Source organism: Caretta caretta, chromosome 1 (genome assembly GCF_965140235.1).
Source record: "Caretta caretta isolate rCarCar2 chromosome 1, rCarCar1.hap1, whole genome shotgun sequence".
Taxonomy (NCBI): Eukaryota; Metazoa; Chordata; order Testudines; family Cheloniidae; genus Caretta; species Caretta caretta.
This window is the reverse complement of record NC_134206.1, coordinates 56,964,591-57,036,679: the sequence shown is the minus strand read 5'-3', so window position 1 is coordinate 57,036,679 and position 72,089 is coordinate 56,964,591. Positions and strand designations below refer to the sequence as shown.

Here is a 72,089-nt window from a genome sequence, read left to right as displayed (position 1 = left end):
CCATTTTGTTGCATTATATGGGAGCAGTGGAAAGCCAACAAATAATGAGAGAATCTTAATTTCTGTGCATGCATGATACATTTTAGGTGACTAAATTTCAACCAAACTATCCTTGTGAGAATATTTAGAACGTAGATTGTATGTGCAAGAATAGCAGCGGGATTATATGAGAGGACATAACTGCCATACGTGGTCCAAAACCCACTACTTGGTAACTGTAATTGTTTCTATCAGGCATATGGTATATGTTTGCAAAAATGATTACCTGTACCAATCTGCTGTTAACATTAAATTTTGCAAAATAAATGTTGTAAACTAGTAATTAACAACAGTTTTAAAATGACTGGCAATATATTTCTGTGAATCTTAACTATGGGCCCAATGGACCAAAGCGCTTAGGCAGATGACCTGTATGTTTACATAAAGCCTAAATATGTGTATGAGAGTGACAAGGTGGGTGAGATAATATCTTTTATTGGACAAACTTGTGTTGGTGAGAGAGACCAGCTTTTGAGCTTGGAACCTTGTGTCTAGCTGTGACATGCTTAGTACCTTACTCGGACTTGAAGAAGAGCTCTTTGTAAGCTTAAAAGCTTGTCTCTGTCACCAACAGAAGTTGGTCCAATAAAAGTTACCACCTCACCCACCTTGTCTCTCTAATATCTTGGGACCAACACGACTGCAACAACATTGCAAATAAATGTAGTGTTGAGGGGGAAAATATTTTGGCCCAATTCTGCAGTCATGTGTCATGCCCAGGGAAGTCAATGAGAGTTCTGAGTAGAGTTGATTGGGATATTTCCGAGAAACTACATTTCAGCAACAACAACCAAAAGGGGGGGGAGAAGAGGGGAGGGGAGACTATTCAATTTTCATTTCAGTTTCTGACCAGCTCTAGTTTTGAATAGGAAAGAAGGATTGGAAAGGAAAGGATTGCAGGACTAAGCCCTTAAATGTTTAAGACTCTTCTATGAAATAAGTTATTTTATGAACGCTCCTTTTAGAATTCTTATACTGATATTTTTCAGAGGAACAGCCGTGTTAGTCTGTATTCGCAAAAAGAAAAGGAGTACTTGTGGCACCTTAGAGACTAACCAATTTATTTGAGCATGAGCTTTCGTGAGCTACAGCTCACTTCATCAGATGTATACCGTGGAAACTGCAGCAGACTTTATATACACACAGAGAATATGAAACAATACCTCCTCCCACCCCACTGTCCTGCTGGTAATAGCTTATCTAAAGTGATCAACAGGTGGGCCATTTCCAGCACAAATCCAGGTTTTCTCACCCTCTACCCCCCCACACAAATTCACTCTCCTGCTGGTGCTAGCCCATCCAAAGTGACAACTCTTTACATAATCAAGTCGGGCTATTTCCTGCATAGATCCAGGTTTTCTCACATCCCCCCCACCCCCATACACACACAAACTCACTCTCCTGCTGGTAATAGTTCATCTAAACTGACCACTCTCCAAGTTTAAATCCAAGTTAAACCAGAACATCTGGGGGGGGGGGGGGTAGGAAAAAACAAGAGGAAACAGGCTACCTTGCATAATGACTTAGCCACTCCCAGTCTCTATTTAAGCCTAAATTAATAGTATCCAATTTGCAAATGAATTCCAATTCAGCAGTTTCTCGCTGGAGTCTGGATTTGAAGTTTTTTTGTTTTAAGATAGCGACCTTCATGTCTGTGATTGCGTGACCAGAGAGATTGAAGTGTTCTCCGACTGGTTTATGAATGTTATAATTCTTGACATCTGATTTGTGTCCATTTATTCTTTTACGTAGAGACTGTCCAGTTTGACCAATGTACATGGCAGAGGGGCATTGCTGGCACATGATGGCATATATCACATTGGTGGATGTGCAGGTGAACGAGCCTCTGATAGTGTGGCTGATGTTATTAGGCCCTGTGATGGTGTCCCCTGAATAGATATGTGGGCACAATTGGCAACGGGCTTTGTTGCAAGGATAAGTTCCTGGGTTAGTGGTTCTGTTGTGTGGTATGTGGTTGTTGGTGAGTATTTGCTTCAGGTTGCGGGGCTGTCTGTAGGCAAGGACTGGCCTGTCTCCCAAGACTTGTGAGAGTGTTGGGTCATCCTTTAGGATAGGTTGTAGATCCTTAATAATGCGTTGGAGGGGTTTTAGTTGGGGGCTGAAGGTGACCGCTAGTGGCGTTCTGTTATTTTCTTTGTTAGGCCTGTCCTGTAGTAGGTAACTTCTGGGAACTCTTCTGGCTCTATCAATCTGTTTCTTTACTTCTGCAGGTGGGTATTGTAGTTGTAAGAAAGCTTGACAGAGATCTTGTAGGTGTTTGTCTCTGTCTGAGGGGTTGGAGCAAATGCGGTTGTATCGCAGAGCTTGGCTGTAGACGATGGATCGTGTGGTGTGGTCAGGGTGAAAGCTGGAGGCATGCAGGTAGGAATAGCGGTCAGTAGGTTTCCGGTATAGGGTGGTGTTTATGTGACCATTGTTTATTAGCACTGTAGTGTCCAGGAAGTGGATCTCTTGTGTGGACTGGACCAGGCTGAGGTTGGTGGTGGGATGGAAATTGTTGAAATCATGGTGGAATATTGTCTCTTTTATTGGCTTTGCACTGGACTAGTTAGCACTGATCACTTGTCATGGGTAGTTAATGTGAATTTTAATATAGATTTCAAGATATTCTTGTGTGGAGGATTCCGCGATTTGATGAGAGACTAAACTGCATTTTCTGTTTTTGCTAACTTGTATTCAAAATATGAGATGTATACTTCATTAAAGGGTATGGTTCAGTTTGTGTGTTGGATTGTATTTTTAATTTAAGTAGGACAAAGAAATAAATATCCTTACCCATGGAAACTTATGGAATAGCCTTCGTTGGTCATTGCAGTAGTTTCACATGGAAAATAAAATACAGTCAACTAATATATTAGTCTGTGCCAGGTAATGAAGTAGTCAATTCTTGAACTGAGTGGAGTAAAAAAATAAGTTTATTAACATATACAGGAAAAAAAGTAATCATGGTGTAAGTGGGTATAAATCTAAAGGTTCACGAAGGCAAATTCAGTAATACACTTAGAACCAGGCTTAAGTACTTTTCTGTACTGATGGCTGCATAGTGTGTGTGTGTCTGTCTATTTATGAATTTGGTCAGGGCTTTGGAATGCTAGAATAAGTGCCTCTGAGGTGGATGGATGGGAAGAGGTCATATGATATCCATGTAATTTATCAGATAGATATCACCACCATATGCATGGTAAAATGTATGTATGTGTACATACACAACTGTACTGAAGTGAAAAAAGAAAAGGAGTACTTGTGGCACCTTAGAGACTAACCAATTTATTTGAGCATAAGCTTTCGTGAGCTACAAATAAATTGGTTAGTCTCTAAGGTGCCACAAGTACTCCTTTTCTTTTTGCGAATACAGACTAACACGGCTGCTACTCTGAAACCTGTACTGAAGTGGTAGCCGGTTTCTTTTCTCTGACTTTAACAAGGAACTGTTAATTAGACATAGGGGATGAGCTGTATGTTTGCCAAAACGTTATTTTGGTGTCTCCATGAATATGTGTTAAATGCTGACAAGAAGTTATCAGAACTATCAGGAGACTTAATTTACTCCATTTTCAGACACCAGAGAACAAGGTGCTAAGCAAAGGTGTCATTGTTCACTGGTGGCCAAATCTATGTATTAGAGTTAACAAGAACCAAACAAGAAAGTAAACAAGGTTCAGATCTCTTCGCCTATGCATCTTTCAGCTGTGTATGTTTTTCTTTACGATATGTGCTTTTATTCCCATAAAGGATGGAGCAAGAAATCAGTGTGATCACTAACATTAAAGGAAAACAACACCCACATTGTGCTTAGCCCATCAGGAACAAAAAAAAAATATATTGTTTACGTTGTTCTGCATTTTCAAAGCACTATAACGAAGGCTTATAATACAACCTCATTTATCCAAAGCTCAATTTTCTGAAACTCTCTGTTATCCAAAGTGAGGTCATGTCTCCCAATGTCTGTTACATTGAAAATTGCCTTGATTATCCACAACCTCAGTTATTTGAACTTACTCAGTGTCTCCTAGGACATTTGAAAAATAGAGATTGTATTGTAGTTAAAATAATACTCCTATGAGGGTAGGCAACTACTATCCCTATTTTACACATGTAGGAAATGGATAGAGAAGGAAAGGGCCACATTTTCAAAATTGCCCTCCAATTTTGGGTTACTCGGTTTTCAGGTGCTCAGTGTTACATACTTTGTGGTCTGCTTTGCAAAGGTGTTGATCATCTGCAGCCCCCAGTGACTTAAGCTAGAGTTGTAGATGCTCAGCACAAGATATCTCAGGCTGGCCACTCAAATATTGAGTTACCCAAAATCGGAGGCTGATTTGAAAAATTTGGCCCAAGCTTGCCCCAGCATGCATGATGAGTCAGGGTCAGGAATAGAACTCACACACATTCTTCTCGCCATAAACTTATAAGTTATTAGTTGTAATTGGCATTTTGGTGCTTAGTACTGGAAGCAAACATCTTGCTGAAAAGTGATGGGGTTTTTTGGTGTGTGTGGACCCAATATGAGACTGTAAATATATTTCCATCCTGATTCATTAATATCTTAATGACCCCAAAAATAACCAATGTTTTAGTTTTAAATATTTTTCTTTTTATTGTTAAACCAACTGGTAGCAACTGATCAAGTTGCTGAGTTTTGGTAACTGAAACTTGCATCTTTGAAGGTGTAGGCATATTCTGTCTGACTGATTTATAAAAAGACAAACAATATATAGGTCACTACAATAAGTCCAAAATTACCCCAGTTTGATTTATTACTAAGCAATAAGACAATCAGTACATTGTTGAGTCATTAGTCTGCATAGCACTAACTCACAATGTCAGAAATGAAATTAAAAATATTTCTTAAAAATTAATTAATTCAGCCTGAACTTTACCAAACTTCATCTGCATAGGACATACAAACCCTACTGGAGATGCTGGAGACATCATCTCTTGCCCTTTTAAAAATGATAATGAAATATAAACTCCCCTTTCTGCTGCTATAAATAGTATGGGTGGAGTGGGGAGGGGTAGAACCTGGCTCACAATAGATGAGGCTGACCCAATATCCCAGACCTGAACAACCCTTAAGATTGGGAAGTTTAGATCTAGAGCCAGAGTCAAAGTTTGCAGGTTGGGCTTGTATCTAGAATACGATTACTGAAGGATTAATATCTCAGTTTGTTTCCACAACCAAAAATTGCCGCAGTTCTTTACAAATGAAGTTATTACTGTATAATTTTTATTTTAGCAAACAGCAAGTATAACTGCTGTTATCTCCCAGGTCATAATGGGTTCGGCCAGTTGCAGTATATGGTATGTATAAGGGGCAAAGGGCCTGACTGTACTGCCATGCTAGCCAAACACGTCCATGGGATCAGAATTTGCTGGATGCTACCACAACCTCTGGAATCTTGCAAGAACTCCAGTAGATACAGTAGTTCTCTCTGCCTACTTCCCTCTCCATTTCATCCATCCAACACATGCACAACACAGGGCAGAATCTTAGGGCACAGCTAGAGAGCTTACAGCGGCACAGCGCTGATACAGTGCTGTAAGCTCTGTAATGTAGCCGCTCTAAGTCAACGGGAGAGAGCTCTCCCATTGGTTTAACGACTCCCGCCCCCACAAGTGACAGAAGCCATGTCGGCACGAGAAAATGCCCACCGACATAACCCTGTCCACACTGGCGCTTAGGTCGGTATAACTTGTGTCATTCGGGGGTGATTTATTCACCCCCCTGAGCAACATAAATTATCCCGACATAACCTGTAGTGTAGCATAACCTTAGCCTACCTGGTTTATGCTGTTCCAACACAGGCATCAATAAATGCCAAGCTACAATTCCATTCTTAGTCACAAGGTGGCAATGACTGAGAGTTGTAGGGAAATTAAAACAGGGAAGGAGTGAGTGCAGTAGAAAAGTCTGTAATGGATTCATTACAATAAAGAACTGCTGACGTAGCCCGTTGCCATCTGTCTCTCTTTTGCTAGCCAAGTGGTTGGAAAGCACAGCTTAGACCAAGAGGCAAACTGTAGGATGATTGTCTAGTGTGGTTTTCCTTTCAAAGGCAAGTTGTGATTGTTTTTTAAGGCTCTTTTAAATTTCCCTTTCAGTGCCACTGTTCAGTGACCAGGAGAACTTGCCAAAAGTTGTGATTCAGGGACAGGAGCATTTATGCAGCAAGAAAGAAGACAAGCAAGAGAAGAGATGAAATAGAAGGAGTGAGAGGATGAGAAGAGAGGTGTCCTAGGCAGGATTGGGGGTGGTTGCATAAAAAGTGATCCAAGATCCAATTCTCCCCATAGAATTCTTCCTGGTCCAACACGCTTCCAGCCCTCAATTTTTCCATGTATTTTACTATATCAGGAAACAATCAAACCACAGTGGGCAATTTCTCCAATCTCATGTCTAGAATATGGGAAAAGCATTAGGTAGTAGGTTAGCACTGCTTTTTAAAAAGCCATAACTCATTACAATAGTTGTACTATCCTGTGCTTGAACTTAATATGTTATTGGAACAGATGGTTGGGTTCTAGTTTAAACCAATAAGCCAATCAAAATAAAGGAGTTTGCCAGTGATTCTTTACTATAATTGGGGCCACCACGCTTCCCAGGCCTTTCTTGTCCCTTTTCTGTAGCTTTTTGACTGATTCCATGGCACTGTTTATTTTTACAGTTGCCCAAGTCATGCTTGGCCCTTGAAAAAACAGATAGGAGGCATGATCCCCGTCCCCAGCGAACTTGCAGTCTAATTTTAGACATGACATAAGGCATGAGAGTAGTAAACAAACAAAATAGGGAAAGGGATGACACAGTGGGGCTTAAAACATGGGCAATCTGGGATGTGCTGGTGCACACATTCTGCTAAATGTGTGTGTGTAGTTGAGATTTTCAAGGCTGAATTGGCCACGTAACTGTCACTGACGTTAATGGGAGCTGTATGGCTGAATCCCCTAGTGAGCTTTGGAAATACCTGATTCTATGTGGGTTGTGAATTAACTCACGTTTTGTAGGTTCATGGATTCATAGACGATAAGGCCAGAAAGGACCGTTGTGATCATCTAGTCCGTCCTCCTGAATAGGGCTGAATCAGTTCCTGTTTGAACGCAAACATATATTTTAGAAAAATATCCCATCTTGATTTAAAGATTTCGAGTGGTGGGAAATCCACCACAACCCTTGGTAAATTGGTCCAATGGTTAATTTCTCTGTCTCAAAAATTCGCACCTTATTTCTAGTCTGAATTTGTCTCACTTCAACTTCCTGGCATTGGATCTTGTTATATCTTTGCTAGACTGAAGAGCCATCTATTACAAAATTTCTTTTCCTCAGGTAGGTGGTTATAGACCATGATCAAGTCACTCCTTAACCGCCTCTTTGTTAAACTAAACAGATTGAGCTGCTTGAGTCCTTCACTGTAAGGCAGGTTTTTCCAATCTTTTATTCACTCCTTGTGGCTCTTCTGTGACTCCTCTCCAGTTTATCAACATCCTTCTTGAATAGTGGACCCCAGAACTGGACACAGTATTCAAGTAGTGGTTGCACCAGTGCCAAATACAGAGGTAAAATACCTCCCTACTACTACTCAGTATTCCCCTTATTATACATCCAAGGATCACAGTAGCCCTTTTGGCCACAGTATCATAGTGGGTGCTCATGTTCATCTGATTATTCACCCTGACCTCCCCCCCCCAGTCCTTTTCAGAGTTTCTCCTTCCCAGGGCAGATTCCTGCATCCTGTAAGTACGGTGTCATGTCCGGTCAGGGTTTGGGGGTGCAATCCAAATTGGTGAGGGATTGTGCCACTGCCTGTCCTGGGTGCCTCACAATGTTTTGCTGTTGTAGCTCCCAACATGGGCGTCTCACAACCAGCCTACCAGCATGCAGGTCACGCCTGGAGAATCTGTAAAGCTGCAGCCCTAGCTAGCAGCTCTGTCCCCAGCAGCCTGCCTGCCAGAAACCAGTCATGCTTTGGCTTTCACTAGCCTTGGTTACAACCAGCAAGTTGACCACAACACACGCCCAGTCCCAAATTTCCTCCAAACCATATGCCCTGAAGCGTCCACCCCTCTCCTGGACAACTCAGAGACATACTAAGGTTTGTTACTCCTGTAAAGAGACAAAACTGCATCACAGCTTAATTGGGGGTAAATACACCCTTCCCTTTAAACACACCACAGCGTTGGTTTATGGTAAAACTCAAATAAATTTATTAACCAAACATACATAGGATTAAATGAGTTCAAGTATAAGGAATGAAGATAGAAAGTTACAAGTAAAACAAAACAAAATGCACTTCTAAAAGTCTAAAACAATCTAGCAAGATGCAGGCTTTGTTCAAGATGGTTTCTCTTACCAGTCATTCTTTTCCACAGTTATGGCTGCCTTTCTCTGAGGACCTTCCACAAAAGTACAAGGTCCTGGCTTCCCTTTTCATCGTAGGTAAAAAATCTTTTCCTAATCAGGTTTCTCACCAATATTTAACCCCGCTTGGTTGAAGGACCATCTTTCTCATTTTGCAACAGCTCTGGTCTCCTGTGTCTGTCTAGTGATGGATGCCAAAGATGGCTTCTGTCCTTGCTTGTATCTCCCAAATTACAGTGACTTTGCTTCAGGAGGAAGGAAGCCCTCCGGGTGTGCTCAGCTTGCTGTGTCCACCAGGAAGCTGGCCTCATGCAGTTCGTCCCTTCCTGTGGGCTCCCCATACCCCTCTATGTAAATGGAGCTTCCGTTGGTTTGATTCTACCATGTTAATTCACATAAGAGACAGGTAAAAAGCTTCCCACACCCCTCCTGTCCGGATAGGAACTGGCCCTTCCTTTGGCCATATGCTTTAAAATGTAATATCAATGAGTATCATAGAATCATAGAATCATAGAATATAAGGGTTGGAAGGGACCCCAGAAGGTCATCTAGTCCAACCCCCTGCTCGAAGCAGGACCAATTCCCAGTTAAATCATCCCAGCCAGGGCTTTGTCAAGCCTGACCTTAAAAACCTCTAAGGAAGGAGATTCTACCACCTCCCTAGGTAACGCATTCCAGTGTTTCACCACCCTCTTAGTGAAAAAGTTTTTCCTAATATCCAATCTAAACCTCCCCCACTGCAACTTGAGACCATTACTCCTCGTTCTGTCATCTGATACCATTGAGAACAGTCTAGAGCCATCCTCTTTGGAACCCCCTTTCAGGTAGTTGAAAGCAGCTATCAAATCCCCCCTCACTCTTCTCTTCTGCAGGCTAAACAATCCCAGCTCCCTCAGCCTCTCCTCATAAGTCATGTGTTCCAGACCCCTAATCATTTTTGTTGCCCCTCGCTGGACTCTCTCCAATTTATCCACATCCTTCTTGAAGTGTGGGGCCCAAAACTGTACACAGTACTCCAGATGAGGCCTCACCAATGTCGAATAGAGGGGAACGATCACGTCCCTCGATCTGCTCGCTATGCCCCTACTTATACATCCCAAAATGCCATTGGCCTTCTTGGCAACAAGGGCACACTGCTGACTCATATCCAGCTTCTCGTCCACTGTCACCCCTAGGTCCTTTTCCGCAGAACTGCTGCCTAGCCATTCGGTCCCTAGTCTGTAGCTGTGCATTGGGTTCTTCCGTCCTAAGTGCAGGACCCTGCACTTATCCTTATTGAACCTCATCAGATTTCTTTTGGCCCAATCCTCCAATTTGTCTAGGTCCTTCTGTATCCTATCCCTCCCCTCCAGCGTATCTACCACTCCTCCCAGTTTAGTATCATCCGCAAATTTGCTGAGAGTGCAATCCACACCATCCTCCAGATCATTTATGAAGATATTGAACAAAACCGGCCCCAGGACCGACCCTTGGGGCACTCCACTTGATACCGGCTGCCAACTAGACATGGAGCCATTGATAACTACCCGTTGAGCCCGACAATCTAGCCAGCTTTCTACCCACCTTGTAGTGCATTCATCCAGCCCATACTTCCTTAACTTGCTGACAAGAATACTATGGGAGACCGTGTCAAAAGCTTTGCTAAAGTCAAGAAACAATACATCCACTGCTTTCCCTTCATCCACAGAACCAGTAATCTCATCATAGAAGGCGATTAGATTAGTCAGGCATGACCTTCCCTTGGTGAATCCATGCTGGCTGTTCCTGATCACTTTCCTCTCATGCAAGTGCTTCAGGATTGATTCTTTGAGGACCTGCTCCATGATTTTTCCAGGGACTGAAGTGAGGCTGACTGGCCTGTAGTTCCCAGGATCCTCCTTCTTCCCTTTTTTAAAGATTGGCACTACATTAGCCTTTTTCCAGTCATCCGGGACTTCCCCGGTTCGCCACGAGTTTTCAAAGATAATGGCCAATGGCTCTGCAATCACAGCCGCCAGTTCCTTCAGCACTCTCGGATGCAACTCGTCCGGCCCCATGGACTTGTGCACGTCCAGCTTTTCTAAATAGTCACTAACCACCTCTATCTCCACAGAGGGCTGTCCATCTCTTCCCCATTTTGTGATGCCCAGCGTAGCAGTCTGGGAGCTGACCTTGTTAGTGAAAACAGAGGCAAAAAAAGCATTGAGTACATTAGCTTTTTCCACATCCTCTGTCACTAGTTTGCCTCCCTCATTCAGTAAGGGGCCCACACATTCCTTGGCTTTCTTCTTGTTGCCAACATACCTGAAGAAACCCTTCTTGTTACTCTTGACATCTCTGGCTAGCTGCAGACCATGCACCCCTCCAGTGGATGCAGCAAAATAAAGAGAAGAACGCAAGGGTGACCAGATGGTTCCTGTCCCTACAACCTTTCCAATTCACCATTCAACACTGGGCTGGAAGCCACCATGGCAATGCAGATGGCTTGTCACGAGTACACTGCCTGATGTCCCAAGTTGCCCAACCCTGTAGTGTTGAGCAGCGGGGGGGGCTATGTGACAGGGTCGGGCCAGATGGCTACAGGAGGGTAACAGAAGGCAGATATATTAGCCCCAGGTTAAGTAGGTCCCTTTCCCCTGGGTAAGATAACAGGGAAGGTTCCAGAAAAATCAGGAACCTTCTGGAAACAATTAAGACAGACAGGCTGATTAGAACACCTGCAGCCAATCAAGAAGCTGTTAGAATCAATTAAGGTAGGCTAATTAGGGCACCTGGGTTTAAAAAGGAGCTCACTTCAGTTTGTGGTGCGCGTGCGAGGAGGTGGGAGCAAGAGGCACTAGGAGCTGAGAGTGAGAACGCTGACTGTTAGAGGACTGAGGTGTATAAGCATTATCAGACACCAGGAGGAAGGTCCTGTGGTGAGGATAAAGAAGGTGTTGGGAGGAGGCCATGGGGAAGTAGCCCAGGGAGTTGTAGGTGTCGCACAGCTGTTCCAGGAGGCACTCTAGACAGCTGCATTCCACAGGGCCCTGGGCTGGAACCTGGAGTAGAGGGCAGGCCCAGGTTCCCCCCAAACCTCCCAACTCCTGGTCAGACACAAGAGGAGTCGACTTGGACTGTGGGTTCAGTCAACCTCGACTGTCCCCCAAGCTGAGGGCTGCTGTGAAGCTCCAAGGCGAGCAAATCCGCCAATTAGCACAAGACTCACCAAGGTAAAGGAGGAACTTTGTCACAGTATTCATAATTCTTCCTCTGGGGTGTTCATACATTTCACAGTGATAGTAATCACTAGTGTGTCACTAGCTTTCAGGAAAGACCTCATTCCGTACACTTTGTATACAATATTACTGTATTATAAATCAGCTGATGCAGTTGCTTATCACTTGAGCTTCAGCCCCGTTTTTAGAGACCAGTAAACCTTTGAAATGGGTTCTTCTGTAACATAAAACCCAGACTAAGTTTCTCTTTGTGCTGGGTATAGACACCATGCTGTCTTCAGGGCTGTCCCTAAGGGGTGCAAGGCCCGGAACATAGGCACAGAGTTTCTAATCCGCTGCGCGGTGCTGCCCAGGCCCTGCCCCCACTCCACCCCCTCCCCTAAAATCCCACCCCTGCCCCACCTTTTCCCCGTCCAGTTCCGCTCCCTCCCCTGAACATGCTGCACCCTCCCTCCTCTCCCCTCCCCCCCCGCCAATGGCTCCTGATGCCACAAAACATCTGATCCGTGGCACATGGTAAGCACTGAGAGGGAGGGGGAGGCGCTGATGGGTGGGACCTGCCAGTGGGCAGGAGGTGCTGTGGGGAGGGGAGGGGGAGATTCTGGTAGGGCGGCTCCCCCCCCCCCCCCCCGCCTGCCACGTGCCTCCCGATTTGCCTCCTCACCCTGCTCGCCCGCCTGCCTCCCACCTCCCCTCCCCTCCCTGCTAATGGGGTCCCACAAAGTGCAGGGCCTGGGACAGTAGCCCCAATTCACTGTACCCAAGGGACAGCTCTTACTGTCTTCTCCTCCACTTGTTAGTGTGAAATTTGCCTCCACTCCCTTGTTAGCTTGATATCTGTTTACTGCTTATATGTAAATAGAGGAAAACACACATTCCCTTGTTTAGGATAGACCTGTTTTACAATTCCCCTGACACACCCGGTTTACACACACTTTAGTTTTAATTCCAGCATATGTTCATAACCTTAATACCCATTATGTACATACATCACTCAAGAATATTAATGATCAGTGAGTTATTTATTTTCAAATGATTCCTCACAAGGCATATTTTGTGCAAAGATTATTACAGTAGTATATAGGCACATATGGACTGCTTTCTTTGTTACTATATGTATAACTTTCAAGCTGGCCGTATTGTTTGCTTGCACCCAGTTTACCAAGCAATCCAGATCGTTCTGTATCAGTGACCTGTCCTCCTTGTTATTTACCACTCCTCCTAATCTTTGGGTCGTATGCAAACTTTATTAGTGATGATTTTATATTTTCTTCCAGATTATTGATAAAAATGTAAAATAGTGTTAGGCCAAGAACCCTTCTAGAAATACCACCACCCCCGAGGGTGATTGCTTGTTTGCAATTACATTTTGATACCTGTCAGCCAGTTTTTAATCCACTCAAAGGGTGCCATGTTGATTTGGTATCAATCTAGTTTTTAATCAAAATGTTGTGCAGTACTAAGACAGATGTCTTAAGACAGAAGTCTATTTTGCCAATACTATTACTTTTATCAACCAAATTTGTAATCTAATTTTAAAAAATCAAGTTAGTTTGACAGGATGTGTCAAACCCATGTTTCCTGTGACATGCTAAGAGCAAACGTAAAAAGGAAGAGCATGGTGGTTTAGTGAAAATGGGTCTTCCATGCATATGGGATAGCAAGGAAGAAGGCATGGAGGTGACAGTAGGAGAAGGAATAAAAGGGGGGGTCAGGGCTAGCATTACTGGGAGGGTGAGAGGAGAGAGGGAGTACTGAAGGAGAGAAGGAGAGAGATGTGGGCATCCCAGATATCGTGAAGCCAGAAACAATTATACAGCCATAAAATTATGGATTGCCACAGGCCCTGAATATAATAATAAAGTTCTTTATGCTACTGAAATGCTTTAGAATGAATTAGAACGACAGAAAGTGTTTCTTTTACAAATAAACAGTTCATAATAGCAGAATTCTATCTACAGGAGCCAAGGTACTGAGCACCCAAACTTCACTTGGGCCTGATTCCTGTAAGGTTTCAGAGTCAGGTCTTACTCAGCCCTTATACAGGCAAAACTCCGAGAGGGTGAGGCTGGTTAGGCCAGTGGACCTGGCTTGGAGAGAGCTGCGTTCAATTCGTGGCTCTGTTACAGCCTTCCAATGAAACCTTGGGCTAGTCACTTACTCTCTGTGCCCCAGCTGTAAAACACCAATAGCAATCCTTCCTTTTTCCAACCCTTTGTCTGTCTTGTCTATTAAAATTGTAAAGGATTTGGGACACGACCTTGTTGTGTTTCTACAATTCCTAGCACAATGGGGCCCCAATCTCTGCTTGGGTCTCTCGCTATTACTGTAATACAAAGAATGAGAGGTTTTGCCTGAGTGAGGACTGCAAGATTTGCCCATATAAAATGCCCATTAAACGAGTACATCTCCCATGGATAGTGCTATGGGATGTGAGTGTCTCTAAATCTATTAAATAGGTCCATTTTATAGAATATTTACTATTTTCCATTTAAACTGATCATTGTGCACATAAGCCTGCTTTAATACACACGCATTTACTGGTCTGTGTTGGTTCAAATATTTATTTTAGAAGCAGACCTTTTAAAATGTATTCTATTCTTTGGGCCCAATCCTGTTCTCAATCCTATTGATTTCAACAGGGGAGTGATAAGAACCCCTTATATCTGCAGTCGCTGATTGCCAGGATCGTACTGCTGTTGGTCTGTTACAACCTGGGAGCAGCAGGAGCCTACTAAGCAAGGGCACTTGGGAGCTGCACAAAAGATTGCTGAATAAAGCCCTGTAACAAACAAAAAAAAAAACCAAGTGGGAAGACTGTACAGCATGAATTTCAGCCAACGTATACTGTGTGCATCGCATTACAATTAAAAAACACACATACAGCTGAGTTGAAAGCCCACTAATTATTTTATATACTGACCAGAATTGTGCATGGCCCTTTATAGACGAATAACATTAATGCTCCCTGCCCCAAGAAACTTACAAAGCCGAAGGATGTATGATAAAAGTAAAAGGCATTATTTAATAAGTCTGATCTGCAGCACTGCTTACAGTGCCTGTTTTTGCACTGGAGCCTGTTTAAACAAATTCCTAACAGAAAAAATATTAAACATACTTGATCGTGTTCATTTAAATTGGAGTGGGGCGAAGATGTCGTGGAAAGCATTTGTCTGTATTTTAATAGGTTCCTTTAAGCCTCCTTTACAAGGATGAGTTAAGTGATCTCGTTGTCATGTCATTATCACATTTTGAAGTTAAACAGCTACATGATCTACGAACTCTCATCACACACTTAATTACTCCTGCGTTTTTCCCCTGTTCTTGAAATACATTATATTTCTTTGGCAGTCTGCCGGGAGCAATGACTGCTTTTGTGACAGCGACATTGCCAGTGGTGTAAAAATCTATGCATCTGTCAGGTTTCCCCATGTGAAACATAATTGCTTAATTTCCATTTGAAAGTACATCCCTGACATTAGAACAACGTAGAGGCACCAAGGATAACAATGATTTCCTGACACCTACAATGGGCCATAATGTGGTAATAAATATGTGTGCAAAATGAATGCTCTGTGCACAGAGGGAGCAGGTCTGAATTTACAGCTGCAGATGAAGTGTTCCTCAGGAAAAAAAATAATAAAAAGAACGAAACCAACAGATTAGCATCAGTGTGAGTCTATGTCAGCCAGATGGCTTGCTGTGGAAAAAGAGCTTCCCTGCTTTATTCCAGTAACCCTGCCTAACAGGCTGAATGTCTGAGATGAGAGGGGAAAAATGAGCTCATTCCGCTGTTTTTTTGTTTCGTTTTGTTTTCTTGCCTATGTACAGCTTAAGCTGAAGTGAAGGAGGCAGCTTGAAACGAATACAGAAGTCGTACCTGAACAATGATGTGTTAGACTATATTTATAATTCAGTGGCAGGGGCCAGGAGAGCTCAAAGTCAGGCATTCGAGCATTCAGACAGGATAACATAAACGCAGTGACAGTAAAGGTGGAGAAAACCCTTGTGATATTCCTGAAAGTGCTAAGCCAACATTGCGCAGCAGGATTTAATGCTGTAGACCAAAGCTTGGGGAGACTGCAGTGTTTAGAAATCTATATTCATAGAGGGGAAGATATTGAGGAAATTTGTGCCAAAAAATACCATTTTCAAAACTGGCTGCCAAAAGTTAGGCTTCTCAATTCATAGCGGCAAAGAAGGTTGGTCTTGTAATTAGAGCCCTGCCTGAGATTCAGGTAGCCTGAGTTCAAAGGCTGACCTCCACAGACATCCTGTATGCATTTGGGCAAGCCACCGAACACCTATCTGCCTCAAATCCTCACCTAGAAATAATAATAATTTCTTTCTTCCACCTTTCTCAAGCTTGTCTATTTAGACCATATGCTCTTCAGAGCAGGGACGGACTTTTACTGTACATTTGTATAGCACCTTCAGCAATGGGCCTTGGGCTCAGTTGGCGCCATAATGCTCTATTGTCATACAAATAACTTTTTGACAAGTTAATAAAATTCGCCTGATTTCAAAGGTGTTGGGTGCCTGCTCCCATTGATTGCGGAGAGATTTAAGGCTGCTCAGCAGGTCTGAAAATCAGACAGTTTATAATGAGGTGAGTAAATGTAGGCACCCATTTTTTAAAATCATGGTCACAGTGTCCATTTCTCTAAAGAGAAGTGAGAACAGAGTACTGTATTTACAGGAACACCTTGCTAGTCAAGTATTGTTTCAATAAATTTCTGATAAGGCAGTTACTTAAGCAGACAGCTGCGTTGGCCAATGTGCTTTGCATAACAGGTATGAAGGCCTAGAATTTCTGGATTCCACTGGAAATGAAGCACACCTCGGGTGCTGTAATGAGAGCTCCCCTGAAGAAAGGCGGTAGAAGTAATCGGAGTGACTGTTACACACTGTCTGGCTGTTAGATACAATGAGTAGGAGAGAGTCTTTTTGCTCTCAGTTGGAGAGTGGGTCAAGGCCTCTACCTAGGATGGAGCTTGGTGCAGTTGGGTTGTTGTTTATTCTGCACCCAATGAGGATTCCTTGGAACATGAAGGGACAGATGAGGACCCCTAGTTCCTTGGATGTTTACCTTACATTTGGTTTTATGTAGATGCTAATGCTAAATGTGCTTAGAGTATCCACCCCTTCATTCTCTGCCTGTCTTTGGCAGTGAGTGAATGTCTATCATGTTAATGTCTACAAAAAATTACCGTTTTAATGACCTATTTGCTTCAATTAAGGCTGAGCTATTATCTTTCCAAAGGAGAGAGGGGGGAGCAGATCAGCAGGACATGTGAGAGGAGCATTTAAGGGGCCAGCTGAAATGCAATGTGTGTGGATTTGGAAAGGCTGTGTGATGAATCTGTGACATTGCAGTATTTCAGTCATCACATTTCTGACTCTGGTTCATGCATCATTTGCTATGAAAGTTTTGAGATTTTAATCAGTGTTTGAAGAGTAAATTGATACAGTCTAATCATTTAGAATCTCTGGCAAATGACCAAAGTGTATTATGTTAAGTGTATGTTATGTATTATACAAGCTGCTTGCTGCAAATTAATTGAGTATTCCCGTGCTAGATAATGTTTCTACATTCCTTGGAGCCCATCCCTTTGCGTGTGAGTGTTTTCCCAAGTGCAATGCAGATGTCAGAGAAAAGGTGAATATATAACATATGTAAAAGACTGGCTTTGTTACACACAATATGGTATCAAGCTTGTGTGGTTGTTGATTTTTCTACATAATGTGTAACAGGAAAACTGCTGGGCACAAAATGAAATGTATCTTCAAAAGCAGCACAGGAAAGGAAAGCCTGTGCCACGAGACTATTAAATAAACACCCAGATGTGTTCACATTCCCTCCTATGAATTATATGGCTTGGCATGTGGATTACCCCATATAAATGACAGATTTAAGTGCTCAGTCAATATAGGTAGGAAATTTGCTATTGTATTGTGTCTTAAAGAGCCAGTTGTTTACCTATGTAATGTTCATCTTCCCTCTTCTTCCTGAAGTGCACTTGAAGCAACTCTCTGATCAGATGTGTAGAAACATGTTCATTCTCAATCCCAAGCATAGAGGGAGAAGGTCATTCATTTCCCATGAAGAGCGAACAATTCATGTAATTTGTGTCATTTCCCCCTTTGATGAAAAATATGAGAGGTCTTGACGGACTTGGGGGCGAGGCGGGGGGGGGGATGTCAATTCATCCCTCTTGACCCCAGATAAGGTGAAGCCCCAGGATGACTCTGGGTAGAAATGGGATTTGAAAGGCCCTTGTTCCCTCACAAAAGGGCCATGACTATATTCAGTGGATTTAGTATGCTCACTGGCTTAGAGGATTTGATATAATAAGAAAAGGGATTCTTTAGCTTTCGTCCCAGCTCTTTTATATGTGGCAGAAGTAATATGTTGCAAGACAACTTCTAATCATTCAACACCTTTCATTAGGATGTTGAGTATAAACAATAGAAAAGTAAATACTCTTGAGCTTCCCTGCCAATGTGGTTCTTCAAACCCCCTCCTCTAGGGCAGTGGTTCCCAACTTTTCATGGTCAAGCCTCCCTTTACCCTGTTTGTGCCCCCCCCCCACCCCAGAGCCATGCTGGGAGTGGGGCCAGGGCTCAGGTGGGGGGACATGGACAGAGGTAAGGGTCTGAGGCTGGGGCCACAGCTGGGGTGGGCTGGGAATGGGAAGAGACCTGCGGCTAGGGGCCGGGGTTGGGGGCAGGGCCAGGAGCGGAAGCCATGGGTGAGCCGCAGTGGGGGACCAAGGATGGGGATGGGGTTGGGGCTGGGTCCAGGGCCACGGCTGGGGGTGGGGCCGGAGCAGAGTTGGGGGAGGAGCAAGGCTGGGTGGTACTCACTCCCCGTTCCCCGTGGAGGCTGGCCCGGGCCCTTTTGGGGACCTCTGCTCTAGGGGTAAGAAGGAAGTTCAGTCTGTGTGCCCATCAAATGTTTGGACTCTCTGGTGGTGGTACTGGGACCTGGAATGGGACTGCCAACTCCTTTCACATGGGCCATAGTACGGCTTTTAGACCTTAACTGTCACTTACTTCCAATATGGGAGGCACCCCCCGGAATCACTTACCTAGTGGTGAATGCTTGTGTTTCATGAACATCTCCCAGAGCCAGAACTGGGGGAAGGGAGCTTAGAGACAAGGGGGACTTTCATTTTAGATTGACATGCCAGAATAGGGAATTTTGGGAGCTCGGAGACCCAGCTCTCCCACTCACTTATTCACTCTGTGGCCTTAGGTGAATCATTTCACCTTTCTACCCCTGTTTCCTCTTATGTTAATTAGAGATAATTATCTGCATTGGGAGATCTCACAATGAAAGATGCTGCATTATGTCACTGGGCAACCAACTCACCACAGGCTGTTCATGGGAACAGCAGCAAAAGCACAAGCAGCCAATGCTCAGCGAAAGGGGCTAGCTATGTTAGCCCACAGTAGCCGTCTCAGGCTCTTACCCTCCATTTGAGCCAGCCACTAGAGGGAAATATGAGCACACACTTAACTAATGATTTCTACATCAGCAAACGTCTGAGCCGCTCAGGAATCTGAAGACTGCCACTTTGTCATGAACTTACCATGTTGTTATCCAGTGGGGATAGAACCCAGGATCTTCAGTCCCAGTTATTTGAGCTAAAGGAATAAACGCCCATAGAAGTAGGTAGCAACTTTTTAGTCACTATACGTGCCAGCCACTAGAGGGAGACATGACCACAGATACTTAGACAGCACCTTACATGCACCAATTATTACTGGGTCTCAGAATCACTGAGCTTCACTTTTAACATAATTGCTATGCTGGAACCCAAGAAGTCTGGGTCAGTATTACCTCTGTGCCTTCAGGATAATGCAAAGGATTTGATTTGTGTAAGTATTCAGGTAGGTTATAAATTTTGTCAAATGATGGGGTAGTTGTTAATATTACAAAATACTATTTGACTAAATTTGCTACTCAGTCTTATTGACAAGCGAAGCAACCAGAGCGCTGTCTTCATCCAAGGTGCAGTTGCTGTGTCCTAGGTAATATCACATTTTTAAATTAAGAGCCAACTGGGGAGGACACAGACAGTATTAGATTACTTTTTAATAAGGAACAAAAGCTCAACTGTTTCCCTTGAAAGCAAAAGCACTGAATTCACCGTTCTTACTACAGTATTGGATTGCTAAACATCAGGAATGAAACTTTATTATCTTTCATTACAGTGCTTGATAACAAATGTTCTGAATTTTATTGTTCCTTGTTTTCCTTTTATTACAACAAAACACAGAACCTAGAATGGGCATTGCCGTCGCTAAAGTGCTGTGTCCTCATCTGATCTGAAAGCTGCTGTTCCGCATCCCCCTTTGTATGCTCTCCATTATACAGCCTGGCTTCAGCCTCTGACAGATAACAAGTGAGAACAAAAAGAGGTGTGAAAAAAAAAAAAATGAAATCACCAAGGAGTCCCCTGCTGTGAACAGAGCCAGCTTTTTAGCCATCCCAGGAGGAAACACTGACAAAATTGCTGATACCCTTTCTTAAACTCTGGCTTTGTCCCGTGAGAGCAGATATACTCACAGGCAAAGCTGATGCATTCAGTTCTGCTTTATCTGACAGAGCGGCTATTTTGTTTCTGAACTTCTATTGTCACTTGATACGTATTGAGTTCTGTACTTCTGTGTAAGAAAAACACCAACAAGAGCTAAAACCTCTAAATCAAAGTGTGCTAAAACCTGCTCAACTAACTGGTGGAGAGATGGGGAAAATAAAAGAGAAATGGAACATACCTGGAGTCAGGGAATGAGCATAAGGTGGCTAGCAGGAGAGCACAGGATAAAAGGGAGCTGAAGGAGGGTAAAATCCCTAAGGTATGCATTGTACCACTCCACACCCATCCTTCCAGCAGTTTAAAAGCAGTGAGTCTGGCCTGGGAAGTTATGTTCTAGGAGCATGGTGGCTACTAGTCAATCCGTCTGTCATAGGGTTTTGTACTGCAGACTGCCACCATAACATGGGAGCACCTTCCACGTAACTCTAATAATAACAGTGGAGTCCTTAGTGGAGGCCTTCCTGGCTCAGAAAGAGGATTGGAGGGTTGAAGTGAAGAGAAAACAAAGAGATTCACAAAGCTCCATCTGGGAGGAAGAATCCTCTTGCTCCTCAAAGTGAGGATGCTGAAATGCAAATGGCTATGAAGGTAGTGGCTGCAAGGTATATTTGTATGGCATCACTAAAAGCAGTACTGCTGATTAGAGACACCCCCCTATAATGTGACAGCGGAAGGCTCTGGCTGCACAAAGTGCAGTAACGTGACTGCTTTAACAGCTGTACTTCAGCATCATCAGGGTATGAATAAAGCTGTGGATAAAACTAGTTATAACACTGTTTGGCCAGGCATAGTGGATGAGGCCAAATCAGGTTACTGAAGCTGCTTTAACATAGGTTGAGATTGGAATAGAACATGCTTTAATACAATTTAATACTGCTCAAAGCCTGTGATGATCTGGGTTAGCTACAAGAATTGTGTTTAAACCTTGCATAAGCTGTAAATCCTGATTCTTTGCCTTGTGTAGGCCTGTCAATGACTCAACTACATTTATGCCTAGATTTCCAAAGGCTTTGTTTACAACAGTGATTTGCCCAGAGTACAACACTAGTGGACAGCCTCTGCACAAGTACAAACCCCTAGTGTAGAAAGCAAAGCCACTGTAAGCTACAGTCTGCACCGGTGCAGTTTACTCCAGTTGCAAGCAGGGGAAAGCTGAACCAGTGCAAGTCACTAGGGGTTTTCAGTCACGTAGCCGCCTCAATACAAAAGGCTGAAATCCCCAGTGTGGACATGGTCTATGTCACTAATCACCATGGTGAGCAGATGAGACATGACAGCAGACTGTTTTGGATCATCCTCCCCTCTCCTTATGTGAAATAAAGTAGCAGGAGTATTTTGAAACAAATCCTTGATGTACTCACCATATGCAAGGCTGCTGCTGGTGAGCAGCTGCTGGCTGTCAGCGTATTTCATAACAGCAATAGTCTTGCTGGCTAGATTTCCCACAGCATCTGCCTCTACAAGAAGGGGGAGGAAAGAGACCACACATGTGATAACATGCATGGTCTATATTAGGCATTTATAGGAAGAGGAGCTTTGAAACAAAGGCCTGAAAGTGCGAAGAGGAGAAGGGAAGACTTTCTGGGTTACATTTTTGAAAACTGGAAATTCACCTGCACTCACAAAAAAGGTATGTACAGTGGTCTGGCTGCATTGGTGTGTGCAGGTACCACAGTGGCATGTGCAAATTAGGCACTCAAGTGGGTATGTTCCTTAACTGCCCACCATTTTCTATGCTTTGACCCTAACTGTCTCCCCAGAATGCATAGCATGCGTAGTCTCTGCTGTTTACCATGTGCTGACTAATGGTGGCACACATCTAGGAGGACGCCATAAATCTGTGGTAGTTTTCAAGTTCCCAAAGTTCAAAACAATTAGCTCTTGCCAGAACCAATCTGTCTTTTCACCTAGTTACATGTGAAGCGGGATCACATTTATTCCCTTTTTGGTCATTGACATTCACCATCTGTCAATATTTCATAAGCTAAATAAGACAGTGGCCTAAAGCTGTGTCAGGTGACATGTGAGCAAATGAAGGTGCAAAGAGTTTTGTTTCTGGACCAAAGTAGGGTGCCTACTTTCATAGTATCTTCATTGTGTTTTAGAGTAACAGCCGTGCTAGTCTGTATTCGCAAAAAGAAAAGGAGTACTTGTGGCACCTTAGAGACTAACCAATTAGGAAGATTACCGATGGATTGTAGTTTCCTCAGGATCTTCCTGATAACACCATCCTGGCCACTATGGATGTAGAAGCCCTCTACATTCCACACAAAGATGGACTACAAGCCGTCAGGAACACTATCCTCGATAATGTCACGGCTAACCTGGTGGCTGAACTTTGTGACTTTGTCTTTACCCATAACTGTTTTACATTTGGGGACAATGTATACCTTCAAATCAGCAGCACTGCTATGGGTACCCGCATGGCCCCACAGTATGCCAACATTTTTATGGCTGACTTAGAACAATGCTTCCTCAGCTCTCGTCCCCTAACGCCCCTACTCTACTTGCGCTATATTGATGACATCTTCATCATCTGGACCCATGGAAAAGAAGCCCTTGAGGAATTCCACCATGATTTCAACAATTTCCATCCCACATTCAACCTCAGCCTGGACCAGTCCACACAAGAGATCCACTTCCTGGACACTACAGTGCTAATAAATGATGGTCACATAAACACCACCCTATACCGGAAACCTACTGACTGCTATTCCTACCTACATGCCTCCAGCTTTCACCCTGACCACACCACACGATCCATCGTCTACAGCCAAGCTCTGCGATACAACTGCATTTGCTCCAATCCCTCAGACAGAGACAAACACCTACAAGATCTCTATCAAGCATTCTTACAACTACAATACCCACCTGCGGAAGTGAAGAAACAGATTGATAGAGCCAGAAGAGTTCCCAGAAGTCACCTACTACAGGACAGGCCTAACAAAGAAAATAACAGAACGCCACTAGCCGTCACCTTCAGTCCCCAACTAAAACCCCTCCAACGCATTATTAAGGATCTACAACCTATCCTGAAGGATGACCCAACACTCTCACAAATCTTGGGAGACAGGCCAGTCCTTGCCTACAGACAGCCCCCCAAGCTGAAGCAAATACTCACCAGCAACCACATACCACACAACAGAACCACTAACCCAGGAACCTATCCTTGCAACAAAGCCCGTTGCCAACTGTGCCCACATATCTATTCAGGGGACACCATCACAGGGCCTAATAACATCAGCCACACTATCAGAGGCTCGTTCACCTGCACATCCACCAATGTGATATATGCCATCATGTGCCAGCAATGCCCCTCTGCCATGTACATTGGTCAAACTGGACAGTCTCTACGTAAAAGAATAAATGGACACAAATCAGATGTCAAGAATTATAACATTCATAAACCAGTCGGAGAACACTTCAATCTCTCTGGTCACGCAATTACAGACATGAAAGTTGCGATATTACAACAAAAAACCTTCAAAACCAGACTCCACTGAGAGACTGTTGAATTGGAATTCATTTGCAAATTGGATACAATTAACTTAGGCTTGAATAGAGACTGGGAGTGGCTAAGTCATTATGCAAGGTAACCTATTTCCCCTTGTTCTTTCCTACCCCTTCCCCCCCCCCCCCCCGGCCGTTCTTGTTAAACCCTAGATTTGTGCTGGAAATGGCCCACCTTGATTATCATACACATTGTAAGGAGAGTGATCACTTTAGATAAGCTATTACCAACAGGAGAGTGGGTTTGTGGGGGGGGAGAAAACCTGGATTTGTGCTGGAAATGGCCCACCTTGATTATCATACACATTGTAAGGAGAGTGATCACTTTAGATAAGCTATTACCAGCAGGAGAGTGGGGTGGGTGGAGAGTAAACCTTTTGTAGTGGTAAACACCCATTTTTTCATGCTTTGTGTGTATAAAAAGATCTTCTGTACTTTCCACAGTATGCATCCGATGAAGTGAGCTGTAGCTCACAAAAGCTTATGCTCAAATAAATTGGTTAGTCTCTAAGGTGCTACAAGTACTCCTTTTCATTGTGTTTTGTTTTTCATGGTTTCCGCAGCACAGAAACAACTATTCAGCTGATGGGCTTTGTAAAGACAAACAGACAAGCTTATTTTGCAGCTAACTCCACTCCCTGTGATGGTTGAGCTGTGTTAGTCATGGATTCTCTTTGGCTCCCACTTGCAGGAGCCAGGGCAGCGGACTGTAGAATGGGAACAGTTCATGGCTCTGTTGAGAAAAGTCCTCTGCTCAAACAAACACTGCAGTGTGAGCCATGGGACTGCTCCCATTCTACGTCCCAGGCTGGAGTGTTTGCTCAGGAAAAGAGACTTTTCCCAAGAGGCAGTGGTGCCATTTTGGTGATAATTGGGGAGAGGAGATGGCAATTTGAATCTACTGCTTAAGTCATGTTTCAAAACATTAATGGGTCCTTTTTAATTGTCTGTTTGTTCCCTCCCGCATCTCCAATTCTCTGCTGTAGCTTCCGTCTCTGTAATCCCTGTTCCCCACTTTTCCTTGTCTCTATGCTGCCCATTTCCCCTTCCCACCCTCCCCTTTCTTTGGTCTCTTATTCCTCTGCAACTGTTAACTCTCCCCTCTGCCCTCACACCACACCCTTCTATATTCACTTAAAAAAACCCCAAATGATTAAAAAGAACTTGTAACATTTGCCAGCCATCACCTTAATCCCTCTGCTTATAGGTTACACCTTTATCCCCAAGTCCGTTGTCTGTAGTGTGACCAGATTTCCCGATTTTATAGGGGCAGACCCAATATTTGGGGTTTTTTCTTATAAAGGTTCCTATTATCCCCCGCCTCCTGTCCCGATTTTTCACACTTACTGTCTGGTCACCCTAGTTGTCTGTCTTGTCTATTTAGGTTGCAAACTCTTCAGGGCAGGGACTGCGTTTCCATTTCTAACTACTCAGTCTTTTAGAGCTAAGGTCTAGATCTAGGTCCATCTCTAACCTCTAGGTATTTGCCATCTGTAACTCCTCTATTTCTATTATTATTCTTTGCTGCTTGTTTCATGATGAAATTAACTCTTGGTTCCCATCACTATTATAGCATCTAAACGTTATTTTTTAAAAGTCACCCTATTACAGGAGTAGGCAAACTTTTTTTTGGGCCACATCGGGTATGGAAATTGTATCTCACAAAATTGGGGATCAGGGTGCAGGGGGGGTGAGGGCTCTGGCTGGGGGTGCGGGCTCTGGGGTGGGGCCATAAATGAGGAGTTCAGGGTGTGTGAGGGGGCTCTGGGCTGGGGCATGGGGTTAGAGTGAGAGGGAGAGGGAGGAGAGCTCCGGCTGGGGGTGCAGTTCCTGGGGTGGGGCTGGGGTGAGGGGTTGGGGGTGCAAGAGGTTGCTTCAGGCTGGGACAGAGGGGTTCAGAGGGGAGGAGGGGGATCAGGGCTGGGGAAGGGGGTTGGGGCATGGGAGGGCCTCAGGGGTGCAGCCTCTGGGTGGCACTTACCTCAAGCAGCTCCCAGAAGCAGCGGCATGTTCCCCCTCCAGCTCCTACATGGAGGTGTGGCCAGGCGACTCTGCACACTGCCCCATCCTCAGGCACCGCCGCTGAAGTTCCTATTGGCTGCAGTTCCCGGCCAATGGGAGCTGTGGAGGCAGCGCTTGGGGCAAGGGCAGCATGCAGAGCCACCTGGCTGCCCCTACATGTAGGAGCCAGAGGGGGGACATGCCACTGCTTCCGGGATCCATGCGGAGTGCGGCAAGCCCCCGACCCCGCTCCTTAGCTGGAGTGCCAGAGTAGGGCAAGCCCTAGATCCCGCTGCCCAGTGGGAGCTCGAGGGCTGGATTAAAACATCCGGAGGGCCAGATGTGGCCCCCGGACCATAGTTTGCCCACCCCTGCCCTAGTATCTCACTTCCAAGTGGCAAGAATCTTAAGTCTGAAGTCCTCATTAGCAGCCACACACACACGGAAAAAAAAAAAGATACTGGGCCATAATGATGTAAATTACTGAATTTTTTGAGGTTCTTTCCTTTGGGCTTCTAATGAAGAAAATTTGGATTATTTGTTTCATAGTTGAATTGAGCAGGTTATAATATAATTTTCAAGAATATAAAGACAACGTCCATTACATTTGGTTACAAATAATTGTATTTTAGTCATATATGTATTGTCAGTTTAAAGTTATTCCCTAGAAAATGTAGTTTGTGCTGACCTTAAGCCTGATTGTCAGAGATACTAAGCACCAAAACTCATTTACATCAGTGGAACTGCAAGTACCCAGCACCTCTGAAAATCAGGCCCTATGGGACTAAATAACTGTTTGAGATGCTGTATTAAATGTTAGTTTGAGGACATAGATTTCTAACCTAAGGCAAGGATATAAGTATGTGATGTATGTGTACTGTAGGAGGCAAAGGTGTTCTCTGTGAAGTATGAGCTTTATGTTGATCAGAGAGAAATGTCATTGTGCATCCTATATCTGGATTAAGACATTTTTCTTAGCTTACCCATCTGATCCGTGTGACTGGAGTGCTGCTTTTCTGCTCTCCCCATGATTTCATTCTCAGTTGCATATAGATTTTGCCTCAAGATATAGGTGGTCATTTTTCCTTTGCCTTTCACCTCAATTTCTCCCCTTTCAACTATTTCGAAGCCTTGATTTTGTAGATATCTGCACAATGGAAGACATGGGACAACCATTAGGACAAAGAAGTCCAGGCGGGGATTTGGGGTGAGTAGGATGAAGGAAACATTTTGCAGAACAATATTTGTAGGGTTGGATGCATTTTTAGTGCTGTTTTTGTAAACAGAACAACACTATCAAAGCACAAGTTCATTGTTCTAATTAGGGTTGGCCTAGAGGCTAAGCTTCTGACCTGCAATCACTTTTGCACATGCTTAGCTTGACACAGACTATTAGTCTCATTGATGTCACAATGAGCAGATATTTATCATGTGAACAGCCTCTCTTACATCTTGTGCTTTCCCCTGGCCTTTACATAGGAGCATCAAGCTTAGACCCCTGTCCTGCAAATATATACGCACATGCTTAACTTTATACACATGAATATTCGCAATCAGAGCCTAACTTAGACTCTCTTCTGTAAAGACTGTTTACACTGGGAAAGTAGAGAACAGAAAAGGCGCTGTTTAAATGTTACACGAGTGTTCAAAATTACTCAAGACATTTCTCCGAACAGGAAGGTACTCAAGCCCCAGTCCTGCAATGGGTAGTGCCTGAGTAGCCAGCTGCATCCCAGAAAACGCCACTGACTTCAATGGGTAGAACCCCACCTGACTTCCACCCAGGGGCAGCAGCCTGCCCATCCACTGCACATGTCACAGGATTGGGACCTAACCAGTCTGTCTTCAGTTGCATCTTTGGCCATGGTGGGCAAAGTTCCCTGTTAACATAACGTGCAGTTAAACACAGAAAAGTGACCCTGTGAAAATAATGTGAGGGTCAATATTTGTGGCTCGAAATCAACTGTGCTCACTTCACAAGTAAATCTTTTCCCTCCGGGCAAATCCTGCATACTTAGCCTCTGCTCTTCTGGCTCATGCATCATCACCAGTAATAAAGATTTGGAAGCTGAAATGTAACGAATCTGTTGATGATGCATGAGTCAGAAAGGAATCCAGCTCCCGCTACCGAAACTGGTTAGCTCTCCAGTATGAAAAGGAATAGAATATACTTGGTTAGTACAGTTAGCAAGTGAGTTCCTGAGGATGTACTGTAGAGGGAGCAGTTCTGTTTAGTTAAGACAGTGCCATTTGTATACAGTTACATTTCAGATTATAACTGTTCTTTACTGTAATTATTGACAGGGTGGGACATTTTGAGTCTTTCAAATGGAGAATGTTCATCACGAGAGTTTCCAAAGTTCCATATTTAATTAGAAGCCACACATGAATTTGTATCAGGAATGCAGAATGCAGAGTTAAACATCCCCTAGTTGTTTAGCTTATTTGATAGCATCTCTCCTGTGTTACATTAAAACAAGCAAATATCTTCATCCCACAAATTGCTTGTTGTTGGTTTCTGGCAGGAAAATCTTCTTGGATTGAATGCATAAAAATCCTGATGGGTATTTGGGTAATGCAAGTGGATTGGGACTTCAGATATTTATTTGATTGTGAACCTCTTTGGTTTTCATGCATAGAAGAGAGTAGACTGGATTATGATTATGGTCCATAACATCACATTTATGTTGACTGTCAACCCAATCCTTCAACTCTTACTCAGAAAAAGCTGTCGTTAAATACCACAAGAATTTTGCTGGGGGTAGCAATGAAAGGTAAGACACTTTATTTATTATTTTGGGGCAGGAAGTGTTGCCATGTTAAAAAGCTATTCATGTAAATTACTTGTTGCTCTGAGAGGCAGTGTGGCTGAAAAGAAGCTCCTAGTTGGGAACCGCACCTTCTTCACGCTGTCATTGCAGAGCTGTGACTATATGCCACAATCAAACCTTGTATGTGCAAAGTGCTTGTAAACAGGCACTTTGTGTGGGTGTTGCTTGAGCAACAGGCACCGCTGCGTCACAGTTTAGTCACTCAGATTTAAACTGTATCCCTCAGTGTTGTTCTGAGATTATTAGTAAGTGTGAAAATGAAACTTTATCATGTGTGTTTCCAGATTGAAAAGTACTGTGAGCTAAGTGGAGTGGTGCTCTATGCCTACATTGGCTCTCATCCAAGAGAGAAACTATTTGTGTTATTAATGCTATAAGCAGAAGAGAAGGAGGAAAAGAATTCTGGGTTGTTTGGGGTCTCATTATTATTTAACCTTTTGACACTACCTGAACGCTGTTGGGCTGAGATGGATTTTGTTAGGAAGTCCATGACTTTCCATCCGAGAAGCTGTGTTGACAGTGTCTCCAAACAAGCAATACCTGGGCATCTTCTCACCAACCACTCCAGCCAGAACTGGTCCTGTGTGGATCCCAACTCTGATCTGTCAGTTTAAACCCAACATGATATTTTGAAAATCATATTGGCTCTTCATTGCAATCATCAGTAAGATGTCAGCAGCCCATCCCCATCCACCGCCCCATTGGATAGTACTGAACAGTCTCTCCCCCATTCTGGGAACTAAGTAGCTGTGCTAGAAAGACCATTGAAGACAATATGTGTAGTATATTTTGGAAACTCTGCTTTTAAGGTACAGCAAGTCTAAAAAATTGTCTTACGGGTTTCCAGAAAAAGGAGCTGATATTACAATTCAGCAAACAATGAAATGGAAGGAGGACTGGCCGCATCTTCTGCTGTTCTCTGTATAGCACGCTTCTATTTCCGGCACTGCCAGACTGGGTGGATAGCTGGGCAAGTTCCATCCAGGCATACAGTGGGCACAGGATCCTGTTGATTTCAGTGGGAAATTGGCACCTGTTCACACCAGGGCTGAACTTTATCTTGCATCTTACTAGGTAAAGCCTGAACCTGCCATGTGGCAATTAAACTGGTACAACTCCCATCAGTAGCATCATATTGAAAATATACCCAAAGGGATTTAACCATTGACCAGTGTAAAAGGTGTAGCTTTTTACCAGCATTTGTGGTCTGTAATAAGACTTGAAACAAGAAAACAAACCAGAGCACTCTTCCACCAGAGAACAGATGTACGCTGCTCAACTAGGGTGAAATTCATCCCATGCAAAGGGCTAAATTTCACCAATGGACAGTAGCCCATTGCCTAATGGAAGTTGCATCAGTGTCTCAGAATAAACCTTACCTCTACATATACGACATACGTCATTCAATCTACCCACACTTAGCTTTGTCCTCTGTAAACTGGCTGTTATCTCACTGCTTTGCTGTAAATTATTGTCAAAGAAAATACTAATAAAAACTGGTTATAGACAACGCCCTGCATTCTTCTTTCTGCAATACTATTCCCTCCTCTAGATTAGGAATTGGTCCTTTTTGGTAATAGTTCACACTGCATTTTTATAGTTGTGCAGTAATGATTTGTAAAATGGCTTATACTTTCTCAACTAACAGGAAAAAAGCCACAGCCCTGCCCTGTGTTAAGCAGCTCAGACAAAGGAGAGGCAAGGTTGGAATAAATCAGGGTCAACTACTTTTGTTCTTGTTCTGGAGCCATTAACTGCCTTGCTAATTATGTACAGACACAGATGCCAATAAAGATACAGCAGATCCCAATGGACTTGCTCAATGAACATGTGCCTAAGTGCTTTGTTAAAGTCCAGATTAGTGCTCGGCACCATGCAGGATTGAGGCCTAAAGGCCCAAATTCAGCAAAGCACATAAATGCATTATTATTTGTATTACCGTAGCACCTCAGAATGCAAGTGACGGACCAGGCCCCCATTGAGCCAGGCACTGTACAAACACAGCATGGGACTTAAACTCTTGCTTAAAGCTACTCAGACACTTAGGCTGTGATTCAGCAAAGCACTTAAGTGCAGTACTTTGTATCAAACTGAGTTCATCTGTTTCATACCTGAATAGGCTCCCCAGTGATTGGGTTCATCACCTCTCTGGCAGCAGTTCTCATACCCAATGCAAAATTGGCCACTCTTATCGCATGACTGGCAATAGGCACTGGGACTCCTCCAACTACCATGTATGCATCGCCTATTGTTTCAACCTGACAGACAAGGGAAAGAATGCAGTAGTCAGAAAGGGCCTGATTCAAAGCCCATTGAAGTCAATGGAAAGGCTCCTGTTGAGTTCACTGGAAAGCAAAACGCCCATTTCTGGAAGGTGCTGAGTGCCTTGCTCTCCCATTGAAGTAACTGGGGGTTGGATTCATTCATCATGTCACAGGACTGGGGATGAATCTAGGGCCTAGCTGTGTATGAAATCTTTTTTCATTAGTTTTATATACTTTATAAACTCTCCAGTGACAAACTCTCAGTTCCTGAATCTTCATGGTGGGGAGAGTAGGGAGGTGGGATGCTCCCCCAAATTTTCAATTCAAAAGTTTGACAATAAGTCAAATTGCGTGTTGTGGTGATAGCCATTCTTCTACATTTTAGCCTCTCTTTAGAATTGTGAGAAACAAAAGTGGGAAACAAAATGTGGGAAACAAAAGGAAACAAAAGCAAATGTGGGAAACAAAAGTGCAGTAAAGAACAGCACTGAACACAAGTAACAGAAACACTTACTTTATACACGTTGTGAACACTGGTTAATCTATCAAACTTTGAATACATTGAATTCAGCATGTTCACGATTTGGATAGGCTCACAGGCTGAGCAGATATTTGTGAATGTCACTATATCACTGAAGAGAATCGTGCAGGAATTAAATTCCCCTGAGGGAGAAAGCAGATATGAGATGCATATTTCTTTATAAAAGCATCCACTGTTATTGACTATGTCAATAATAAAAGTTGACAATAGATTTCTGTAATCTGCCAACCAAAATCCTATTGACTAGTTTGAGCCAAAGCACACAGAACTCAATGGAAAGACTCCCACTGACTTCAATGGGCATCAGATCAGGCCTAAAATTAAGAACCTAAAATGCCCAAATTGCATTGAATTTCCATGGGATGTGGGCACCTGACTTCAGAAGGCTCCACTGAAATCCCAGCCTGAATATTTTAATATTTAAAGCTATACTGTCATAGCTGGCCACATTTCAGCTGTATCTTCTATCTGTTTGCAACATTCTTCTAATCCATTAGCTGTGTTTTAAAAAAATATGGTTCCTATAATGTACTCTTATAAAGCCATGCAAATACCCCAGTGACTATGAACAGCCCTCTCCCGTTAAGACTGCTGGACTGGACCCAGAATGTCTTTTACACCTTGTTTTTAAAAATATCCATTTTTCAGTGAAGAGTTTAAGTAACTCTAAATTCAAGTTCACAGTTTTGTGCAGTAAAGTTCAGAAGTTCAGCTTTAGAGGCACAGACTAAATTGGTGCATGTAAATTAGGCAGATGCCAGAAGTTAAAGGCAGTGTTAGACGGCTATTTGATTTGCATGGGCAAATGTTTTTTGCTCATACAGCGGCAAATGTTTGACCACCTGCTTAAATTTAAGCACCTGCTTAAGTGTTTTGCTACATGGGGCTTATGAAATCAACCTTTCTTGTTTTAGCAGTTACCAGGTTAAAATCAAAAGAACATATAATCCACAAGTGCACATCTTACCCTCACATGAAACCAGCCCTGCTCTTGATTGGTGATGGAGTATTCACCCTCTCAGAACTGCACAATTTTGCCTTTGGGGTTAGAGAATGGTAGTGGTGGTATATCACCTGCAGCGTCTTATTCAGTGACTGGGGAAGGGAATGCCCATGGAATACTCAATTATAAAGGCAACTGAAAAGTTTTTAAGGCCAGCCACACCAGTTGAACCTGAAGAGTGTAAGTGATAATGAAAGTCCAGTACCTGCTTCCACCTTTTTGCCCTCCTTGAGCAGATTGGCTACATGTTTCGGCAGCATGGAATACAGCAAGGTTTCTGTTTTCTTCTTTTCAGCCTCTAAGTTCTTTGAGAGGATCCTGAGCTCTTCCTTCTTTCGCTCCAGCTGGTTGGACAGCTCGATCTCTGCCAGACGCTGCTGGTTCAGGAGAATGAGGTCCCTTGTTGTGTCATGTTGTGCAATGTCAGAAATGTGCATCTTTTGCTCCTCCAGCTCCTCTAAACTGCGGAGCTTTGGTGAACACAGGTACATCATGCACTGTATGGACTCCATCCAGATCATTTGTCCTTTGAATAGAAAGGCATGAAGCAGTTCCAACACATTTTGATTTACTTCCCTACATATTCCCTGCCTGAAAGCTTTCCCAACCTCTGCATGAGTCTACGATAAAATTAACAAACAATTCAGCTAAGGTTAATTTTTCAGACACGTGCAGTATTACTTTCCCCAAAACACTGAGACACTTTGGGGGAAATCATAGAATGATAGAATATCAGGGTTGGAAGGGCCCTCAGGAGGTCATCTAGTCCAACCCCCTGCTCAAAAGCAGGACCCATCCCCAATTAAATCATCCCAGCCAGGGCTTTGTCAAGCCTGACCTTAAAAACTTCTAAGGAAGGAGATTCCACCACCTCCCTAGGCAACGCATTCCAGTGTTTCACCACCCTCCTAGTGAAAAATCCTAGTGAAATCCTGAAATACTTGGCATTTTTATAAACTAACATAGAGTCTGCATGCACAAGCCAGGGTTAGTATGTGATTGTGGAATATACAATGGTTGGGGGTGAAGCAAAAAGAAACAAAAGGATATTCCTAAAAAATTGCTCTCATTGTGACCTCTAGCTGAGTGGCTCATGAGCTGTGGAACACTGGTGGCCAGCACAGCACTTGCTGGTGATCCATGGAGAGCAGGCTGGTCAAATGCTATTGACTCTTCTTCCCTTTTTTGCCAGGAGTTTTTACAAGCATCCAGGGTCTTCATAGACATATGAGCCTGGATGCCAGTAAAAACTGCTGGAATCAAAAAGAAGCCACCCTAGCTGTAAATAAGCATTAGGGGCAGGATTTTAAAAAAAACACTTAATCTCTACAGTAAAACTTCAATGGGAGCAGAGTTAGGCTAGTGCTCAGTGCTTACAAAAATCCCAGCCTTGCATATTGCCTTAGAAAGGTCACAGAATCATAGAATATCAGGGTTGGAAGGGACCTCAGGAGGTCATCTAGTCCAACCCCCTGCTCAAAGCAGGACCAATCCCCAACTAAATCATCCCAGCCAGGGCTTTGTCAAGCCTGACCTTAAAAACCTCGAAGGAAGGAGATTCCACCACCTCCCTAGGTAACCCATTCCAGTGCTTCACCACCCTCCTAGTGAAAAAGTTTTTCCTAATATCCAACCTAAACCTCTCCCATTGCAACTTGAGACCATTACTCCTTGTTCTGTCATCTGCTACCACTGAGAACAGTCTAGCTCCATCCCCTTTAGAACCCCCTTTCAGGTAGTTGAAAGCAGCTATCAAATCCCCCCTCATTCTTCTCTTCCGCAAACTAAACATCCCCAGTTCCCTCCGCCTCTCCTCATAAGTCATGTGTTCCAGTCCTCTAATCATTTTTGTTGCCCTCCGCTGGACATTTTCCAATTTTTCCACATCCTTCTTGTAGTATGGGGCCCAAAATTGGACTCAGTACTCCAGATGAGGCCTCACCAATGTCGAATAGAGAGGAACGATCACGTCCCTCGATCTGCTGGCAATGCCCCTACTTATACATCCCAAAATGCCATTGGCCTTCTTGGCAACAAGGGCACACTGTTGACTCATATCCAGCTTCTCATCCACTATAACCCCTAGGTCCTTTTCTGCAGAACTGCTGCCTAGCCATTCGGTCCCTAGTCTGTAGCAGTGCATGGGATTCTTCGGTCCTAAGTGCAGGACTCTGCACTTCTCCTTGTTGAACCTCAACAGATTTCTTTTGGCCCAGTCCTCTAATTTGTCTAGGGACCTCTGTATCCTATCCCTACCCTCCAGCGTATCTACCTCTCCTCCCAGTTTAGTGTCATCTGCAAACTTGCTGAGAGTGCAATCCACGCCATCCTCCAGATCATTTATGAATATATTGAACAAAACCGGCCCGAGGACCGACCCTTGGGGCACTCCACTTGACACCGGCTGCCAACTAGACATGGAGCCATTGATCACTACGCGTTGAGCCCGACAATCTAGCCAACTTTCTATCCACCTTATAGTCAATTCATCCAGCCCATACTTCTTTAACTTGCTGGCAAGAATACTGTGGGAGAACGTGTCAAAAGCTTTGGTAAAGTCAAGGAACAACATGTCCACTGCTTTCCCCTCATCCACAGAGCCAGTTATCTCGTCATAGAAGGCAATTAGATTAGTCAGGCATGACTTGCCCTTGGTGAATCCATGCTGACTGTTCCTGATCACTTTCCTCTCCTCTAAGTGCTTCAGAATTGATTCCTTGAGGACCTGCTCCATGATTTTTCCAGGGACTGAGGTGAGGCTGACTGGCCTGTAGTTCCCAGGATCCTCCTTCTTCCCTTTTTTAAAGATGGGCACTACATTAGCCTTTTTCCAGTCGTCCAGGACTTCCCCCGATCGCCATGAGTTTTGAAAGATAATGGCCAATGGCTCTGCAATCACATCCGCCAACTCCTTTAGCACTCTCGGATGCAGCGCATCCGGCCCCATGGACTTGTGCTCGTCCAGCTTTTCTAAATAGTCCCAAATTGACTGGGAGCTTGATTGGGACAGGAAGTGGCCTACGAGAGAAACTCTCCCTAAGGTTTGCTCCACACTATGACCGATTTGATAAACCATGCTCTAGCCATTAGTTGAGGGACATGTAGCCCAGTTTTCCAAAAGTAAACGTATAGTTAAGAAAATTCAACCTCCAGGCTTTTCAGCTACTCCTCTCTGCCTAAGTATCCCACACACACGCTGGGCAGCAGTAAAAAGCAGCTATAAGTTAGTACCTCGGAGCTTCAGCATGGGTTGGTTTCTCTGTGAGTCAGGCAACATTTCTCTGTGTGCTCTGAGGACAAATTGACTGTTGATAAATTTCCTTATGCTGAAAATGGTGAAGGTAACTTGTGGATGGATGACAGTAAAGTATTTATCCACTCTGCCCCCTGGTCGCCGTAGTCCTGGCACAAACTTTTGAACGTTCACACCTGCCTGCTTGATCCTTAGCTAAGGACAGGAAGGAAAATCATAAACCTGGGTTAAAGCTAAAAACTCTTTCAAAAACAAAGGAATGTGGAGGGGAGAAGGTATTTTAAAACCTGTTTAATTTTGGATTGAGTAAATATGTGTCCAGCTCCTCACTAGTCTGAGACCAGGGCTACAGCTTTGATATCTCAAGAAAGACTGCTCAGGGTAGCATCCGGAGTCACACATTCAGAGTCCAAGCTTCTAGCCTGAGTCTGTCTGAGCCCACTCCCCACCCCTGCCCAGTAGAAACTAACTTAGGGAGTTCAAGGAGGGGATAGAGACCTAGGGCTGGGAGGACTCAAGGTGAGATGACAGGAGCTCAAGAAATGTGCAGTCTTAGCATTTCCACAGCTGCTGAGGGTGGGGCAAAGTCTATGGATCTGGGCATACAGATAAAGTCAGATCTTTTCACAGGTGTCATTGGGAGCAGATCTGAACTCATCCGTATGCCCAGATCCATAGATTTCAATGGGGTAAAATGATGTAACTTCAGCAGTATTTAGCCCAGTTTAAGTAGTACTTCTTGCACAGCTATGTGGGAGGCAGGCAGCAATGGCACAGGAGAGCCCAACACAGAGATTCGTGGTGGTTAACAATGGGTGCCCCTAGGATACCAGACACACCGTCCTGACGTACCATTGGCCAGTGGGAACGCTGACGAGGACGGCAGGTGTTTGTCAATTCTAATTTTAATTATACACACGCAAATATCAAGACAAAATGTGATGTTCCTTCATTTCCAACATAAGGCAAGAGAGAGAACAATTAAGGTCAGATTCTCCGCTGCTGTAAATCAGTCTAACACCAGCTTCCATGACGTCCATGGCAGCTGAGGATCCAGGCCTTAGATTGTTTTCTCTGCCATAACATCTTTAGCTACAAGCTTCCGACCAGGGAGGCTGTCTTACTTCTTCATCAAACACAATGTGGAAAGGAAAAGCATTGCAGAATGTTCTCTCTTCCACCCAAAGCCTCTCTGGATAAACTGGGTCAAAAGTATGTGACAGGTTCCCTGCAAAAAAACAAACACAAGGAATAAGGGGGAGACTTTCAAAGGCACAAATGGAATCTGGGCACCAAAATTCCATGGAATGTTAACAGGAGTTGGGAGCATACATGCCTTTTCTGCCTTTGGAACACTCCCCTTCAGTCAGTGCTTAATTTGCTAATTTTTTACATTCATAACTGATGCAGCAAGCCGAGAGGTGCTCAGCCCTGGCATAAATTAAGCACTGCCCTCAGTCCATCATACTCTGCTGTACAGTTGATCAAAAACGTATCTTTATTTTCTGTGAAAAGCCTTGATGAACATATTTTTTATGTTTCATCAACGTTTATTGTGGATTTTTTTTTTTTTTGGTCAAAAAAACAGAAATATGTATGTTGTCAGACTTTCAACAACCCTGAAAGATTTCAACAAACATGGAAATTTTTTCACAGTTTTTTTGATCAAAAAGACATTTTTCATCAAAAAATGTTATCCAAGATCTTTCGACCAGCTCTAATCTATTTTAATATGGAGAGAAGCACAGTCTAATGATGAGGTTTTTATTATCGCCTGAAATAGGCTGAACTTCATTACTTAATCCCTGTGACAATAAGCAGAAATTTTACCTTGTCCCTTGCAAATGCAGAGATCCTGGCAACAGTCTTACATAGGTGCTCCAGGCACAAACCAAAAAAGGCATCTGCATGAAGAGGAAGTCAGAGACTGCCTGAGAGAAAGCAGGTCCTTGCATCTAGACAAAAAGGCCCAGAGCCCCAAAGGTATTTAGGCTCTCAGTGTCCATTGGTATCAGTGGAAATTAGGAACCAAAATACCTTTGAGAATGTGAGCCAAACTGTCTGTTGTGCTTTGTTTTCCTTGACTAAAACATAAGCCCTCGCTCGCTGGAACAGGAGAATTGAGTGTCTAAGTGTGTTGCTTGAGCTTCTTCACTGCCTCACAGTCACTTATAAATGAACACTGGCCAAATGGATTTTAATTTCCCAAATTAAAGAAAAAAAGTCGCTATCAAACGGAAAAGTCACCTCAGAGGCCAAGTTTCTGCCCACAGCAGTGTTTTATGGACAATCTATTAACCCCCTGAACTAGCGTCTGTGAAGAAAATGCTGACAAAGCGCTTGGCCACAGTACCATAACTACCCTTACCGTTGCTATACAAAGCTGCACTGTGTAATGCTGAAGGCTACTTCAGTCATTTTTGATACAACATTTTTTCATAACAAAACCTTTTGGATAGCACAGAGAAACATTGTCAACAATGCATTTGGCCAGCTAGCAGCAGCAGCAATTGGAAGGGGTGCTTAGAATCCTGCAGATGACGAAGTGTGACTAATGGCCTGTTTTTCTAGTTGTCAGTGAAAGAGCTCAGACTGGAACCACACAGCTTCTCCCAGACATTTATAACCGCCACACAGCTGGGAATGGAGCAGGAGTGGAGGGGGGAGGCGGGGGAGCAGGTTAGCACATTAGCCTTTCCCCTCTTCAAATCCTGACTTAAAGGCGAACAAGATGGGCAGTTTCATCCTAGTTACCAGCAGTGCACATTTTAAAAATTGCTGCACAATTATCTGGCTTGACTTATGAGAGTAGCTAGACTGGAGTATCAATGTGTTACAGGCCAGGAGAGCGGTGTGCTGGCAGAGCGGTATACGGAGAGTGTGCACAGCCCTTGCCCTTACTGTGCCTGGCTAAAGCGGCATTACTGCCTCACTGCCATGGTCATTAAATTCATTCACAATGCTTTCAGTGCGTATGAATTTGGACATGCTGTAAGGTGCCATATTCACAGTCCTCGAGAACGAGGGCCTCTGTTTATCCACGGAACAGGTACAGCGTGGGCAGCAGTAAAATAATCTACCCAACAGTACCTCAGAGCTGACCTGGGTGGGACCCTGCCAAAGTAGGAAGATAATTAATTCTTCCTGTTTATTCCAGTCCTTGACTTCTCTTCAGAGCCTGCCTGCAAGGTTGTGCCGGTGGTTGTTGTGGTGTGGCCACTTCACACCGGGACAGTAGACTGGGATCAAGTCTCTTCACGTTGGCCGCAAAAACACCCCTATAAGTGAAAGCCTTTCCATGCTTCTATCAGTCTCCTGTGTGCAGAGGTGCTCAAAAAATTTTTGGGGGTGCTGAGAACCAGTGAAGCAAACTGTAAAGCCTGTCTATAATGGAAACCACTTCAAGCCAGGGGGTGTGGTAGCACCCCCAGTAACTCTAGGTCCAGCCCCTATGGCTGAGTGGCCAGTCCCATTGCACTATAGTATTTTTAAAATAATGTAAACAGGAAAAAAACATCATAAAAGTCCCACAATGAGTATAGAGACCCAGGCATCAAGTGACATCAATGAAAATGAAGAAAAGTGTCTGGGGCAAATAAAGTAATTGCAAATTATGGTCTGATCATATTTAAAGAAGAAAACCTCTCACCAAGTCCAAACTCTGCTATCCGTACATAAATCAGTGATATCATCTGGACTGTTTTACTGCCTCCAGTATTTATATCCAACAGGCTGCCATCCTCCTGGGAATGTGTCCATTTGTCTGCACAGCTGAGCCCCATATCTCATTATGATCACTGTAACGGAGGTTAGTACACTCACCTTTCCCAAATTTCACAACACTTTTCACAATATCCCAGTGGGATTTCTTTTCTGGGCAGCACAAGAGAGCAGAATAGTTCTCCTTCGTTGTCTGAAAAGCTACGTCTAGTGCCTTCTGGAGAGCAGCAGTCAAAGAGAGGAGAATGTTTGTGTGTGAACCATTCATACAGACAGTCCATTTTAACACACTATATTAAGACAATATTAAGGCTGAATTGTTAAGCACTTAAAAGACAGGATATGCTAAAGCTAAGGTTGCACATATAACCTTCACTTTGCTTCATTGTGCACAGGCCGTCTTTAATTACATGATCACGTGCTCTTTCTCAAATACAATATATCACATCGTTTTAAATTATTATTTATTTAATTGATTATTCAGTCTCAGGCGTGAACTCTAACCTGTGACTTATCCAGAGCTTTACAGGCCTGATGCCCCACTGCCTTGCACCTGGTGTAGACCTTACTCCTCCGTGAAATACATCCACTTTGCCCTCATTTTACATAGGAGCAAGATAGACTCAGACTCACCATCCTCAATCCAGCCCTAAACTGAAAGGGAGAATGTGTGGATTGTTTGCCTTAAAAATATCTCTTGTAAATTAAGAGAAACCGGACAGGCACAGAAAACTGGAAGTAAACCTCCCTCATTTCCATACATGATTTACTGCACCTCTTTATCTTTGTGGGAGTCTCTGCTTTCTGGATTTGTTGTCTTTTTGGTTTTTCTCTTTGGCCTTTTTGCCTTCTGCAGAACAAGAAATATCACATGCTCCTTTTCCCCAGTGTGCTCCTTTTCTTCACTCTGAGTAAGAATTTCCATTGTCACTTCACTGTTGAAGAAGTCTCTGGCAACGGACTCTATGATACCTGAATCAGAAGATTTATATGGTGACCTATTCGTGTTAGCAAAACTTCTTCGGCTCCGTATCTCTTTTCTTCCTTGCCTAAGCTGTACCTCTCAGCAAACTCCACAATTGTATTATTTATACTCTAATATATTGGTATGAAAGATGCCATACAACGTAACATTATAACCTGATTCTACATTGACTTTCACTGCTGCAAACCCACTGACATCAGTGATTCTGAAAACCATATTCTTGAATCTGTTATATCAGCATAAATCCTAAAGAACTTCAGTGTAGGCAGAATTCCTCCAAATTTACACCAGTGTAACTGAGATCAGTCTCTGACTCTGAATTTGGCCTGGAGTTAACATTGTTCATAAAGTGCACCTTGTAGGTAAAGGTAACTTTTATTGTTCTGTTTCTAGAAGGAAAAAGCAAAATGGGTGTCCTACCCCAATGTAAACCAATGAGCATAATGTTCAGCTGACATGTTAGATCTATTCAGATTTCTGTGTGTCTGTCTGTGGTATTTATAGAGTCCCCGTCCTAGTAGTCGCTGGGCACCAGTTGTGTGACCCTGCAACAATTTGGATTTTATCAAGTTAACAAAGCCACACACACACACACACAAACTAATAATCATATGTGCCCATGTTGATTCCCACATGTGGAAACAATGTTGCCCTTTAAAACCCCAGTATCTCATTACTACTGTCTCTTCAAAAGTGGGTGGGACATGGGACTTACACACTTCATAAGATCCTGTACTTCAGGTCTGGCCTAAATACAGACATTGCAGTGGTTTAACTAAAGAGGTGTTTTTCAATTTACCAATGCAAGCTGAACCAGTTATAAACCAGATTTAAATCAAATTAAATGTGTCCATACAGGGGTTTGCACTGGTTTAACTAAATCAGTTTAAAAATATACCTTTAGTTAAACCAGTGCAACTTTGCACATAGATCAAACCTAAAGTCCTGCACACACTCTATGGCCCCCATCAATTTCCTTCCATGAGAGGAAGGGAGCCCCACAGCTGCTCTGAAAGGATCTCCTGACAGGAAGCTTAGGGAATGCTCCAACTCATAAAATTGTCATCCCTCAAGCATTTGTGCTTTTCTTCTCTGTGGGGAGAAACAGCTTAAGGCTCTTGTCAATTTTCTACCCAAGCACCTAATCAAAGTTCAGAGGCATGGGGATGTGCCAGTTGGGGGCAGAAACTGATAATGGAGTCTGGTATTTTCTTTGATGCAAACTTGCTTATTTACAAGCAATGGGAAAGGTCCTGCTCTTCCAAATGCAGGGTGAACCAGAAACAAAAGAATAGTTTCTTAACTTACAGCTCCAAGCCTCCTAGCCAACACCAGATCTAAAACACTCATCTCTAGCTTTTTCCCAGGTCATACACACAACTGGCTGTTGCTTTTGTGCTTTTTGCCTCATAGTCTGTCACTTTGTTCTGTGTCTGTACCCCAGCTTGTCTATTTCACATACTCATCTGATTGGAACTATTATCCAGTGGAACATTCCACCCAGTGCTTAATTTGTGCCAGGGCCATGGCACCTCTAGGCTTGACAGTTCATAGCCCTGGCACCTCTGGGCTTGCTGCATCAGTTTTGAATGTAAAAAAATTGCTTGAGCCCTCGCACCTAATTGCTTGAGCCCCAGCACCTCTTTCATTACAAATTAAGCGCTGCTTCCACCCAGCTGGGGCTAGTTTCTGGGCAGACTCTATTAGGCCTTGTTTTAGGTGTCCCCAACCCACCTGCCTTAATTGTCTCTTTCCACCGTCTCAAGTGAAGGGTGCATTCAGACATCAGTTTTAACGCAACCTGGAACAAGGTTTAACCCAACTCATAACAGTACATAAAAACCCTGGAGGGTCCAAATACTGTCTTTGAAGGGCACCAAATAAGCCAAGAAGGGTGGTCTCAGCAATAAAGCCTAGGACTGGAGTCAGGCAGACTGGATGGGGCTCCATGCCACGTTAGTGCCTCATGGAAGTTGTAGTTTGGATGCCTCATGGTTCTTTTCTCCTCTATCGGGTGGACATCTCCCATGATGCACTGAGGTGAGAGCAAGAGGAGAGACCATGGTGTATCATGGGAGATTTAGTCCAGCCGGGGAGCCTGGCCCATTGAAGAAACTAGGGGCATGAGAAACCACGTCAGCATTTCTATGGGAGAAAACCTATTTTCTGACCATCTTCACTCTCACAAAATAGAGATGATTCTAGACCAGAATCCTCAATCTGAGCACCTGGAGACTAGGGAAATTTGGAGATGGATTCACAGCTGAAGTTGTATCTCCAGCCCACCTCAGTCCCACATTAGTCTCCTCCCTCCCATATTAAGCAGCCAAATATGGATCCACCAACTTGCACTGGAGATGATCTGCTAAAACAGAAGGAAAGGAAGCTGCTTCATCTGAATTCAGAAGCTGAGGCTGAGCACTGAAATGTTTTCTTCTTATTATTTATAGAGCACTGTCATTAGATATGCTGGCCCTTTAGGGGAGCCTACCGACTAAGTAAGGCCCTGGTTCTGGTTCAGCCCATAATTAAGATAATTCATTCATTTGTAGGCCAGGAACCATGTGACAATTTCCACACACACACATCCTTTGTTTTGGACTTTTGTAATCTTCTTGTAGAAGCCCTTGTAGTTTGGCCAGCAGGCTAAACCACATTAACTATCCAGTTGCTGAGGGGAAACTGAGGCACGGCTGTTTCTGATGCTGGACGAGGTAAGTAAGCAATTGCACACAACAGCATAAGGCACTTTACAAACAAGAAGACAGGTCCCTGCCCCAAACACCTTACAATCTAGACAGACAATGTACTGCTAAAGCAACATGGAAAACAAAGTGACTGGTGGCATTCAATACATGTCCTGTTGGTCCCACCATTTTTGTCTAATTCCCTTTTAAACTAAATATTCCAGCATCCTTTGTTAATGCTTCATTATACGGGAGTACTAAGAGTCCTGGGCCTTTTGGAAGAAGCGTGTCTTAAGGAAGGGTTTCAAGGAGGAGAAGAGGAACGTGCAGATGGAGAAAAGCATGAAGGGGCTAACTTTTCAAAAGGGAAAAGAGAGAGGAGCAGAGAGATGCAGGAACTAAGCTGAACATGGCCTTGAAGGTGAGGACTCAAAGTGCTGAAGCCCCAGAGAGCCCTGAGTGACAGATATCTGAGAGCACACTATGGCCAATATGAAATAATATTGGTTTTACCTGGGACAATATGACACAGGCCTCTCCTGTCAGAATAGTAGTGAAGTAACATTGCCCCGTCGGTCCTCTTTTCCACGCGAAATGATGGTGCATTCATTTCCTAAGTAAGGAGACGAGAGACCTCAGTATACCTGCATAGTCATCTATCCTAGAGATGTCACTGAGCTATGCTGATTTACACCAGTTGAGGGTCTGGCCCACTATTTCATCAATTACTTCAAAGACATAAAGACTTATCAGCAAACTGAAAACTGGCATGAAAAAAAAATCTAACCTGTTGGACTAGGGCATTGTCTCTTGTTTGCTTGAGGGATTTTTGGTTTTGCACTCTGAGTATTTGTTCATGGGATGCTGGGGTAGGTTCGGCACGTTCCATCATTGCCATGCCATTTTAGTGAACACAAGAACCAGAGGTGGCCACAGGATGTTTTGAACTCTCTCAATTGTACCTGCAAACCTGCTGTTAGGCATTTAGGGGCAAATCCTTCCAACACATAGAAGCACACTCCTTTGGCAGAGGAACCACTGCAATGCTGTTGCAAAGGGGAGAGGTAAGCCTTGGGAAAGCAACATAGAGAGGGGTGTACAGCTCCCTTGGGGCTTCCAGGGTGGCTACCTCCAAGGAGACTTGGGATGGACCAGAGTGGACACGAGAAGGGCAAAGCTGGAGGATCTGGCAATGCCATGCAGAGATGGGTTTGTAAAACCCTTTAAGGTGGAATAGCTTGAGACTTTCAATTCCACTGCCAGCACGTGGGCTGATGGGGAGGATTCCCCATCTTCTTACAGTAGCAGGATGGTAGGGAGAGGATTTCTTCCATAAAGCACAGAACTAGAAAAATGGCCAGGGAGCGGAGCAATTTACATCCACAGAAAGAAGACAGTACCTGATAAGACAATGCAAGGTAACTATGAAGGGCATCTAGATTCTCGATAAATTCGGTTAGATTCCCTCCCAAAGTCCGTAGCATTCGATCATAGCCAGACATCTTACAGAAAGTAAAGAAATATTCTCCAAAAAGTTTCAGCACTACGTCTTCTGACACATCTGTGTAAAAGATATTCGGATTTACAGCTGTGCAATGCTATCTATACCCTGTGACCTGACCCAAGCTTTAAGGTCTGAAACGGACACAGACAAATGGCCAAGGCCCCCACGTGACCTATTACAAAAATTGTTATGATCTGGTGGGTAGAGCTGGATGAAAATGTTTCTGGCAACAAGTTTATTTGCTGACAAATGCCATTTTGGCCAACCCAAAGATATTTGCAAATTTGTGTCGAGTTTGCCAGATTGTTTCGATGGAACCAAAAATTGAAAAAATGTTTCCGACTGGAGTACAAAACAGATGGAGGAAGAAGTGGTTGGCTTCTCCTTAGAAGCTATGGCCTAGTGCTTAGGGCTCTCTTCTGGATGTGGCTTCAATTCCTTCCCTTGCCTGATATGAAGAAGAGATTTGAACTTGTATCTCCCACATTGTAAGAGAGTACCCTAGGCGGTGGGTTACACTGTTATGGGTCTCCCTGTTGTTCCTGTTCCACTTTTTGTAAATAATCAACAGAGCAGGGACTGCATCTTGGTTGTCCCAAATCCTAGGTGACTATCCTAACCACCAAGTTAAAGAGTCATTCTCTTTCCCTGGCCCAATGACTATTCATAAGTAACTATGACTTGCCACTGTGAATGACAATAAATAGCCATTGGGCCAGGGAAAGAGAAGGACTCTATAGCTTGATGGTTAGGGAGCTACTCCTGCAATGCAGGACACCCGACTACAAATCCCTTCTCCACATTAGGAAGAGGGGGAATTGAAGACAGGTTTCCCCACATCCCGGGAAAGTGCCTTTACTCCTGGGCTAAAGCTTGTTAGGAGTCCACTGCCTCCTCTTCCGCTAGCTAGTTTGTGGATCTAATCTGCCTTTGCGTTTGTTAAAATACCTGCAACTGAAACAAAAAATGTTGAATTGGGCTTTTGACATTTTTTCCAACATTTCAATTCATCAGAAATTTTCAAAATTCTCATATTTGGTTCAACCTACTTTGAGACGTCAGTGAACCAAAAGATCCATTATGCACCCAGATCTACTGGTGGGAACAGTTTTCAGAGCTATGTCTATTTTTGACTTTAAATAAACCAGACCTTAATGAAGCTAGCAAAGAGGCATTATGGCCACACCCACAGCAGAAAATGTTGGCTGCAGTGTATGTTGGTGGAATCCATTACCTTCAGTGGGGTTAACCCTGGTTTACACTAGGGTAAATGAGTTTGAAATCAGGCTCTAGAATCTAGTTCATTTAATTTATGCTGCTTGCGCTCCACTTTATCAGGCCACTGTTTCCTTAATATCCCTGTGTTTGTTGCCATGTTGATTAAGCCGTACTGTCAAGGCTGGTACTAAACAGAGCTGTGGATTCCCTAATCCCCAAGAGTAAAACAGCTCTTTTGTGGACAAGAAAAACAGATAAGAGGTATCAGGATGGAGTAATTTAAGACCATGTTGACTCCTGGGGTTAATACCATGCTACAAATCCTACATCCCAATACAGCTGCCTGCAACAGCCATGCTTTAGACCAGGGATCGCAGTGAATTTTTCTACATTTAAAAAAAAAGAGAGAGAGAGAGAGATGACTCTCTTTTGGGACTGTAGTGTTCAGTAACCGGCCAGCTAGGCCCACCCTGTTCTATAGCACCGCTTATCCAAATGCCAAGAGAATAGTGTACCATCTGATCAGTGTCTCATGACAACAACGCTTGCAAAACTTAGATGTGCGAAAGCCTCACATCTCATCACAAATTCACTTGGCGAGAACCTCGGAGTCACAGCTCTCATGAAGGTTTGGGCAGATGGGGGTAAAGCTTTGTGTTTAGACCTGAGAAGCCAGTGGCCCTCTTTCCTCCAGTCGTCCTCTCTCCCCTCCATCCCCAACAACGGCCTCTCTCTGGAGAAGCCACAGGGACATCTCCAAGGCCCTCTAATGTAAGCAGGAGGGTTGTACTGGGGTATCCTCTGTGGGAGGCTGGAGATAACAAGGGGCCAGCTCTGGGGATTCCTGGAGGTCACTGATCTCCAGCCTCCAAGTGCATTTATGGGGTCACTTCCCACTTCTACAAACAAATAGCAAGGTTCAGTTTGGGAAGCCCTTTGTAAACAAACTGCTGCAGATCTCTCTCAGCCCCAGCGCAATGGAAAAGCTCCACAGGACTGGCTGGCCCCTAACGCAGCTGCTCTTGGGAGCACTCAATGCTCGGAGACAATCAGCTCCAAAGTGCTGGCAAATGCAGCAATGTGCAGCAGGCAGGCTCAGCGCAAAAGCTACCAGACTTGCAGGGCTCCTACCACCCCTAGCCAGGCACTCCAAAGGGAGGGGGCTGGGCCATAGACCAGAGCTAGCTGGGCAAGAAGGGAGCACCCGCTGTCTCATCCTTCTCGACCACACACCTTGCACACTCCTCATGCTATGCAGCCCCCAGGAGATGTTGCATGAGCCCTACCAGAGCTTCCCCTTGTATAGTGCAGCTCCACAGTGCATCCAGTGGGGGGCGCATTGTGTTACTGCCATGATCTGGCCTCTTGGCCAGCCAGGGACAGTGTCAGTGTGAAGAGCACTGAGTAAATGGTCAGTGCTCAATAAGCCAGCAATCAGGTAATGAGCAGTCCTTACCCACGATTTTGCAGGCTTCTTGGATCAGCTTCAGAGTAATAACGTCATCATACACAGTGTAAGTCATGAAGGTGTCTTGGACCTCTGCCTGTGTTCTGAAAAAACCCAGAAAATTAAGATTTATGATAACACAGAAGGGAAACCACTCAGACTGGTCACTGCCTGAAACCAATCCATCCATCAACAGAACTGAATACAGTGAAACTAGGCCAGAGTTACCGAGAAAGCAGGTTCCAGCATATTCCAAATCTCCATATGGTTATGTGAGCAAGTCCCCAAGAAGAAACTGCAACAGCAAAGCAGAAAGTCACTGAATGCTCCCAATTGTTCCTTGGCACGTGAGCCTAGAATTTCCTGGAGCAGGGTCTGAAGGAGCACAGAGGGGAACCTGAATGCAAGGGAAGAGTTCCTCTGTGCTGGCCATAAGAAGTCTGGTTCTTAAAACTTGAAAGCGGGTGGAAGAAGATAATCACATGCTCAGTGAGGAAGGAAACTTTATTAATGCTTAATATTTTAGAGAAGGGGCTTCAAGCCAGTTCATCCTAGGTCCTCTCCTCACCAGTGCAGAGCTAGATGCTTGTTCTTCGGGTGGGGGGAGACAAGAGGAGAGGGCAATCCCTGGCCGCTCTGGTTAAGAAAACAATGCAGAAACCAACAAACAATTACTATATTCAAAATATGTTATTAGCTACCATGATTAGGGACTGTTTGTATCACAGTAGCAGCTAGTGGCCCTAAGTAAGATCAGGGCCCCATTGTTCCAGGCACTGTACAAGCACATAGTAAGAGAGAGTGCCTGGCCTGAAAACCTTGCAGCCTGCATAGACAAAGAGTGAGAAGAAGATAATAATCCTGTTTATTTTATAGGTGGGGAACTCAGGCACAGATTAAGGACAAGATTTTCAGGAATTCTACACTCTGGGTGCCGAATTTAAAGACACTTCAAAGGGGCCTGATTTTCAGGTGTCTCAGGTTGCACACTGAAAATCGCTAGTGCCTTTTGGAAGCTCTTGGCCTAAGTGATTTGACTATAGTCACATAAGAAGCCTCTGGTAGAGGATGAGATTTGAACCTATGTCTACTCAATCCTAGCCCACACAACAAGCCTTTCTCTCTTAGGGAAAGCTCCCTGTGTAAACAGGACCTAACATCACTCCCCTCCATAAATCAGCCAGTAGCAGTAGGCACTGGGAGTACCTTTCCCAGCCCTGAAGAAGAGCTCTGTGCAGTTTGAAAGCTTGTCTGTCTCACCAACAGAAATTGGTCAGTAAAAGATATTCCCACACCCGACTTGTCTTTCTAGTTATGATATCAGTCAGATTTGGTGACATGCCCAGTGCATTCAATGTTCTTCCCCACCCAGCCACCAAGGGTTGGTTTAATTTGCGTTTCTGACTTTTACTGTTGGTTTAGTGAGCACCATACATGTGCTCAGCTCTATGCAAACAATAGAGAAAGAGACAGTCCCTGTCCTAATGGTCTTTCAAGCTTCTCCAGTGCTTTATTTGGGATCATGGATTAGTGTTCACGCTAGTTCCGCCTCTTTCCGCTCATTCTCCATAGTGTTAAGCGTGTCTCCGGTCCTCTATTCTGTGGACTGCTATACAGTAATCCACTGCACTGGGAGATCTCTAGAGCATTGTATCACTTCACAGGATGCATTAGCATTATTGTATATGAGCCCTGTGTGGTGAACTTTTAAAGCAAAACCATTTTAGTAGCTAATAGTGGAAAATTGGAGAACAGTCTGACTAACTTGGGTATTTCTGGCAGGCCTGCAGGCAGAATGCAAGTAAATTCTGAACGATAAAACTGTTATCAGCCCAACATAAGAGGAGTTGCCAGATTTAGACAATGATGTATGTGAGACCCAACATAAGCATGTGTGTGTGCTGAAGAGAGCCAAAAAAACTCTGCAAATGTCACAGTACACTCTGCTTTGCTAGAGCAGGCATCAGAGGCCAAGAAGTTGATTCTTGGATCTTTGTGCAAATTGTGATAGTTCAAACTTGCATCAAGAGCCCTGTCTATTATTTCAGATCAACTTCTGCTCCCAGTTACAGCAGTGTAAATAACTCCAGATTTACACCTATGTAACTAAGTTAATTTGGCTGTGTGTCTCATCTTAATATTAGGTTAAGCAGCACTTCAGGTCAATGTGAATGTTTTTCAAGGGAATGGAAGTGCATGCCATGCAAACCACCTAACAAACAACCACCTGATCTATCATTTCTGAAACTGCAAGTGTGAGAACTCACTATTAATGTTTCCATTAGTATAGGCATTTCTATGGTGCTCATTGCTGTGGTGTTTTATAATTTAGTACTCCTCATGAACACGACCACTTCCAAAGACAAGGTAATGAGCTCTCTTAATAATATGCTGTAAAGCTTGTGAGTGTTTCTCCCTTATTATACATTTATTCTTTGTAATCTCATAGCACGACCATTCCTCCTAGCTAAGAAATAGGGCTGTATGGAGGTAACCTACATGAGATTTCCATTATGGAGGCTTTCCCATTCATTCCATTGGGGAAGATGTGATCACCACTCCCTAGTCACAAATATCCCAGCATCTGCTTAGACCTTGGGAGATCTGCTAGAGGCCCAGCACAGCAGGACCTGCATGGAGACCCTGTGTCTCTGCACTGGCTCCAAGAAGTCCTGGCTCCTCACTCCCTACCCCATGGCCACACAACTCTAGTGGTCTGATGCTCCAAGAGTTGCCCCTGTCCACCACTCTGGCGCCTCTGGCGCTCCTCCTCCACACAAAAGAGGAAAGGCCGTGGAAAGTCCATAAAACAACATGAAAAGTGGCTCACTTTAAGCTATAAAAAAGGGGGGTATGATAGAGGTCTATAAAATCATGACTGGGGTGGAGAAAGTAAATTAGGAAGTGTTATTTACTCCTTCTCATAACACAAGAACTAGGGGCCACCAAATGAAATGAATAGGCAGCAGGTTTAAAACAAACAAAGGGAAGTACTTCTTCACCCAACACACAGTCAGTCTGTGGAACTCTTTGCCAGAGTGAAGGCTTTGTGAAGGCCAAGCCTATAAGAGGGTTCAAAAAAGAACTAGATAAATTCATGGAGGATAGGTCCATCAATGGCTATTAGCCAGGATGGACAGGAATGGTGTGCCTAGCCTCTGTTTGCCAAAAGCTGGGAATGGGCGACAGGGGGATGGATCACTTGATGATTACCTGGTCTGTTCATTCCCTCTGGGCACCTGGCATTGGCCACTGTCAGAAGACAGGATACTGGGCTAGATGGACCTTTGGTCTGACCCAGTATGGCCATTCTTATGTTCTTCTTTATTGTTGCCTAATCCAACAGGTAAAAAACCAAGTCCCGTGCTTCCATTGAAATTACGTGGGGCTAGTTTTACAATATGTGATAAATGACATTATGATATACTAGAAATGAACTACCGGAGGGAGAAGGTTAAGGTGGCAGAAGGTAAGGGCATTCTGAGTCTCAGGGACAAATCGCTCTCTGGTGTAACTCCACTGGCGTTAGTAAATAACATTTTGGATGAATTTGCCTCTCATGGGCTCTGTTCTGATTTATGCTGAACACCACTCCCTCAGCTGCAGCGGGGATGTAACTCAGCCCAGAATTTGGCACGCTCGGCTCATACTTAATTGTAGCAGTGAAACATAGAGCTGTGTGGGCCTGAATTGTATTTATAATGGTCAACAGGACACAATCAAATTTTAATCCTCTTTGGCTCCCATGATGGAAGCTCCAAGTCATCAGTACTGCTCTTTTTAAAGGATCAAATACTTACTTGAGTGTTTCCCATGTCTCTTCACCAAATTTCTCTATAATTAGAGATTTCAGGCAGGTGTTGATAAATCCGTACTATGGGAGAGAAGACATTAGCATTATGCCTAATGGAACATGGGAAAAGAGCCCTTAATGGGCTGGTTAAGTAAAATGAAATGACAACCCCTTTGGGGAAACAATTATGTCTTTCCCCCATTTCTTGTTAAGTTTGTTTATTTAATAGCACTGCTCATTCCTGCCTTCATGCAAAACTCCCCGAGACTTGTTCTCTACACAGCAGTAGTTCTGGTTTCCACAGAGAAAACATATTAACTAAACGTTAAAGCCAGCGTGCAATTAAGAATGGTTACAGAACGTTGTTTTCAGTTACGCTGAATTCTTTTGGATCATGCAGCACTGATATGGTTAAAGGATAGATGAAAGCAGGAAATTAACAGCACTTATGTCAGCCTCAAGACTTGATTGAAAGACAAATATATTTTAGTTGTAAAATACAGTATAGTTAGTGTTTAAATCTGATCTGAGAAATTAGGTATTGAACATAAAAAGAAGAGTAATGCTGAAAGACACTTACCATGGTGCTGCTGTCTGCTTGCCGAGTGTGCAGGGCAGGTGCTCTAGGTTGTGCTGGAGTGAGTGAGTTGTTTCATCACACCAGCAGTGAGAGCCTGGTTCTTTTAACAGATCAACTTGGACTGTCTAGAGCCCATCGCACACAAAACAGAAAGATCCACAGGGAAATCAGAAACTAATCATTTACCTGGCCATGGATCCTCTCCAAACAGAGCTTTGCATTACAGTGCAGAAAGTCCAGCATGGAGGTAATCAGAGGAAAAGTGGTGCTTAGGCTGAGGTGGAAATGACTATTTTAATGTAAAATTCTGAAACTGTTCCACGGGCTCAGCCTCTCATACAATGCACTTGAACTACAGATTCAGGGAGTTTGTTGATCACTCGTTTAAGCCCTCTCCGGATAGGGATCAGTGCTATCTGTTTGTATTTGTCTTAGGTGCCTTAGAAATGCCTGTCACCCTAATATCCAAGTACCATGCAATAACCAAAGGTAGCAGTGAGTGTGTGCCTGCAAAGACAGTATGTTCAGTCTCCCCTTACTCTGGTCCACGCTGGGTCTACTTCTTCCTTCGACTCTGTCTCGTCTCACCATATCAATGGAATAACTCCAGACTTACACTGGCGTAACAGAGATCAGACTCTGGCCCCTTAAATCATACTTGGATGTGAAATAACAAGTTTGAAATCTTACCACGAGGGAAGAGATGAGTGATGAGATCTTATCACAGGAAAATGTCCATCGAAAATGCCATGCTGCCATGTACAGGCACCCCCTGTCCGACAATACAGTTTATGAATGATGAACAGATGCAGCCAGAGGCACTTTTGAGAATGTCACAGCAGCAGCATTTCTTATATTGCCGTGTCATTCCAAGAAGTGTTGCTTATCCTGAGGTGTCCCTATTGTTTGGGCGCATCAGTAAGAAATAGCTGCCCTACAGGGATGGGGTGATCAGCAGGAATCTTGTGCAAAGGCAGTAGAAATCTTACAACGCTGCAGGATAGGCTGTTGTTAGCATTATGTTGCTCACATAACTTGCATTTGCCATCTTGACAATTGAAGCTCTGGCCTGAATCAAACCTGTTGTCAGTGAGTGTAATCCCATGGGTATAAATGCAATTGCATCTGTCTCCGCTAGCTCTAGATTTGGTCTTACAGTTCAGCTTTTCAAAGGTATTTAGATACCTAAAGATGCAGATAGACATCTAACCTGCTTACTCACTTTTGGAAACTCCCACTGGCCACCTAAATATCTTTGAAAATCAGGCCCTAAATGTGTAATGTCAATGCACTGAGTGGCTGAAACTGTTGGCTAAATTCTGCTCTTGCTGGATGTATTCCATTTGTTCCATTCCCTTGACACAATTAAATTACTCCAGATTTAGCCCACTGGAACTGAGGACAAAAACCAGCCCTGTATCTTTGAAACTGCATTAAAAGTGATGCATCAGTTAGGTATTTGGATTGATCTACCACATTTTTACTTTAATGTGATGGATCAGTCTAAATAACTAACCGGATGCTTAAGCTACAGCTGTCTTGTAAATAAAACAGGGTATTTTATTTGCCATCAATCCCCTTCTCCGTTTTGTCATTCCCCATGGCACAAGAGTTGCAGACAATAATAATTTTTTTGTTTTTTAACGAGGACATAATTCTTCATATATTAAATTAGAAGGAAGCCCAGACTGAAACCCTGGATTTGAACAGCCCCAAAACTTTTGGGAAGTTTGGCTCTTAAGCTAACTAGGCCTCTCCCATATCAAAATAACTGTCTCAATTAAAACTCTGGCTCTGGACTTCGGGGAACTGCAGAGCCAGGGATAGGCTCTGAACCTTGTGGCTGAGTCTCATCTCGACATTAAACTCTGAGGATTTAATCCTTCCTCGGTTCCCTATTTTTAATCCAACTCTCTTCCCTGAGAACACAAAATCACTTTTAAAAATGCCTTTACTATGTCCAGTGCACTTCCCCAGCAAAGTGAGTGGTGAGGTGCCTGGTCAGCAGCTCAGACAGGATTTGCTGATGTCTCCAGTTTTTCCTGTGGTGTCGCAGGCATTCATTTCAAAGGGAAATCTCCTTGGAAGAATGAGGAAACTCACTTAAAGAACTAAAGTAAATTGGAAACTGCCAAATAAACGTTTATGAATTAAGGACATTAAAAATGAGTAGTGTATGTGTTTATGCATCTATACACACACACACACACTGAATGTCTGTTGACCAAGTAGGACAAAACACTTCAATTTCCCTTTTCTTTTGCTGATCATAGAAATATGACGACTGCAGAATTGCTAGGAATGAAGTGCCACCGTGTGGCCGAGGGTCAGTTCAAGCTGCATTTCTAGAAACCTCCCGCAAGAGCTGCTATGAGATCATGTCTAGCAGGTCAGGGTGCTGTCAGCTAATAGCATTGGCTATTAAAGCTCATTCACGCATTTCATTCTATCTGTCCTTGCTGTGCAGTGTCACTTTCAATGAGCGCAGGCTTTTAGTAAGGTCCGTCAATCTCACTTTAAAGAAAACAATATAACTTAAAACTTTGATTCCATAGACTCCGTTTGGTTTTAAGGCATCTCTAATGGGTCCTCTTGTCTATTGCCCTGTACCAGGGTCTTATAACTATTCCTGAGTTATCCCTAAAGGATGTTTCTCTATTCTAGTCTTGAAACGTGCCACATTTTTATGATGAATTGTAGTTACTGTATTAAAACTACTTATCAGTGGAAGAGTGTATGGTGGAGCTACCTGTTAATAGATTATGAATGAGTTTGCCCACCACAAAAGAAACCAGTGCTAATCTGGTAATAGACCTTATCTGCTGTGTCATGCCAATCTGAAAGAATCAAGCAACATGGGCAATATCTTTTGTGCTGCCCATTGCTCAAGAAGATACTGTTCATATTATACTCAGTAAAAAGCTGGATCAACCCCACTGACTTCAGCCCACATCTTGAGAGTTTGTAGACTGTGAAAAATACACAACTGTGAAGCAAGGAATTCACAACACAACAAAGCTTGTAAATTGGACAAATCAATTAGTGAGAAATTTTGCTTATGCTCAAATAAATTGGTTAGTCTCTAAGGTGCCACTAGCACTCCTTTTCTTTTTGAGTTCTCCCCTGTCTTTCTCTTGCATTCACACACACACACCCCTAGGAAATTAAATGTAAAGAAACTAACCTTAATGCAATCTCAAGGGTTCAGGATCAAGTGCCACAAAGGAAATCCCTAAAATGAAAGGTTTCAGAGTAGCAGCCGTGTTAGTCTGTATTCGCAAAAAGAAAAGGAGTACTTGTGGCACCTTAGAGACTAACCAATTTATTTGAGCATGAGCTTTCGTGAGCTACAGCTCACTTCATCGGATGCATACCGTGGAAACTGCAGCAGACCTGATGATCACTTTAGATAAGCTATTACCAGCAGGACAGTGGGGTGGGAGGAGGTATTGTTTCATATTCTCTGTGTGTATATAAAGTCTGCTGCAGTTTCCACGATATGCATCCGATGAAGTGAGCTGTAGCGCACGAAAGCTCATGCTCAAATAAATTGGTTAGTCTCTAAGGTGCCACAAGTACTCCTTTTCTTTTTTCCTAAAATGAAAGTTTTTCTGGCAACTAACTCAGTGACATTGCGTACATGGAGTATTTTTCATTCCTCTTTCTCTTGTTGTACATAAATGTTTGTCCCTTACATCTCCTTATTAACATAGCCTTAAAAAGAGGATGCACTGTGCAGCTGCATTAATGTTACTGGAACAACTTTCACTCCTGAACTTTGGGCATTTCTTGATGTCTGAGAGTTTGTCTTCTCACGTTGCCAGCTTCTTGCTTTTCACATACTCTTGCTCCTTCTTCCAACTCCCTCGTCTCTCCTACGGCTATATGGCAGGCTCTGAAGTAGTGGCTCTGGGAATGACCTGTGCCCTGGCTCTGTGGGCTGCATTCACTGCACTTTAAATAGTGTCCTGACTTATTCAGAGGTGCAGAGTAGAGCTGGGTGAATAGCCAATTATTTTATTTTATCGTTTGGTTGGCTGGCAGTTCCAAAAACTCGGGGACAAAAATCAGTTTGTCCTGAACTGAAAATTCTGCCTCATTTTATTTTAGGGCACTCTTTAAAGTAAAAGTCCAGAAAAAAACGTCACAAGACAGCTGGAGGAGGTGGTGCCAACCTTATAACTGTCAGTGCACTCACCCAGGGCCAATTTCCCCCTCGGCCTGATGGGAAGCAAAGATTTTAACTGAGGTGTCCTTCATTGCAGGTGAGTGTCCTACCCACTGGGATATGGGATATTTTGGAATGGGGGAGCTCTCCCAGCCTCTCCTGTTGAAGCTGTTCCATCATGTATCAAATAATGTAATAGTTGAAAAAAGGATACAGTTAAATTCATGTACCTCTCCCCCTTCACAGGAGTGGGGTGAGGAGGGGGGAAGTTGTACTGGTATAAATGTATTCCTAGAAACATATAAAGTTGCTAGCCCAGTAAACTAATAACGTATTTCCTTGTGCACTGCCTAGGACTTCTCCTAGACATGCTTTTACAATGGCTGTGCTGACACCTTCTGTCTTAACTGTAACTGTACAGCACTGAAATATTCAAATTGGAGTGGACATCTTGTCCAGCTGCCAACTTCCATTACACACCCACCATCTGAACTACTTCTGCATCTGCCAATGATTTATGCAGAATGATGATATAAACAAAGTGGCTTTACGTCCCATAGGCTTGATTTCTTCAGAAGACTTCTTCCCCCTGAAGTTATTTGATTTTTAGTGTATTATTTCTTTCATTTCACAGCAGCCAACGGGTGTGTATGTGTGAAAGCAATTAATACAAAGAATCCCTGTGATACTATGGCCCAACAGTGTCACAAGTGCTTGTCACTCGGAGTGAGCCTCGGGAATATTGGGACTTTGAAACAACAAAAGAAGAGACTCTCTCCTGAGAATCTGTCCCAGGTTTTACTGAGCCGAATGCATGCTGGGACAGGGCTTTGGGAGATCAGTGTTGTGTGAATACTCATATAGTGCAGATACGATCAATAAAGCTCCTCATTTATGTACCTTGCTATTGGGTCTCACTGGTTTGATTAAAGGAGCGCATCAGTAAACTCTTCCAGGGCTCTGGTACTCAGCAGTAGTATGAAGGAGCTCTTTTGCATGTGCACAGTTCTTTCATGATATTAGCAATAGACACGAAAAGTCTGATCTTGCACCTACTAAGGTCACTGCTAACACACCCATTGAAGTCAATGGTGCAAGCTCAAACCCTAATGCTGTTGTGACGAAGTGGGACTGTTCTTAATGTTTCCTCTGAATAGTGTGGGGGTGCCTCAGTTTCCCCTAAGCAGTTCTTAAGTATCTAGGTGGTGGGATAAGGGTGTATGATCACTGCAGAGCCCTAGAGGGCAGGTGTGTGCAGGAGTCTGGACACAGAGAATGGCCAACACCCTGTTTCCTGGCCACTGATGGCCTGGGCCCTTCCCCCCTGCAAGGTAAGAGCGAAAGGGTTGGAGAACAAAGGAATCAGATGACGTCCTGGCCCGGGAAAGGAACAAAGCCCAGAGGAGGAGGGGCTAGAGGGAGTTTTCAGTTTGGGGCTGGCTGGGACATGGAGTGAAGGGCAGACGTGGTTGTCTGGCTCACTGCCCCCCAAAATGGACCCAGCTGAGGGGTCCTGTTCTCTGCACCTACAAACTCTGTTTTAGACCATGTTCCTGTCATTTAATAAACCTCTGTTTTACTGGCTGGCTGAGAGTCACATCTGACTGTGAAGTTGGGCTGCAGGACCCTCTGGCTTCCCCAGGACCCCGCCTGAGCGGACTCGCTGTGGGAAGCGCACGGAGGGGCAGAGGATGCTGAATGCTCCGAGGTCAGACCCAGGAAGGTGGAAGCTGTGTGAGCTTTGTGTCCTGAAGACAGTCTGCTCCCAGAGAGGAGACTTCCCCAGAGTCCTGACTAGCTTCATGGGGAGCAGTTCCAGAGCATCGCCCAGGGACTCCGTGACAGCTGTATGTTGTGTGCATGACCAAGCTCATGCTAACAGCACTGGTACTGAAGGGCACTTGCCCCACAGAAAAGTTCTGGGAGTGAAAGTATGAAAGGCAGCACCTTGCAATCAGGTTAATGAAGTGATCCATTAAATATGGAAATGAGGCACTCAGACCTTATCTTAAACTTTGAAAGGGGCTTTAATTAGGGAAGCTGCTTTTTTGTTTAGTTTAAATTTCCCTAAGTTTAATGAAGGGGGGATTTAAAGTAAAGGCTAAGAAAATGAGTCCAAAGAATGGTTAGGATGCCTTTTTGTTCTCTTAGTCATCAAACTAAAGCCCGTATATCACACAAGGGACTATGTGCTGCCCAGCAGTGGGAGCACCTCCACAGCACAGTGGCAACAAAATGACATGGGAGCCTTTCAAGGAGAGAGAAGATGGTATGAGTGGGAAGTGTTCAACTGGTCTGGTTTTGCCCCACCCATGTGCATCTTTAAAATAAAAGCAAAATGACCAGTATATGAGTAAAATCTCTGAAATTGGCACTGAAGCCAATACAGAGGAGTTGAATATTGTTTAAAAGCCTTTTTATGATCCATGTTACCAATGTGTGTGTGTCTCATAATGTACTTTAATTACTGTTCTTCAGAAAGATTATGGGTTGGCTTTTCCATCACGATCTGCCTCCTAAACACACTAGCAGCTTGAGGTGGTCAGAAACCCAGTGGAAATGGCCCCCAGGGAATAGCCTTCTGCAGGTTCCTGGGACGGCATAGAGCTGCCAAAGTGACTTTATGCTACCCTCCCAGACCCTCAGCATAAGGGCTATGTCTGCAAAGAGAGGGTGTGTGGCAGAAGCATCCTGTGCTCCACCTCTTCTTGGTTGCTGAATGGTGCCTAGGAAACCATTGCAGCTGAGCTGATGTTAGAGCTGCCCTGAAGCAGTTTTATCCTTCTCTAAAGAGTGGGCAGGGCCACAATATGGGAGGTGCCAACGTGGTGGGGCAGGTAAGTAGCAATGATCTCATAGAAGAACTGGCTGTAGAGGACCACCTTGGTTTGAGTGATCATGAGTTAATTTGGTTTAAACTAAATGGAAGGATAAACAAAAACAGATCTGCAACTAGGGTTCTTGATTTCAAAAATGTAAACTTTAAAGAAATTAAGGGAATGAGTTAGGGAAGTGGACCTGACTGAAAACCTCAAGGATCTGAATATGGAGGAGGTTTGGAATTACTTTAAGTCAAAGTTGCAGAAACTACCTACATCCCAAGCAAGGGGAAAAATTCATAGGAAAGTGTTGCAGACCAAACTGGATGAACGAGTATCTCAAATATGTTATTAAGAAAAAGCAGAAAGCCTAAAAGGAATGGTAGAAGGGATGGTTCAGCAAGGAAAGCTACTTCTTGGAGGTCAGGAAGTGTAGGGAAAAGATAAGAACTTCCAAAAGCTGACCAGAGTTGGACCTTGCAAAGGAAATTAAAACCAATATATAAATCTAAGGAAATAAGAAGTGGGACCACTAAACACTGAGGATGGGGTGGAGATCAAAGATAATCTAGGCATGGCCCAAAACCAACATGAATGCTTTGGCTCAGTTTTTAATGAGGTTAATGAGGAGCTTGGGGGCAATGGCAGGGTGGCTAATAGGAACAAGGATGTGGAAGTAAAAATTACCACATCCCAGGCTGAAGCCAAATTCAAACTGCTTAATGGGACCAAATTGGGGATCCTGGATAATCTCCATCCAAGAATATTAAAGGCACATGACATTGTAAACCCACTAGCAAGGATTTTGTAATGATTCCGTAAACCTGGAGATTGTACCCTATGACTAGAGAATTCCAAATCTAGTATCTATATTTTTAAAAGGAAAAAAAATAGTGATCTGGGAAACTACAAGCCTGTTAGTTTAACCTCAGTTGTATTAGAACCAATTTTGAAAGCGAAAGTCGTTAAAGACAGAGGTTAACAGTAATTGGGATTGAATACAACATGGTTTTACAAAAGGTAGATCGTGCCAGACCAACCTGATCTCTTTCTTTGAGAAGATAACTGATTTTCTAGACAAAGGAAATGCAGTAGGTCTAATCTGCCTGAATTTTAGTAAAGCAGTTGATACAGTTCCACATGGGAAACTATCAAATTATAGAAAATGGGGATTAATATGAGAATTAAAAGGTGGATAAAGGACACACTACAACGGGTCATGCTGAAAGGTGAACTATCAGTCTGGAGGGAGGTTACTAGACGAGTTCCTCAAGGATCAATCTTGGAACCAATCTTATTTAACATTTTTATTACAGTCCTTGGCACAAAAAGTGGGAGAGTGCTAATAAAATGTACAGATGACACAAAGTTGAGAGGTATTGCCAATATGGAGGATGACTGGAATATCATACAAGAAGATACGGATGACCTTTAAAACTGGAGTAAAAGAAATGGGATGAAATTTAATAGTGCAAAGTGCAAGGTCATATAAGTAGGGACTAACAACTAGAATTTTTGTTATAAACTGGGGAGGCATCAGTTGGAAGCGACAGAGGGTGAGAAAGACCTGGGTGTATTGGTTGATCACAGGATGATTATGAGCCACCAATGTGATGTGGCCATGGAAAAGGCTAATGCAATCCTAGGATGCATCAGGTGAGGTATTTTGAACAGGGATAGAGAAGTGTTATTGCCGTTATACAAGGCACTGGTGAGACCTCATCTGGAATAGTGTGTACAATTCTGGTCTCCCATGTTTAAAAAAGATTAATTCAAACTGCAATAGGTGCAGAGAAGGGCTACTAGAATGATCAGAGGAATTGAGAATTTCTACCTTTTGAGAGGAGATATAAGGAGCTTGGCTTGTTTTGCCTAACAAAGTGAAAGATGGGGGGGAGTTATGATTTCGCTCTGTAAATACATCAGAGGGATAAACACCAGGGAGGGAAAGGAGTTATTTAAGGGCCAATGTTGGCACAAAAACAAATGGATATAAATTAGCCATCAATTACGTTTATGCTTGAAATTAGACGAAGGTTTCTGACCATCAGAGGAGTGAAGTTCTGGAACAGCCTTCCAAAGGGAGCAGTAAGAGCAAAAAATCTAGCTGGTTTCCATATGTTCAAAACTGAGCTTGATAAGTTTATGGAGGGAATGGTATGATGAGACTGCCTACAACGGCATGTAGCCAATCTGTGACTGCTGTTAGCAAATATCTCCAATGGCTGGAGATGGGACACTATATGGGGATGGCTCTGAGTTACAAGAGAGAATTCTTTTCCAGGTGTCTGACTGGTAGGTTGCCCACATGCTCAGGGTCTAACTGATTGCCATATCTGGGGTCGGGAAGGAATTTTTCCTCAGGTCAGACTGGCAGAAAACCTGGGGCTTTTTTCACCTTCCTCTGCAACTTGGGGCATGGGTGACTTGCTGGTTTGAACTAGAGTAAATGCTAGACTCTCTGTAACTTGAAGTCTTTAAATCAAGAGTTGAGGACTTCACTAACTCAGCCAGAGGTTCTGGGCCTATTTCAGGAGTAGATGGGTGAGGTTCTGTGGCCTGCAATATGCAGGAGGTCAGACTAGATGATTATGATGGTTGCTTCTACCATTATAGTCTATGAGCAACAGGCAACATTTATACCCCAATTTATTGCTTCAACATGGCATCAGACTTTCTGGATGATGTTAGCAGAATTTATGTTGCTTGATTGGGCAGGACTACAGGCTAAGCTGAATGTAGAGGAACAACATGTAAAATTGAAGTGTAACAGAAGCAAACTCAGTTCATGAATATCATTAGAAAGAAAAACAAAGGATGTTATTCAATCAGCAGGTGTCAGCAGTGAACAGCTGATTCCTTGGCACTCTCCTATCAGGTGAAGAACACCATCCTAACTCAATAAGATCTGAAGAATGTTTAGCCAGTGGCAGGAATCCTGGTCAAGTAAGTCTGTCAAGAAGCAATAGAAATGCAGATCTATAACACTTGCTGTCTAGTAAATGTTACAGTACAGCATGCATGATGCTCATGAAGATTACAATGCAATAAACTGATTAATTCAGCAGTCCCTGCCTCTGGATCTTTACCCAAGTCCCTTGTATAGCAGAAATGCTGAACATAGAAATGGCAGGGAGTTGTGCAAAGTACCTTCCCAATTCACAAGGGACACTGTGACAGGGTGAACTAGGTCCGGAGGCCCCCTGCTGGAGGCCTGAGGCCTTGCCACACCCTACCCCAGAAAAGGGCAGTAGAGAAATCCTTCAAGCTGCCTAGAGCAGCTGTGTCAGAAGCAGCCAATCAGGAACCAACAGGCTAGTATAAGAAGAGCTGCAGGGCCAGAGAGAGTTTAGTTCTTTGCTAGAGTAGGAGGAGTGTGGCTTGCTTGCTTGCTTGCACAGAGTAATGCTGGCAGAACCCTGGGGGAATGTGAAGGAGCTCTGGGCTGGCTGCTGGGACTCCACCAGGACAAGGCCCTGAGGTAAGGGTGAAGAATGTACTGGACCCATGGGGAAGTGGCCCAGGGAATTAGAGCAGCAGTGTGGCTTAGATAAAGGGACATGGCACAGCTGCTATCTATAGGGTCCCTGGGCTGGGACCACCCTGCACCCCCACCAGCCACTGGGAAAGTGGCCTGGACCTTGATACACCCTAGAAGGACAACTGAACTGCTTTGGCCAGCTTGAGAGCTGTGGCCAGAAAGGACCTGAGAGGGTGAAGACATTGCCTCCAGGGAGGGAGCCCTGGGGCATTGCTCTATACCAGAGCAGGGACAACTTGAGAGAGATGTTACTGAGAGAGGCCCCTGTTGGACTTATACCCCAGAAGGGGTTTGCTGTGCTTTTACTCACAGATTGTGTGTGTGAGAGACTTGGCTGGAGGGCTGAGTCAGCAAAGACCCACCACAAAGACAGAGAGAGAGAGAGAGAGAGAGAGAGAGTGCAGGCACACGCACTTGGCCAACAGGTGCTCATGAGAGGTGAGTGTAGCCCATTGCAGACACAGTTAAAATAGTAAATTTCATGTCCAATAAGCCATGCACCAAGGATCAGTACTGACTGAAGGCCAATAGAAAGAAAAGACACTGGAGCAAAATAGACTTTCTCTAACTTGCTTTTCTTTCAGATTCTGAAGAAAGTCAACTTTAACCTGGATGAGGTTCAGACAAAAACTAGGGACTCATAATGGCAGTGCCTGGTCCAAACAGCCAGTGCAACATGGTGGGAATGCTTCAGTGTAGTCCATGAGGTTTTACTTCGCTATTCGTTAGAGAAATAGGCATACTGTATGTCATAAAAATTCCAAATGGCTTATGTAGCATGACTAAGGTAAAAGCACCTTCTTAGAAGCACCTCTATAGTACAGGTTTTTTCCAGTGTTTACTGGAGGTCTTAATGAACACAGATGTCCAGGTAATGGGTGTAAACTAGTGCTGATGTGCTAGGATTTATGTTTTATGTTCATGATTTCCTCCCCCCCCCCCCCCCCGGATTAGAGAGTAGTCCATGTCCTGTTTGTTCACAAATGCTACTGTTCAAAGATATTACACACCTATAGGAGTGCATATAAATGTTTTAAATTCCCATCATCTAGGTAAGGCTTGATCAGCATCTGGGATATTCAAATATATGGTTGAGGAATTTTTATTTTATTTTTTGTAACCTATGAAAAGAATTGCACAAATCTCCACCTGCAAGGAAGCTTCTGTGCTTCTCCCACATCAAAACAGTTTCCATCAGAGAGCAGAGTACAGGAACTTCTTGACTTTTCTAGCACACAGTGAGAGAATTGTCTCAACACATCCCTGCTCATGCTGATGCTCTTATTGCTGTTATTTTTAAGGCCCTTTCAAGGCTGCCTTCTCCACAGCCTCTCGTTGGTGCCACTGCGTGCTCTCGGGTCATGGGACTGATGATGGCACACACTAAATCCTCTGCTGCAAAGATGAGGAAAGTCCATTTCGCTGCCCTGAAATTGGAACTCCTGGTGCAAATATTCACCAAAGATCAATAGAACTGCTTTGTAGCACTAGAGCCAGGAGAGAGATGACTGCACCAGGCAATGCTGAAATCATTGCTTCCAATAACACTGGAAAACACTTGCCAAGTTGGCGCTTCCCCCGCACCCAATGATAAAGCAGTATTGTTAGGCACCGTGAACTCAATGAGCTATGCTCCACTGTCACTGCAAACCTGGAATAGCCATGGCTCACAATACAAACAGCATAAAAAGCCTTCAGTTAACATGCACTGTTATGTACCTGCTGCAGTGTTGGGTGGGCCAGAGCTTACCAAGAGAAGTAACTGCTACACATTCTAGCTTTTCATATAGCTATCTATCTTCCAGCTGGGGCTAGTCCTTCTTACATGATTTTGGTTTAAATTTTAAAGTGCTGAATGCCCCTTCCACTGCTTTGGGTAAATAAATTGGATATCTTTCCAATCTCTTTCTGGAACCAGTTGTTCTTCTCTGGCTGTTTCTTTTAGACTGGCTTGCTGCCTCTATGTGCAAGGCATCTTGGGAGTGCCTCTGGGGGGCACGGAGAATCCAGTTTGAATGTAAACTGTGCTCACGAGTGCTGGTAGCAACTGAAAGACAGAAGATAGTTCTAGTTAATAGCTTCCCAATGAATGTTGACATTCAGCTAGTAATTGACAAAGGAGGATGTTAATTAAGTCCATTCTAGAAGTAATGCTGAGTAACATAGTGAAGTTTCCATAATGACTTCTACTTTAGGAATGTCTGAATTTCACTTTCTGACTAAAATTTTCTGTACTTTATCTCTAGCTTATAGGTAGGCTGGCAAGATCTTTCAACAAAAACTTTTCTTGGTGAAAAATGCAGATTTTAGTTGGCTGATAAGGATAGCTTGGTGGTTTGAGCATCGGCCTCCTAAACCCAGGGTTGTGAGTTCAGTCCTTGAGGGGGCCATTTCAGGATCTGGGGCAAAAATTGGGGACTGGCCCTGCTTTGAGCAGGGGATTGGACTAGATGACCTTCTGAGGTCCCTTCCAACTCTGATATTCTGTGAATTTGTGTCCTTTTCAGCAAACGGTTGTAGTGTGGGAGGAGGGTGGAACCTCTCAAATTTCCCCAAAAGTAATGTTTCACTTCAACCTCTTTGAAACAAAATATTTAGTTTGATTCCAAATGAATTTTGGTTTCAAAATCACCTTTAGCTTTATTTTAAACTGGGGAGAGGGGGAGGGAGAAGCTTGAAATCCAAACAAAGCATTTCATGTCAGAGCAAACACGATGTTTCATTCAACCAAAAACTACTTGTTTTCTGACTTTTCAATTAATCAGATTTTTTTCAGAAAAATTCATTTTTCGGATCAACCTGAAATAAGTGTATTGATTGAATTGTCAGTGATACCCCTCCCCCAATCCAATATTTGCACACTGGTGCCTGTCAGTGAGTTTTTGGTTTATAAGGTTGACCAATATCAGCCAACCATTTCTGAATGAGGAAAGAGATCAATCTATATAGAAAGATATATTTCAGTCTCCTACAGATAAGGACTATTCTGCTGATATTTTTAACAGCTCTATAAACAAGACTACCTGTTGTAGAAATTGGAGTGTGACATTTTTATGATCCACATATTTTCCCTTCATGCCTCCACCCTTCTTCCCTTAGTAATAGTATTTTAGATGTACTATATAGACTTCACCATCAAAGTCAACATCCACGTTTGGGAGATCTGTCACAGGAACTTTCTGCGATCTCTCTGCATCCAGATCTGCAATCACTGAGTCCAAGAAAGCTATTGCCTCTCTTACATCTGAATTGGGCTGTGGGACTCTTTTCTCCATTGATATCTGTTGAACAGATGTGTAAGAAATAAGTACATTGAGAATAATATAGAACTACTTCTTAATAAGAGAACCATGCAAAGCGGAGTTGCAGCTGGATCCAAACAGCCCAAATTTTGATTTTATTTGGGCCCATCTTTAGTCCATAGTTCATACCAAGCTAAGAATTGTCCACAAATACCTAGTGCTTATATTGCTCTTTTCATCAGGAGATCTCAGAGTACTTAGACAGGAAGTCAGGATCATTATCCCCAATTTACAGATGGGGAATTGAGGCTTGGAGAAGGAAAGTGACTTGCCCAAGACCCAGCAGGCCAGTGCTACAGCGAGCAATAGAACCCATACCTCCTGAATGCCAGGCCCAGGCACTACCCATTAGAAGACACTGCCTCCCAAACAGGTTGAACCTCTTGGTACTAATGGGCCAGATTTTCAAATACTCAGCACCTGCCCTCCCCCACAACAGCTAGGGCCAGATTTTCAAAGTGCTTGTCAGCCAACATCTCGTGTCCTGACACGCAGGGGTAGAGTTTCAAACAGCCCTCGGCACTCAATATTCTGAGCTCTTCTGAAAATCTGCCCACTTATTTTGGTGCCTATGTGGAAACTGAGGTCTTTGTGCATAAAGTCTATTTAAGGAGGAAGGAGGCTTGTGTGCCATTAAAGGGGGACAATTTGATAGTGTGGTGATAACCCCAAATGAAAACCAGTAGGGTTTAAAAATCTCTCTTCAATAAACATTTCTGTGTGTAAAAACTGAAACAGTTATGACAATAGAGTAACACTTCTTGGAGTTTCTATGTACTGCAGTGTCTGTATAGACAAAACTCCCATTGACTGTCCTCGGAGTTCTGCCCAAGTAAGGACTGCTTATGTTCTCACTCGGTTTAAGGCCAGAGTATGCCATTGAGAGCAGTGTGTCCCTACCACACTACCTCCCTGACTCTCCGAGATATCTTTTGAAGGATGCAGCTCTCTGCTCTATAGGCTGGTGAGGGGATGAATAAAGCTTGACCTAGCTTCTTTGCTCCCTAACCTCTTTGGGGTGACTTGCATCAATAGGAGTGCTAAAAGGAAGCAGCCACTTCACACCTACTGACTAGTGACTGCTATTACATCTGGCCCTTAATGGTTAGAAGACAGTTTAAAGAAAACGTCTTGTCAATATCATCCAAGACACAAATTATTTTTCCCTCAGGACGAGCCCCAGGGTCAAAGTTTGAGCCTGAATCCAGACCCAAAGGTCAGATACCATTCAGTAACCAGGCTTTGGTTCAGCCTCTTTATAGAGACAGCCATTCAGATCCAAATCCAAACCTCCTTAGTGTTTGGTGAGTGCATTTCTACTAATTCCTCATCATGTAGAGAAAGAGAAACGAATTTTCACTGAAGGTAATGTTAATGCAAGCAGATAGTGACGTACAAAACAATACATCCCTGTGTTTAAAAAGAAACATGTGATCACTAAATAAAAGTACCATTTAGAAAGCAAATAACCCGTGATATTCTGGATTACTTCCGGAGTCCTTCAGAACCCCTTTCTTCAAAGCCAGTGTTACGGTGCAGTGACCGACCCGCTTGTGTTGGTGAGAATGACTCACTGTATAGAGTATCCTGCTGATGTCATACATTATCCATTTATGAGCAGGAGGCTGGTAGAGTTAACACTCCAGCAGGAATCAAGGCTGGTCATACATAAGAACGAGTCAGTTATAATCTGATGACATAATACTCCAGACCTTTGAAAATGAGAGATGCATTTGTTTGTTAAACCAGAGTTCCTTTTTTTTAAAAAGAGGAATTTTCTATTGTACATAGCACTATAACAACCCACTCAGGAAATGTAAGGACCCTCTGTCTGTAAGATCTATTCTACAGTACCTACTGTAGTTGGCAGTGTTTTGCATCCTTTGCCACTGTGTTGACTCGGCCAAATTCTGCTCTGTTACACAAGGGTAGATCCAGAATTCTACCACTGATGGCAATGGAGTTAGTGACCCCAGTGCCTGTCAATCTCCCATGAATCAAAAGGGAACCAACCCCAACTAACTAGAGGGAGGGTGTGTCATAAATTCCTAGACTACTTATCCATATGAAAAGGTTCTTATGCTGGCACCCATCGGCATAGCGCAAGCCCCACTCCTCCTAGATCTCAGTGTGTCTATTGTGGATCTTTCCCTCTCCTTGATTATTCATCTCTTTACAAATGTCTCCATCTCCCCTTGCCAATGCATCTTAATTCTTCTTCCCCTCCATTATTTACTGAGCATCAGTGTACCGAATATGATACCAATGTAGGTCCTGATCCAAAGCCCACTGAAGTCATGTGAAAACTGCCATTGATCAGAGTGGGCATTGGATCAGGCCCATAAAGTATTAGAAAATATGGTCTCTGGTACCAGAAATTTTTAGGCTTCGTTCAGCCCCCACTGGCACAATTTGCACCCCCTATGCAGTAGCAGAAGCTACTATATCCAAAGGTGAATTTGTCCTTGTGGGAGGGTAGGCAGCATTTGAACCAGTGTTCTCCTTCAGGGCTTCTGCCATGGGAGGTTGACTTCAAAGTGTGGTCAATGCCTTGCTGATAGAGAGTCCCAAGGGATGCAGCGAGTCAGCCCTCTGTCCCCTCCCCACACTGCCCCGCTTGCACCCACTGTGGGCCCTGCACAGGCCAGCTGTGGCTCTGCTGTCAAAGGAGGGATTGTGGCCACTTTGCATGAACACAATACTCTGGCAGGCAGCCTTTCCACTGCTGGGAGCTCTGTATCTAACTGAATCAAGCCAGGCTGAATCAGCCTCATTTCTGAGCAGATGCAAACAAAACAGTTCAGATACATGAGATCCAAAACTGCAACTGAAAGGAAAGGCTGCATTCGATTTTTCAACTGTATGATTCTTTACTCTGTAAAATGGTTGGAGATAGCACCTTTCATACAGACTACTTCAAAGTTCTGAGCATAATGACAGTGAAGTGCAAAATTTTGTTTTCTGTTTCTAAAGCATCTGCCAGTGTATTAGTTAGCAGCAGCTTTCTAGTGAATGGAGCATTGAGAACTAATACTGGCCGTGTCCCCGTGGCAGGCAGTGAAACTTGTAGCGATGACAAAACTAGTACTGCCGATGACATTGTACCTGGCTGCTCAGTGAAAATCATGGTGGTTCAATAAAAGAATGTACTCTGTGTAGAAAATTTCAAAGCAGTTTACACGGGGCCTGATGCAAAGTCAATAGAAAGCCTCCTACTTATCTCAATGGATTACTGAGCTCTCCAATCAGTAACAGCTATAAACAACCAAGGTGGATAACCATGAAGTGCCATCTGACGTGATAGCCTTGAACACAATTATTTTATGGATGCATTTTCCAGACATCATACACACCCAACTCTTTCTCGCTCTCACGCACATTTTCCCCAAAACATTCAGATAAATCTCGACTCATGCACATGCCACATCACTCCAAATATGTGTTTACAGGCCCTATGTGTTCTCATCTCCCCCCACTCCAGGATTCTCTACCTATTGAGGTACTTCCATGACCCTATCACTGTACTGTCTGAGTGTCTTCTAAGTATTTATGGTTTATTTTCCTCACAACACTCCTGTGCAGAAGGGAAGTATTATTATCCCCTTTTTACGCATGGGGAATGGAGGCACAATGAAGTCACTTGCCCAAGATCACACAGAAGGTCTGTGGCAGAGTTGGGAAGATAGAAAATGGCATCTGTCACCATTTTAATCTATTAAAGCACTCCAGCTGTTCTCCAAAAAAGGCTGTTATTGGACCCTACCTCTAAAAGTGATGAAATATAACCAGGTCCCCCCCTTCTTGGTAGAGGGCTATAATTGGTGGCACTTAATAACACAAATGATAACCTCAAACTAACAAAAACCCCACATGATTGACTGTGGTCTCATAAACCACCAGGATCCCAGAGACAGCAGCAGTCAGCTGCTCCTTTAGAATGTTCTGTTATCAGGTCAAATCTAGATCCTAAAGGAACATGCACAATCATCAGATTATGGTTGATACCTTAATTCTTCTGTTTGCATCCAGGATACACAGAAAATCAAATTTAATTCAGCAGGTACTACTCAACCTTTATTCGCTCTTTATTCACTATTGTATGACTGCTTGTAAACATTAAATTATTCTTTATTTCAAATGGTGGCACAATAAGAGTGGACTTAAAAGAGGACTTGATCTTGAATAAAGACCATTGACACAGAAAACCAAAAGAGGTTATGCAACTACATGTTACACAGTCAAGGCAAATGGTAGGTAACCACATGGCAAGAATATTTTCTTGTGCTTAGATACAATAGGCCTTACCTTAGCGGAGTGCCTGGTAGGAAGTGGGTGTAGTGGCCTTTCCCCTGTTTTGGAGGATTTCGTTGACACCGGAGAAATTTCTGATGTCATGTTCATGGATTTTAAGTCATTGATGCTGTCAAGGTATTTTTTTCTCAAAGCTAATAGATCCTGTAAGTACTGTAAGCAATGTTGAGTCTTGGAGTACATCCAGGCTCTGTCTTCCTCTTTCTGTGGGAAGTATGCACACAAATCTATACTGGTGGTACTTTTGCATTTTTTCAAGGATTCATTGAGTCTCTGCTGCTCCCCTCCAAGAGCGTACATAGAGGTGCTGCGGATCAGCCTTACAGCAGAGCCTATGCCATCATAGCAAGGGATATCATCAGACAGATTCCTCCTATGGGAGCTGGGGTGAAAGACTGAATGGATCTTTCTGAACATAATGTGCCACTTTCTTCACCCTGTACCTTGTCTCCTTCAGCCTCTTGATTTTAAGGCAAAATTAGCTAGTCAGTAACTGAGTCTCTTGTTAGCTGGAAGGCAGATTTGCCAGATGCTCACTTGAACCAGGCTAAAAGTTTATTGCTTCTTCAGCTGCTTGCAATATAATTTTTTGTTAAAGATCACAACAAAATGTTTTCGGTTACATCTGCATCACTTAAACAGCTTTGCTTTTCTCTCTGATTAAAGCGTGGTACAGTAAGTCAAATGCCTTCCTCTGCTCTCCCCATACAAATCATCAGCATCAGACAAGACATTTTCCTCTCCATTGTTGCTTTCTTTTGTTTCCATCAGTGTCACATCCTTGATCCGTTAGCTGTCTACTTCACCTTATAGTTACATAGATTCGAGATGTCTTTGTGCTGACCATGGTACTGAACTACTTCTAAAGTCCAAAAAATATCCTCCTGGTTAAGAAATAATGAGACATGGCTTAGCAGACCATTAATGGGTGTTTGCTGAAGAAATCATTCAAATAAGCTTAGACCAACAGGGACTGACTGATCAGGAAGGGAGCACCTGTATTGTCTTGATCATTGCACCTCCAGGCAGGAGTTCAGCTGCTATGACAAGGGATGTTGTGTTCTGTGCTATGGCAACAGAGGAATGGTTACAGCTATTTGATAGCACATCATTGTTACAAATAAAGTGGACTCAGGTATCCAGATCCATTACACCCCATTCAAAAGCTTCACCGTGTGAGAAATGCTGTGAAATAAAACTGTGCTAAAATACTCCTGTATCTCAAAATAATAGCAGAGATTTTTAGTGCACAGAGAAACCATTACATCTGTGGTTTTTGAATGTTCAAGAAAAAAAAAACTACGTGCAAACATTTGAATACTGTGTTTATGGCTGCAGGATTTAGTCTGAAAAATACTGTAAATATTAGCATATTCATACTATTCTATGATTTGCATAGTGTCCACATTGTGAATGTGCTTTAATGGAAATAATTGGACAGCAGCCAGTTTTCATTGTCAGAATGATCTAGCTTTTATCTAAAGTCTACAGGAATGTTCAGGGCTTACATTTTCACAGTCGAATTTGTAACTTATTCTGCTCAGGACTGTGTGTTTGAGAAACCCATGATTTCTGAAAATAAAATAACTATGATCTTAAAGTTTCCACTCAGGCAAAACTCCCATTGAACTCACTGGAAGTCTTGCGTATGGATTTAGGCACCATAACAGTTGTGCAATTGGCTATGGAGATACTGGATAATATAAATGTATGTGTGTAATTTCATGCATTCCTCCACAAACTCGGATTCACTGGGAGAAGATTTCATACTATAATTTTGGAGAATATTTACATATAGACCCTGACTTCTGGACAGGGTTGAACTGTGTTTGGCATAGGATTTAAGGCAGACTCAAGATAGGGAGCTACAAAAATGGCATAAAGCTAATTCTGGGGCTGGTTTGGCTCCCATTATAAGCAAGAATAGCCTTGGGATTGCTCTAAACTGCACCCAGCAGACTATGATCTAGTGGCTGGGGAGAGCTGGACCATGGAGATAAGTTTATATTACCTAATACTTCCAGAGGTGCTCTGCATGTGTTCCCCCCTCCAGGTAGTTGGTAAAGCCAACTTTATGGTCCCTTTGAGCCCAAGAGCTGTGCAAAGAGATTGTCATCTATGTGAGAATATGTCCCAGTGCCTCCAGGTCTAAGGCAGAGAGTCCTTCTGGACCATAAAAGTAATATAGTAAAAAGCATTGTGGGGTTCTTTTCTAGTACATATTTTCTCTTACAAAGTATAATCCTTAGTTTGGAGCTTTGTATCTGTCTCACTAGTGTTGCAAAGTGCAGCTACTGTCCCAAACTGAAAGAAGTGAGATCAGTCCATAATATCCCTTTAAAGTGGATTTGATTTGCTGTATCTTCAGGTTTTAGTTGCAGTGAATGTAATGAGC

General features: G+C 43.5%; 2 protein-coding genes across 2 annotated transcripts; both read right to left on the bottom strand.

The window, feature by feature from the left end:
* Positions 1-19,782: 19,782 nt before the first annotated feature.
* LOC125636279 (guanylate cyclase soluble subunit beta-2) lies at positions 19,783-51,638 on the bottom strand. Its single transcript, XM_048849195.2, has 16 exons — positions 51,554-51,638; positions 50,981-51,054; positions 47,190-47,284; positions 44,412-44,572; positions 43,525-43,624; positions 40,115-40,311; positions 39,442-39,556; positions 36,744-36,847; positions 35,598-35,814; positions 32,572-32,892; positions 31,337-31,485; positions 30,670-30,816; positions 29,006-29,160; positions 26,711-26,874; positions 21,578-21,673; positions 19,783-20,007 (listed from the first exon to the last, which is right to left on the bottom strand). Exons 1-16 carry the CDS (start codon positions 51,554-51,556, stop codon positions 19,880-19,882), a joined length of 2,226 nt encoding a protein of 741 aa, XP_048705152.2. The 5' UTR covers positions 51,557-51,638; the 3' UTR covers positions 19,783-19,879.
* A 12,254-nt stretch (positions 51,639-63,892) lies between these two features.
* On the bottom strand, positions 63,893-70,111 carry C1H13orf42 (chromosome 1 C13orf42 homolog). The gene is given in 4 exon segments (XM_048828597.2): positions 63,893-64,128; positions 65,215-65,350; positions 66,372-66,423; positions 69,726-70,111. Coding segments are annotated over 4 exon segments (810 nt in total).
* Positions 70,112-72,089: the final 1,978 nt, after the last annotated feature.

Coding starts and splice junctions, on each gene's coding strand:
- LOC125636279 (XM_048849195.2), bottom strand. Junction 43,625..44,411: donor ACCTTGCATTGTCTTATCAG/GTACTGTCTTCT, acceptor CTCCTTACTTAG/GAAATGAATGCACCATCATT. Junction 21,674..26,710: donor CAGTCACACGGATCAGATGG/GTAAGCTAAGAA, acceptor CCCTTCTTGTAG/AGGCAGATGCTGTGGGAAAT.